A 72,089-nucleotide genomic window follows, 5' to 3' on the forward strand; every position below is an offset into this window, starting at 1 on the left:
TGAAATATATTCTGAATTTAAATGAGCTACAAGAATGAATTATCTTTAATAATAAATTAATTAAAAAAATTGAAATATATTTGGTATTTTAATAGGAAACTAATTATTAAATAAAAATAAAAGTTGGGATGTTTCTGAATTTCATTGCGGAAAGTTAATTAAATCGAAATGAATTGATGATCTTTTGCGAAGGCAATTATTGTAATGATAAATCAAATGCTCTGAAGTGTTTTTAATATTGAAAAAAAGTTGATTATAAACGGAAAATGAACATGTTTTACTAATGATACCTCACAAATGACAAAACAGTTATTCTTTTTGTCAGTGTAAAATAAGATAATCTGGCAATAAGCTTCCTAGGAACTGTTTTCCTAATCAGATAATTGTTAAACCTTTAATCTGAAACCAAGAATAAAATTAGTTTACTGGTTTCTTAAAGCTAAACATTTTTCACACGTGATGACTTCATTAACGTTTTTTATACAAAGGAAAATAACCGTAACATTCTTATTATCGACTTATATGAATACTTAAAAAAAACCCAAATTTTAAATAGAAAAGCATAAATGAATAACGCAGTTATATGCTGAGAAAATGATTATATTTTGAATTTGAAAAATAAATAAAAATAAAAAAGCAAAATTGCACAAAATATTTGTAGCATTCAATCAGTTTGACGTTGCTAAATTGTGAAAGGGGTGTAGTCTGTTTCATTGATGATAGGAGATGGTTCTTTTATGTAACTCCGAATGGTCTATTATTACTTTCTTTGAATACTTCATAAACTAATGTGATTTTCCAGGAACATAATGATTTAAACGGGTTCTAAAAGTTTATTCATCACAAACTATGTAACATTTATTGTAGTGTTTAATTTGGCCGGAACAAATCTCTGGAAGAGACATTCTAATGGCAATCACCGTTTTCAACACGTACACGTTTAGAAGAGCGCGTAAAGAGACAATACCGTAATCTTGTCTTTGGTTATTTTACAAATACAAAAATATTGACGAAATGTGTATGAAAACTGGTCTTTGCCGTCATTTTGTCATGTTCCTAATGTTTAATTGTACAATATTGTTAATTGTACAATATTGTTAATTGTACAATATTGTTAATTGCACAATATTGTTAATTGTACAATATTGTTAATTGCACAATATTGTTAATTGTACAATATTGTTAATTGCACAATATTGTTAATTGTACAATATTGTTAATTGCACAATATTGTTAATTGTACAATATTGTTAATTGCCCAATATTGTTAATTATACAATATTGTTAATTGTACAATATTGTTAATTGTACAATATTGTTAAGTGCACAATATTGTTAATTGTACAATATTGTTAATTGTACAATATTTTTAATGGTACAATATTTTTAAGTGTACAATATTTTTAAGTGTACAATATTTTTAATGGTACAATATTTTTAATGGTACAATATTTTTAATGGTACAATATTTTTAATTGTACAATATTTTTAATGGTACAATATAGATAGTTCTCACAACACTTTCATCACAACGTATCGGGCGGTGAATGCATTGTGTGCAAGAATATGCCTTTTGTAAATTGGCTGATTTCACAGGAAAAACATTAATAATGACAAAGTGTATGCTTTTAGTTTCTTTTTATTAGACGATTCGTTTCTACAACACCAAGAATTATGTTTTTTTTTATCTTTTTCAGAGACATTGTCGTTTTTAACCATTCTTTATTTCATTATATTCTGATAGATTCCACCATCGATTCAGTCTAATATAACAATAGTATTTTGGAATAGATTCCTCAATATGGATTTTCAATATAAGTCTGTCGTATAATTAAAATTCTTAGCTTTTATTTTACTTCAGTATGTTTAAAGAGATCATGGGGCTCCTTCCTGGGGCTAACAGTTGATTCTATTACAGTTTAAATTTATGTCCAAGGGCTCTTTTAAGAATAGACACTTGTTTTTAGATCATTTTTTAGGTCCTGCTATTTTGTTATCTTTTCCCATTCTGCTCTATTAAGGTCAAAGTCGTTTGGAACTGTGATGTAGATAATGAGTGCAGTTCTTTCGGTCTTGTTCCATATTACTATATCTGGCTTGATGGCCTTGTAATTTATGTATATGCCCGCCTGTATGTCTTTGTCATAGAACACTGTCACTTTTTTCCGTTTGATGTTATCAGTGGTGGTTCATGTTCCCAGATGTTCGATGACCTGTCTAGCTCCTATATGAGATCCAATATTAACTTTGATTTTTGACAAGAATATCCACACACTTTACAAGAATCTTGCTACTGATATTACGTCGCATTGTATAGTATCCGTCCCCGAGCAGTCCGTCTATTTCTGTGTGGCAGAACCTGCATTTATTTTCATTGCTGACACCATTACTCTTTTTTTACAAGGTGATACCACTTATCAAGTCACTCGGTGATAATGGTTATTGCGTGTACAGTACGTTAATGTTGAAATTTGATAAAGTGTCTACTTAAGGGGGCGGTTCATCAGGAATTTGTTTTATGTTGGACTTAAAGACATAGTTGTTTGATTTTTCAGGAAAAGCATTAATATTGACAAAGTGTATACTTTTAGTTTCTTTTTATTAGACTATTTGTGTCTTCAACACCAAGGATAATGTTTTTTTAATCTTTTCAGACACATTGAATAGATTCCTCAATATAGATTTTCAATATAATTAACATTCTTAGCTTTTATTACTTGTGGCTTTTAATATGTATTAGCAAATGCCATTTACAAAAACAAAAATATTCACATTTGCTGTGAGATTTCTTAAATGTGGAAATACAAGAATATCCACACTTCACACGAATGTGGCATTCTCCTAATATGTTTCAGTAAAGTTAATTTATGTAAACAAAACTAATAACATTTGTAGTGAGAAGACTCTACTCTCCTTTGTTTGTTTCTGTACCATTTGTTTAGTCAGTTTTGTGATGGACGTTTTGTTCACATACAATCTTAAGGTTTTGATACTTTTGCATTGTTTTTATTTTGTGTCATTTGTACAAAATGTTTAGTCAGTTTTGTGATGGAAGTTTTGTTCTACTGTTTTTGCCTCCTGGTATTCATATACAATCTTAAGGTTTGGATACTTTGCTCATCCATTATGGCTTGGTTTCGGTGGTAAATCTCCGAGAAACCAATATCATTTGCTACTTGAAACAAATGCAACCTTGGTGACAATGGATTCTGTACATTATTTTGTATAGTGTCAGCATTTTGTTTTAGTATTATGATCATCAAAGAATGATAAAGGCTTCATAAAATGAGAAACGCCTTTAAAAAGATGTGGTCTCAGTGTGAGTCAATGTGATATTCACACAAAAAAGCCACACACATAAAAAAAATATGGCCTGTGTGTCTTCATGTCTTCACATACTAAGTTTGATTTTCGAGAAAAAGAATATCCACACACTTTAAAAGAATGTGGCTTTTCCTTTTTTTATTTTACTTTTGTTAGGTTGAAGAAATCAAGCAGCTCCTTCTTGATTCTGTTACAGTTTAAATTTATATCCGAAGGCTATTATAGGAATAGACACTGCCCCTTTATGGCTGCTATTTGTAATTTCGTTATAGCTTGATCTTCCAGGGATTGCTTCCAAGTATTTCTGAAGATTCTTTTTTTATTAAGTTCGCATATGCTTCATAAAATTTGATTTTCAAAACAAGATTGTCTACAAATTTGACAAGAATATAAATTTTCCCTTTTTTATTTAACTTTAGTAAGTTTTAAGAGAACAATGGACCCCCTCCATGAGCTAACATTTGATTCTGTTATGATTTAAATTTATATTCGAGGGCTCTTTTAAGAATAGATGTTTCCCCCTTTATGGCTGCTATTTGTATTTCATTACAGTTTGGCGTTCCAAGCCAAGGCCAAGCTTTGTAGTTGTTGTCTGCCTCAGCAGACATTTGGTGTGATGTTCATTCACCATTTTTATTTTCGGGTAAGAAGAACATTTGATATATTGGTCTATGCTTACCACTAACCCTAACCCTTGAAGATCAGTATGCGTGGTTTATTTAAGTGAGCCCTAAATCACCTTTTCTCTTTGGTAAGTACAGCCCGTCCATGCACTGATGTTTCTAAATGACTTTATGAAGGGCCAGAATTTATCGAGTTTTTACGTCATGGTTATTGATGAAGTTTTGTGGCCAACTGATTATGCCAAATCCATAAGAGACAACGGGTTTTGACAATTGATTGATGGCAGTAATTTTGTTTTTTGGTGATAATTCTGATGAGAGGATTATTTAAGTCGCTTGAAGTATTTTCCCCGCACTTTTTTCCAGTGTGAGTTCTCATATGTTTAACATTGTCAGGGAGTGTGTTGATGTTGTCTTTCTTCCTTTATTTATAGTGCACTTAGCGCATTTGTCCATGCAGATGTCTCTCTGTTTTAGAGGAGATCCTGAATGCCTACTAGACACTATTCTCGAGTGTCTAAGGTCTCTCTGTAAAAGCGTTTGCCAGAACCTGGTATGAGAATATTTTTCTCTAAAAGTAAACCCTGAACAAATATTCCAAATCATATAGTATTCGCAGCCGAAATAACATCTCTTCACTATGGCTAACTCACATTAGCTTTTACAAGCAATCGTGCACCTTCCTCAAGTGATGTTACCCAAAGTAACCGCACGAAGCTCGATACTCCACTAAATTCTAGTCCTCGAATCCAGTAAGACCAATAGACAAAAATTTAATATATAATATAAGATATGAAAATGGTTAATTGGGGAGAGGAAAACTGTTTCCAATTTTCTGATTTTAGAGAAGGTTATACACAAACGTTACAAGAATATGGTTTTGCCAAGGTGTGAGTTTTCATATATCTCACTAAAGTTGACTTGAGAAACATAACATCCACAAACTTCACAAATATGTGGCTTTTCACTTTTTGTTTTATTTTACTTCAGTCGAAGTTCTCAGAAATCAAGGGGCCCACAACCTGGGGCTAATACTTGAACTCTATATGAGATACATAGATATTCGAATGTTCCATTTCAGTTCTTTATCTCTCAAAAACTGAGTTAGTAAAGAAGTTGAGTGTGAGTTCTCATGTGTTTCACTAAATGTGATTTTTGAGAACAAGAATATGCACACACTTCACAAGAATATGGCTTTTCCCCAGTGTGAGTTCTCATATGTCTTACTAACTTTGATTTTGTAGAACAAGAAAATCCACAAACTTCACAAGAATATGGCTTTTCCCCAGTATGACTTCTCATATGTATCATCAAATTTGATTTTCTAGAAGAAGAGTATTCACAAACTTCACAAGAATATGGCTTTTCCCCGGTGTGTGTTCTCACATGTGTCATTAAATCTGATTTTTGAGAAGAAGAATATCCACAAACTTCACAAGAATATGGCTTTTCCCCAGTGTGAGTTCTCATGTGTCTCGCTAATGTTGATGTTTCAGAAAAAGAAGATCCACAAACTTCACAAATGTGTGGCTTTTCACCAGTGTGAGTTCTCATATGTTTAACTAAATGTGATTTTTCAGAAGAAGAATATACACAAACTTCACAAGAATATGGCTTTTCCCCGGTGTGAGTTCTTAGATGACTCACTAAATGGGATTTTTCAGAACAAGAATACCCACACTCTTCACAATAATGTGGCTTTTCCCCAGTATGTGTTCTCATATGTGTCACTAAAGAGGATTTTCGAGAACAAGAAAATCCACACACTTCACATGAATGTGGCTTTTCACCAGTATGCTTTCTCCTATGTGTCACCAAAGAAGATTTCCGAGAATAAGAAAATCCACACATTTCACAAGAATATGGCTTTTTCCCAGTATGCTTTCTCATATGCCTCATTAAATCTGAGTTTTGAGAAGAAGAATATTCACAAACTTCACAAGAATATGGCTTTTCACCAGTGTGAGTTTTCATATGTCTCACTAATGCTGAGGTTTCAGAAAAAGAAGATCCACAAACTTCACAAATATATGGCTTTTCACCAGTGTGAGTTCTCATATGTTTCACTAAATGTGATTTTTGAGAACAAGCATATCCACAAACTTCACAAGAATGTGGCTTTTCACCAGTGTGAGTTCTCATGTGTTCCACTAAATTGGATTTTTCAGAACAAGAATATCCACACACTTTACAAGAATGTGGCTTTTCCCCGGTGTGAGTTCTAATATGTTTCACTAAACTTGATTTTTCCGCACAAGAATATCCACAAACGCCACAAGAATATGGCTTTTCCCTGGTGTGAGTTCTCATATGTGTCAGTAAATGTTGTTTTTGAGAGAAAGAATATCCAGAAACTTCACAAGAATATGGCTTTTCCTCGGTGTGAGTTCTCATATGTGTCACTAAATGGTATTTTTCAGGAAAAGAATATCCACACACTTCACAAGAATGTGGTTTTACTCCAGTATGCATACTCGTGTTTCATAAAACGTGATTTTTGAGACCAAGGAAATTCAATAGTTTTCAATCAAGATAATCTGTAAATAAAAATAAAACAAATTATATTTTTACTATTTTCATGGCATATTCGTAATCTGTTTATTGTTGTCAATTTTATTTAATTGAATTCACAATCTCTTGATAAATTTTATATAAAGATATTTAATTGAATTCACAATCTCTAGATAATTTTTATATAAAGATATAAGCAAAACATTAATAACATGATCTGATATTTTCTACCTTGGCAAAGAAGTAGCCTGTAAAGATGTTATGATATATTCTAGAGAAAAAAAGAAACACACACACCCACACACCCACACACACACACACATATATGTTATTTTCATAATTTTGTGTTTTTGTTATACATTTTTTATTTGTGACCCATACTATTCCATCTAAGATTTTTAATTTATTTATTATCAAACACATAGACTCTGTAAACAATGCATGATAAGCCAAACGCTATCACATATGATGGTACATGAAATCCAGTTTGTAATGATTTGCACCCCCGTGGAGATAAAAAAAAAACGTCGGATTTTTTTGTGTGTGTGGCATTCTTTCATTTGCTTCGGTCAGTGAAAGTGATTTCATGTTGCTCGTTTCAGAAAGAGGGTGGTGGAGATGTTGGCTATGAATAGAGATCTATTGGGGTTCGATCTCTTGCTAAGAATTGATGTCATCCACCTGTTGCATGGCGCTCATATAGTGAGGTCAATTTCCAGAAGGAAGTTTGCGGTGTCAGTAACTTATCTTGGCTTTGATAACATTTATTTAAAAAACAATTTGCGCTTGAGCCATTTTTTTTTCAGAAATTTTCAGCACATCAGGGATTTTCGGGTGTGCTGAAAACGAATATCACATTTTCACGATATTGCAAGCATACTTTTCTGCATGTTTCATCCAGTAATATACGCTTTTCGGAAACTTAAATTTTCAATCATACACTTTTCAGAAACTTAAATTTATATCATACACTTTTCAGAAACTTTTTCTAAATTTATATCCATCGATTCCTGAAACTGTATTTTTCTGAAACCTAACGACTTCCAATTTATGAGAAAAAAAAATGGCTCAAGCGCAAATTGTTTTTTAAATAAATGTTATCAAAACCAAGATAAGTTACTTTTCTACCGAACTGGATATGTTTTTAGTGTTTTTATTTAATGTAACATGTTTATTCAGCTCGAAAAACATACAATGTTTATCGATGTATTGGAAAATTAAGAATGGCGACCTACTCTCGCTTTAACACGGTAAGTTTGGGAAAAGGAGTTGAAAATAAAAAAATATGCAAAATACTGTTAAACCCCCACTGAATACATGTCAACCTATGTCACGGAAACATATATGGAGCGAGTTTTTAACCGTATTTTGTCTTGTTTTTTATTTATAATTCCTTTTCCCAAACTTACCGTGTCGAATCGTATTTCCAAGTTTAATTAAAGTTTTATGGTGTGATTTTTTAATTCAATTGTAAGGTTAAAGCATAGAATAGGTACAAAACACCCTCCCCATGTTAAGAATGGCTTTTTAAATAATAACGTTATTATTTACGTCCAGGTCACTCTCTGCACTAGTACCAAAACTTCTTAAAAATGTAAACTTAAAAAAATATTTACCGTTTTGACCACTTTATGTTATTCCCCCCCGCTCCCAAGAAAAAAACTAAAAAGTATTTGTGCGCAATAAATATCTAAATTAAATGTAATGTTTACAAATACTTTCATTATGAGGACGAAACTTCTAAAAAATGGAAACAAAAAAAATGGAAACGCAAAATGTCCGCAGAGACATATGTCCGTAGAGACACGTGCTGAAAACGAGGCAAGCTCCTCCCCCAAAAATATGGGCGAACTATAATTTGAAAACGAGGCTTCTCTCTTCGAAGACGAAGGGGGGTAGTAATTTTGGCCATCTTGAATTCTTACGACTCGTAAAAAGTTAATATTTGGTATGAAATAAACAGCGTTTAAAACTACTTAAAAACACTAATAAATGATTCAGGTAGGTGGCAAAGTAACTTTTATAGCTACTGTTAATATTTCTTTGTTGTATATTTTAATTTTTGACCACTTTTTCGAATCTATGTGTACAGTAATACAAACCCAATTATTGTTTTTAATTCTATTTTTCGGGATATTTTTAATGGCTTTTCAGACGTAATGGCAAACAAAAAAAAAGATTTTGATTTTTTTTTTTTAGCATTAAAACTATGTTGGCTTCGATTGTAAATATTTACCAATTATATCAACATTCAAACGGAATTCTCTAGCGACATAATAGTTAAGGTGTTTTCTGTTCATTTATCTAATAAGTAAACCAACTTCAAATAAAAGGTACTCATGCAGAGAGTGATCCATATTGAAATAATAACGTTATTATTTAAAAAAAGAAAAGCCATTCTTAACATGGTGAGAGGAGGGTGTTTTGTACCTATTCTGTACTCTAACCTTACAATTGAATAAAACACATATCATAAAACTTTAATTAAACGTGGAAATACGATTTAACAAATAGTGCGGATCACTCGCTGCATTAGCACCAAATTAAATTATTGTGTTTATCGTAAATATTATTTTCTAAAACATTACGTCAGTTTTGCTTAAATAAACACTATGTAATTGAAAATACTTTTTTTAAAAATAGCGCGTATCAGTAGCACCATTTTCGTATTTGGGGTGTGTGAATATTTTTTAAGATTGCAATAAAAATAAAACCTTTTTTATGTTTACGATTATTTTAAGAATCAATATTTTGGAGGGGATTGCAAAAAATTAAACTTATTTCAGATCATTTAAAAGTTATTGAATTGGATTGTTTGATACTAGTGCAGAGAGTGATTCGGACGTGAATAATAACGTTATTATTTAAAAAGCCATTCTTAACATGAGGAGGGGAGGGTGTTTTGTACCAATTCTATACTTCAACCTTACAACTGAATAAAAAAAATAATAAAACTTTAATTAAACCTGAAAATACGATTAAAAAAATAGCGCGGATCACTCTCTGCACTAGCACCTATTTTTTTAAAGCGTAAAAAATAACTTATTTTTCATATGTGATTGAAATCAAAATAAACTTATTTTATTATTTAAAATTATTTTAACGTTATTAAATTATACTTTTGTAAAACAAAATACAAAAAAAAAAAAAAAAAAAAAGGATTTACCTTCCATTCCAGGAATATAATACGAAAAAAAAATCTTTTCTTTTGTGTTCAACGCCGAAAATTGCTGTTAGAATTTCTTTAGTAAATTGATACAAATTTTGTTTTGTGTGTCCAATTCATTAAGAAATAAAATATATGAAAATATAAAAGAATCAAAATTATAAGATGAAAAACACGATTTAAACGTGAAATTATTAAAAGAAGAAACAAATCAACTGCTTCAGAACAAAGAACGTATGTTCATCGTAAAACGGTGTAATCATTATTTTGTTCCTCGTGTAAAAGATTGACCATTTCATTATTATTTGGATTAATCGAACTACTGTTTACATCCAAGATGAGAACAGTAATCCAAATAATCCAAATATAAAAAAATGCAAAACTGAATATTCCACATAAACAATTCAAAAAGGAAGGAATTGAAACAAATAGCGAAGTCAATCAAATAACAAAAACTAGATTTGAACCAACAAAAAACAAAATAATCACATGATTACATTATGAAAATTGCGACTTATTTTTATCAGATTCGATTCTGTTAACTTTACGATGACCTTAACTTATAATTCCAGACTTAAATCTGATGTTTTACATGCAATCAACGACAAACGATGGAAGTGTAGTAGCTGTTTCTAGTTTGTTTGCGTATTTCAGCAATGTGTCGCGTTGTCACCATTCTGGCTTTCCTTGTCATGTTTTGCGCCCTCCCATGTATTACCCCCTCCTTTAATAGAGAAGTAACGCAATGTTGTAAAATGTCCCGACTCGCAGATGTAAATATGAGAAAAAATATAACAGAACACAAATTGATACTGAACAACATTCAGATCGCCTTGTAATTTGCTTGGACCCTACTATATATATATATATATATATATATATATATATATATATATATATATATATATATATATATATATATATATATATATATGTACATAAAACTGTGTGTGGCGTACTGAGAAAAATATTTTTTCTCAAAAATAAAAGTGAACAAAATTTATTTGTACAAAAATCTGTATACATGTTTCTAGTGTATAAAATAATTACACATAAAAAAATTTGGTGATTTTTAATTTTATTTTTGAAAGATCGCTAGTAAATTAGCAGAATAAATAACTGGTGTTTTTTTTTTCGTAATTACATTAAAATTGATAAACTAAACCTGTTTTTCTTCTGTCGTCACAAATATAACTTTTAAAAGTATATTTTATATCATTTACATTAATTATCAGCGTTGTTTGCCTAAAATAACTGTTATAGTAAAGCCAGGAACTATGCTATATTATCGATTATCTCGATGACGACGGCGACGATCACGATGACGACAACGACGCTATGAGATTAATATATGAACAAAAAAATATAGCGTCTATTGGCATTTTTTAAATTACTGCTCATAGGCACCGCCAAAAATGGCCGCAAAATCAAGTTGTTGTTGTTTTTAAAACGAAATTACATTTATTAAAATCCATTATTTCTGAGTAACTTTTTTTTCCAGAAAGATGAATTTTATCATATAGAAAACAGAATAATGTAAAACTTTTTCTACTATTTTTAATTAAATTTTAAATGTTACATTTTCCCCAAAAGTTAACAATTGACATTTTTTGTCTTGCACAAAAAACGTACATAAATATTAAAAAAAAAAAGGTTTTTGAAATAATTAATTTATTTATTTATTTATTGTCTAACTAAGATTTAGGATGATTTTCTAAGAGAATATGCAAAAATATTATAATATAAGTACCTGGATTTCAAATAATTCCACTCATTCATATATGTAACCTGTCATTTCGCGTCGATCTAGAGTCTAGATCGACACTGTTTACGTTTGCGTTTGATAAGAAGCAAACTATGGAAGACCAAACAGGCCAAAAAACTTATTTTTCAGTAACGAAAATTTCAATGTATTATTAAGCTGAGGCTGGCCAGTCCAGATGGGTGACCATTTGTATGAGTTTGGTTTTTAATGTGTATGTGTGTGGGGGCCAGGCTCCCCAAAATGGGGGGGGGAGGCAATTTAAAGCAGAATAGAAAAAAATTATTTCAGCGCGTTTGGTCCACCGTAGTCGAAAGACGGCAAACGTTTTCAAACGGGATCGAAAAAAAATGATGCTTTTTTTAACACAAAGGGCACAATATTTATCGATTTTTTTTTGTATCGATTCTTCAAAGCATGCCCTGTTTAATAATGGGCATGCATTATTCGGCTCGCTAAAAAAAATTGGTAATTTATTTATCAAAGATTTTAAAATGGCTTTTTTCGTATAAATATTAAAAAAATTTTTTTTGTTTTTCTTAGCTTAAATTAATTATTTTACTTAACATATTCACCGAATTTCATACTTCAAAACTAAGGTATGCAAACAATTTTTTTTTTAATCTATAATTCTGTCCCTTACAACAACACAATATGTTTTGTTCAGTTTCAGATGATTATTTCAAGCATATTTGTTCCCACTTCAAAACAAGGGGGGGGGGGGTTGTAAGCAAAATATATATATATATATATATATATATATATATATATATATATATATATATATATATATATATATATAAATATCGTTTATGAAAAATAAGTACACCGTTATAAAGTTCATTCTTCTCTTAATAATCGCTGAAAATTTCGTATTGATCGGATAATTACCTGATTTTCGGTAAATTTTTAAAAAGACGTTGATATGATTAATGGGTGCTTGCACATTTTTATCAAGACATCAAAAAATAAAAATATTGAAAAAAATATATTGTATGTATTCGTTATAGAATAAAGTTTTCATGCAAAAAGAAATCACTTAATTTGATCAAATTTTAATGAGCTCGATCGGGTAACGGCCATCTTTTTTCGCTTAGGAGAAGGGAGCGCCAGGGGGAGATAACTCCAATCACTGCTTACAGTTTGTCAAATTTTGATGATATTATTTAGAAACATGAGAAAAAAAAATACTTAAAAAATATTTTAGCTTTTCTTCACTTATTTTACAAAGTTTCTGTTTTCTTTTTAAATTTTGTGTTTCATTTTGTCCTTTGTAAATCAATTTTTCGTTTAAAACCACCCCTACTCCTCGTGTACGTAAACAGCCAAATAGCGATAATAGTTCGATTTCATTAAAATTTGATTTTCCTCAGTAAAAAAGTACTTGATCAGATTAAGTTACTTTTTATTCGGACGGGTACGTACAATATAACTCTTTTTGTTTTTCAATATTTGTTTTTAGTAAGATTTCCTCTGTAAGAAAAAGTACTTGATTCAATTAAGTTACTTTTTTTTCGAAGGACTTTATTCCATAACGGGTACGTACAATATAACTCTTTTTGTTTTTCAATATTTTCTTTTTTTAATGTCTTGATTAAACTGTACAAGTGCCAATTAACGAAATACAAAACTGATTTAATTACATAAATGTGTTTTTGGTTTAGTGTTTTGGTTTGAATTCTAAAAGTTTTCATTCGTTTGTATTTGTTCTCATTGAAAAGATTATGAATTTATGTTGTTCACATGTAAACGACCTTGACATTGAATATTACAGTAAAATGTAAGTTTTGTTAAGAATTGGAATATTTTGTGAAAATGTTAGTAATTTTAAATGATAGTAACTTATTAGTTATGGATTATTGTTATTAGTTTATGAAAAAGTTGTGATATGATCATATTAGTGTTTCTCGGTGGTGAGTATAGAAGTGTAATATATAAACAGTGGTGGGCACCGTAAAAAAAAAACAAAACATTATACTTCCCTGACGTAAGTCAGGCCTAGGCCCTTCGGGGCCTGGGTAGCATTGTGTCAAGCAAAGACCAGCAAGACCTTGGTCAATGTAGGGGCAACCCTTCATACCAATTGTCACTATCCAGCTCCTCTACTCCCCGGGGAGTTGGTCCCCATTTCTCCTTCACTCCTCACTTTAAAAATCGGTCTTGTGCCTAATTTGCTCGGTGGGGGTGCAAATAAATATCCTTACCTTACGTAGGGGTAACGGTGATCACTAAGGCCGTTCCCCATCCATTGCACTGCGGTTGGGTTGACCTTTGCGATCGTCCCAAATGTGGACGACTCGGACTAGCTATTTCTAAGTGTTGGGTCTGCGTACGCGCTTACCCCGATAATACAATCAAAACCAGAAATCCTCTCATATTTCTTCCAAGTATCTCTCACTCGGAGGTCTGTACTCCCTCCGCTTAATCACCCTTAATCTCTGTAATACCAAGAAACCGGCCATTTCTCTATAGAAAAAAAAACTTGGAAAATTAAGACATTTATAAGTTTTTGGGGATGTTGAAAACGAAAAAAACGTTTAAGATTCCAGCAAACGGCATTCACCCTTGAATTGTCGACTGTTAACAATTTTTGGGTACGCTGAGAACGAATATCGCATTTATTTATTGCGCAAACGAGTACTTATTCATATTTGAAGACATTCTTTATCCAACGTAATCAGTACAGTTTGGCAAGCAAGATGGCCGCCCGTCGTGCATTTAGGTAAAAACACCAAAAAGAGCCAAACGAGCCAAAAAATGACCACACCCCTCCTTTCACTTTCCTAATTTCATCAATTCGGATATATCACACACTTCTCATGATTGAACAAATAATTATTTTTATGATAAACAAATATATTTATATATTTATATTATTTTCGTTTTTTGACACAAACCGATTTTTTTTTTCTTACATCGAATCTGATAATCAAACCCGTCGCCAAATTTACCGTTTGCATAGTATGAACTCCAGAAGCGTGGGACTTTTTGAATAAATCTTAGTTGAAACTAAGATTTATTCAAAACATCCTAGCGTCCTGGAGTTCATAAAAGTGGGGGATCATTTTTCTATAATAATTTAACCTAAAATGAGCACCCACACGTTCACCTCCACCAAAAAGAAAAAAAAAACACATTTTGTTTACATTGGGGAGGGGGCGGGAAAACGGGTGTGTGCAGCAGAAAAGTCCCGTCGTGCGAAAAGCGCGGGTATCTTTCCTAATAAATGGATACGTTTTCAGTGTTTTTAGTTAATGTATAATGTTTAATCGATTCGAAAAGCATGTAATGTTGAACGCTGTTGGAGAACAAGAAAAGCTTACCGTAATGTCTTTGAAGACTCAATAATCACTTCAAAATAAGAAATAAAACAAAATGTTGGTAGAAAACAACTCAATAAATGTTACTGTGACATTTGTTGGGCGGCAATCTTAAGTTTAACCGAATCAGTTTCAAGTTTCATAATGTAATTATTATAGTTTACTTTCTTGGTCCAAATATATTCTAGTAATTTTACTAACTTCGCATTTTCCTTTTGTTTTATATTATATTATATTATATTATATTATATTATATTATATTATATATTGAATTATTTAGACTACTATTCTCATTTTGGATGTTAACGGTAGTTTGACTAATTAGAATAATAATGAAATGTTCAGTTTTTTCTGATTTTTATGTTTTCATGTATTTTAATTTTTATGTTTTCATATATTTTAATTTTTATGTTTTCATATATTTGAATTTTTATGTTTTCATATATTTTAATTTTTATGTTTTATATATTTTAATTTTTATGTTTTTATATATTTTAATTTTTATGTTTTCATATATTTGAATTTTTATGTTTTCATATATTTGAATTTTTATGTTTTCATATATTTGAATTTTTATGCTTTCATATATTTTAATTTTTATGTTTTCATATATTTTAATTTTTATGTTTTCATATATTTTAATTTTTATGTTTTCATATATTTTAATTTTTAATGAAATAGACATAAAAAATAGAAATTTACAAAAGATATCGAAAACAAGCTTTAATCATTGACAAATATAATCCGAACTTGATAGGAAAACAATTCGATTCGACATACTTAACTAATAAACAGACATTTTTACACAAGGAACGAAATAATAATTTCACCGTGTTATTACGATGAACTTAAGTTCTTTGTTCTTTAGCAGTTGATTTTCTATTTAAATAATTTCATGTTTTTCATCTTGTAATTTTGATTCTTTTATATTTTCATATATTTTATTTATTAATGAATTGAACACACAAAACAAAAGTTGTATCAATTTACTAAAGAAATTCTAACAAATTTTCTGTTTTGAACAACAACAAAAGAAAAGAATTCAACCCGATTTTTTCCGTATTGAAACTGGAATGAACGGTAAGTTTTTAAATATTTTTTCTTTACATTTCTCATCCGATTTTTTTAAATAACCTTAAATATTAAATTATGTTTATTCATCTTTTTATTTATTTATTTTTGCAATAAAAATATTAATTCTATATGATTCATAACAAGCGTGAATATAAAATGTGAATTTCCAATTTATTTGGTTTATTTTTAATTTAAGATAAGTGTTTTTTGGATTTGCATAGATTCGGAAAAGTTGTCAAAAAACAAATATATAAAAAATAAATGTTATCAAAGGCAAGATAAGTTACTTTTCTACCTAAATGGATAATTTTATAGTGTTTTTATTTAATTTAACATGTTTATTATTTTACCGTGTGAAAGAGAGAATCGGACGCCATTTTAAATTTTCCAATACATCGGTAAACACAGTATGTTTTTCGAGCTGAATAAACATGTTACATTAAATTAAAACATTAAAAAATTATCCAGTTAGGTAGGAAAGTAACTTATCTTGCTTTTGATAACATTTATCGGGTTTGTATTACTGTACACATAGATTCGAAAAAGTTGTCAAAAAACAAATATATAACAAATAAATGTTATCAAAGGCAATATAAGTTACTTTTAATGTAACATGTTTATTCAGCTCGAAAAGCATACAGTGTTTACCGATGTATTGGAAAATTCAAGATGGCGTCTCACACCCTCTTTGACACCGTAAATTTGGGAAAAGGTGTTATAAATAAAAAACCGGTTAAAATGCTGTTAAAAACTCGCTCAATATATGTTACCGTGACATAGGTTGAAGGTTGACATATATTCGGCGGGTTTTTAATAGTATTTTGTATAGTTTTTTTTATTTATAACACTTTTTCCCAAATTTACGGTGTTAAAGAGGGCGTGAGACGCCATCTTTAATTTTCCAATACATCGGTAAACACTGTATGTTTTTCGAGCTGAATAAATATGTTACATTGAATAAAAACACAAAAAATACATCCAGTTTGGTAGAAAAGTAACTTATCTTGCCTTTGATAACATTTATTTGTTATATATTTGTTTTTGACAACTTTTTCGAATCTATGTGTACAGTAATACAAATCCCATTTATTTGTTATATATTTGTTTTTTGACGTTTTCGAATCTATGTGTACAGTAATACAAACCTGTTTATCTTTATTTTTTTACTCTAAAAGTCTATTCTTAAAAAGAAAATACTTGTGTGATTTCTGAGAACCGTAAACACAATAATTCAATTCGAAGAAAACTGATAATAGAAAAAATAAAAAAAATAAATAATAATAATAAAATAATAATAATAATAATAATAATAAAACAACAATAATAATAATAATATAATAATAATAATAATAATATTAATAATATTAATAATAATAATAATATTAATAATAATAATAATAATAAAATAATAATAATAATAATAATAATAAAATATTAATAATAATAATAATAATAATAAAATATTAATAATAATAATAATAATACTAAAATAATAATAAAATATTAATAATAATAATAATAATAATAATAATAATAATAAAATATTAATAATTATAATAATAATAAAATAATAATAATAATAATAAAACAATAATAATAATAATAATAATAATAAAATATTAATAATTATAATAATAATAAAATAATAATAATAATAATAAAACAATAATAATAATAAAATAATAATAATAATAATAAAATAATAATAATAATAATAATAATAATAATTTAATTGTTAAATGATTATCCACATGTTTCTGTTCTGTTTTTAAAAATCGTATTTTTAAGTTAAATTCGAATTTTACGAAATGTTATTTTATCAATTTATTAGGTGGAAGTACAGAAAAGTTACAAAACGCTCTCTCCATGTTAAGAATGACTTTCTGAATAATAAGGTTGTTATTTCAGCATGGTACCATGAGTGCACAAGTACCTAATAAAATTTTTTTCTGTCTACACTTACCTATGAAGTCGCTAGAGAATTTCGTTTGATTCTGTATGTTTTATCCCATATTTAAAATTTTAGACTGGGGATCACTTACTTTTATAAAGTTTACATAAATGATCAAATATTTATTGACCATCATTAATTATCAGTAACTTTATGTAGAAAAATATATTTGTAAATCTTTACAATGTAACCCAGCGTTATTTACTCTCTTAATAAATAAATAAATAAAATAAAAATGAAGTATGTTGGCTATTACGTTTCAACAATTTTTTTAAAAAGAATCGTTCAAAGACATGACAAATAATAATAAATATTTAAGATTTTAGGACGTTGAATCACTTTTCTATATAAATTTAACATAAAATAAGCATCGAGTTAGCAGGCAATAATATCTGTAATCATTTGCAGTTTTCAATTTTGGTTGAATGGGAAAGAGATGGTTACTCATATCAGTTTTTTTTATTTTATTTTTTTATTTATTTGCTTTCCTACGTTTTTTTGTGTTGTTATTTTTTTCAAATAGTTTTTGTTTTTATTTTTTTCAAATAGTTATTTGGAATTCCCCTTAACAAATTATTTAACCAAAGATATCGTAAAATATGGTTGGGCATAACAAAACTTTTCAAAAATGTTAATTTTGTGGTTTTCTACCAGTACTTTATTTAAGTATCGATTTTTAAGCGATTATCGTGACATCTTATATGACTGTTTTATATCAGCCATTTTCATTTCTTCTAACATAACATAAGACACGGTACAGATTTTTAAAAAGAAAATAAACGCTTAAAAATTACTTAAAACACAAAAACCTCGTCCAAGTATTCAGAAGAGTTTATTATGTTGCCTTTAATGACAATCATTTGCTATATATTTGTTGTTGTTTTTTTTTTGCCTAGTTTTTGTGTTGACTACAAAATGCACCTTTTAATGTATTAAATCTTTAGATGAATGTGTTACATAAGGGAGGGAGAAGAAACGGATTTGAGTTTGGACACTTTACTTGAGGGATACTGGTACCCTGGTGATGACGTGTCCATTTTACTAATGAAGAGAAGAAGTTTACGACGATGAGAGAGAGATATATTACAAGTGTTATGAGACGAGAGAACGGGCCCCAAGATCCCTTAAACCGTTTTTCTGGTTGTTAGGACACTTGTGGATGTATGTGTTTATATATAGAAGTTCATACCTGGTTTTGCTGCTCTGGGAGAGTCTTCATCTGGGTGGAGCTCTCTTGCTGTTTTCGCCGGAATACACAAGATGAAGACAGATGTTGGGTTTTCAACCTTTTATTCTCCCAGGCATGATCTGCAGATGTCGCCATCGATGGTCTCCACTGTGGGTACCTACCACGTCCCACGTCTGGGGCGCGCATCTCCCCCCTTACTTAGGAGAGAACCATTTTAGACCTCTGCTCGGCTTGGCATTTTCTGAGAGACTCAACGTTTCACCAACCTTGCCACGTAGCATCACATGACATCCGGTTAGATGAAACGTCACTTCCTGCAACGTGGATTAACTACAAAAATATCTCTCTGACCTCCTCCCACCCTCTCCCTCTCTCTCTCGATCTACTATCTAATAGAGACACAGAGAGAGAAAATAGAGAGAGTATGAAAGAGCCAGAGAGAGAGAGAGAGAGGAGAGATGCTCTTTAACATTCCTCCACCCCTTTTTTATCAAAATGTATGGCAAGCCATACATTTTTAATAACTAACTAACTAAAAAAAATAATTATGTCCGAAGTACATCTTTATTCTTTCACTTTCCGGACTCACCCCTTTTCCAAGAAAGATCAGGCACCAGTACTCTTCTACAACACTATCAATCCTTCTGCTGCTTCTCAAAAGTCCCTCCTCGACATTAACTTGCTTCCAAGTTAGACAAAGATACAGCTTTGCAGATATACATCTTGTCTAGGCGGTCGCATTGTTGGATATTTTCCACTGACTCTGCTCTTTATTTGGACCACTTGGCCAAACAAATGGAGACTCCATTTTCGATCACTTTTTCGAAATGGGGCCAGCATATCGCAATTACGACCAGAACGTCGGATGCTCCATGTTGGTGGTAGCTTTATCGCATGGGGACTCGAACCCCAGACCCTCAGATTAAAAGTCTGATGCTCTACCGACCCAACCATCCCACTCGCGTTCTCGACTTTCAGCATAGGCCTAAGTCCCAGTTTTTTTTTCCTTTACTGTAATGCCCTGACGTCTTTCTCTGAGTGGTCCTATTACTGGAGCTTTGTTCTATTCTATCTACTACTTCGGGACTTCACAAAGCTCTTCTACTAACTCCCTTGGTTGGTCTAAGCCAAGATACGCCTTCACACTGATTCACTCGGAGCCTGTTTGAGTTCCTGGAACCCGACTAGATACGGAATCATCACTCCCTAACTAATGCGCCATCGATTTCTAACTAAGTAGCTTTCCCTTTGTGATTTTTCCGCATTCCCAGCAAGTCCCAAGATTCCAACCCAGATATCCCTCACACATTTCTCTAAAAAAAATAAAAAAATAATAAGGCTCTATCTTGTCCCTTACGTAATCTGCATCTTTCCTTTTCTTCTATCTCCCCGTGATTAGGCTTGGTACCGACTGTCCAGTCGCTCCGTACCCTGAGGAATTATCGCGACCTCGCACGCCAGACTTTTGTTGGACAAGACTTATTGCCATTGCTTGGGCCTACGTGGCATCTTCCAACTCACTGGAACCACTAGTATTGTTTTAACAGGGTTCTCATTACTCTAAAATAGTATTTCCCCTGCCAAATTTTCTAATTTGTGACAATACCGTGGCTTATAAAAAAAATAAAACAACAGAAAAAACTGCTTTCTACAGCCTAATCGCCTTGTAATTCTCATGAAAAAAATGCAACTACGCGCTAAACGTCCCTAAAATATAACTAAACCAACCAAATCTATTCCAAAATAATTTAATTTAATAATACCAATTAAATTCACCCAGCATGTTTTTGTTTTTTTAAAATTTGGTACCTTTAATTCACAATAGGGTAACATTTTACTTCTAAAATTCTTCCTCCACCCCTTTTTTATCAAAATGTATGGCAAAGCCATACATTTTTAATAACTAACTAACTAAACTAAGGAGGGAATACATACGCTACCCACTGGCAAGAAGACTGTCCTACGATAAATCGATAAACTCAAAATTAAATAAATACAACAATAAAATTGCCATGTAGCGCTACCCTGCGCTCTTCAAGGTCAAACTCCTTTATGACCCCATGGCTTCTTCGTACCCATCTCGGGACTTCCAGAGCATCCTTTGCTCTCGGTCGACACTACTCGTGGTCGATAATTTCACGGCTCCTAGCCGAACAACAATAAAACACAAAATCGATGTCCATCTGCCTCTTACTTACATCTAAGGATTTACGGACAATCTTCTTTACTCCTAGGTAGCACAAAAATAAAAAAAATCCCATTTTAAAAATTCTCATTTATGTTTTCCTTGCATAATCCCGTTATCTCAAAAATTATTATTGATAATTGATATACCTCTATCCTGTCATCATCTTATTTTTAAAAAATTAAATTACATTGACACCACGTGGCAAGACCATCGATGCCCCCATCTGCTATACAAATACAAGATAACAAAAGTACAGAAAAAGAAATACAGAAAAATACACATGGCAACTCAACAATACTTAACAATATTCAATAATACTTAATTAATATATACTTAATTAATTCACTTATAACTAACAACTTTCAGCAAAGTTCAACAAAATTATCACAGATCAAATTGTCCACGTAAGCAAAGTTCAAGGGTTTTCTGAAACTAAAAAAAAATCATTATTCTTTTACAATTAACCACAGAATTAAATAAAAAAGTTCCGCTTCTATTCTATTCATATAATTATAATTTACTTAAAATTAATCCGGAGGGATGCCACATCACCAACCTGATTTTAATTTATCACCTAATACTTTCGACAATAGTGTAATTTCTTCTTTCTTTTTTTTTTTCTTTTTTTCAAATCTAAAATGACATCTTGCTATTCCGAATGCATTTAAAAGTTCACTGTCCCTTATTTTTGTAACGCTTTGCTAAATTCAACAATGTCAAATGACTGACAGGTTTATAAACTGTGGACAAGCTCGATGTCATTTGCTTCAACATTGTTCGTTTGTGTTGTCTTGTCTATTTAAATATATATATATATACGTTTTTTTTTCTTTCTCCGTGTTTTCAATTCTTTCTCTGTGTTTTTCAATTTTATTTTTATTTTTAATATGGTAAATTAATTTTCTTTTCTCTTTTGTTTTTCAGTCGTTTTCAAAGCTTACAGCGTATTTTTAATTTTGGAGTTTAATTTTCTTCTAAATGCGTATGGTATTCTTCATGCCTTTGTTATCTTTTTCAACACATAACTGAATCATTTTTTCTTCTTCTTCCTTCCTCTCTCTCTCTCTATCTTTCTCTCTCTCTACCGGTTTTTCACTGTTCTTCATTTATTCTCTTTTTCTCTTCATTTTCACTATTCTTTCTTTTTATTCCACTGTCTCTTCTCCGTTTTGTCTCCCTCCTTTTTCCTCAATTTCTCTTCTTGTCTTTATTTTTCCTCGTTATCTCTTTTTCTCGTTATGTCCGTGGCAATCCAGGTTTCGATATATGCCCCATGCGGGGGCAAGAAGGTCAACGGCACCAAATAACATATATGTTACATAAGGGAGGGAGAAGAAACGGATTTGGACTTGGACACTTTACTTGAGGGATACTGGTACCCTGGTGATGACGTGTCCATTTTACTAATGAAGAGAAGAAGTTTACGACGATGAAAGAGATATTACAAGTGTTAAAAGACGAGAGAACGGGACCCAAGCTCCCTTAAACCGTTTGTCTGGTGGTTAGGACACTTGTGGATGTATGTGTTTATATATAGAAGTTCATACCTGGTTTTGCTGCTCTGGGAGAGTCTTCATCTGGGTGGAGCTCTCTTGCTGTTTTCGCCGGAATACACAAGATGAAGACAGATGTTGGGTTTTCAACCTTTTATTCTCCCAGGCATGATCTGCAGATGTCGCCATCGATGGTCTCCACTGTGGGTACCTACCACGTCCCACGTCTGGGGCGCGCATCTCCCCCCTTACTTAGGAGAGAACCATTTTAGACTTCTGCTCGGCTCGGCTTTTTCTGAGAGACTCAACGTTTCACCAACCTTGCCACGTAGCATCACATGACATCCGGTTAGATGAAACGTCACTTCCTGCAACGTGGATTAACTACAAAAATATCTCTCTGACCTCCTCCCAACCCTCTCCCTCTCTCTCTCTCTCGATCTACTATCTAATAGAGACACAGAGAGAGAAAATAGAGAGAGTATGAAAGAGCCACAGAGAGAGAGAGGAGAGATGCTCTTTAACATATATAAACACACACATATATATATATATATATATATATATATATATATATATATATATATAGTTATATATATATGTATATATATAAACATATATATAAACATATATATATATATATGTTTATATATATATAAATATATATATATATAAACATATATATATATGTTTATATATATAAATATATATATATATATAAACATATATATATATATATAAATATATATATATATATATAAACATATATATATATATATGTTTATATATATAAATATATATATATATATAAACATATATATATATATATATATAGTTATATCTATATATAAACATATATATATATATAAACATATATATATATAGTTATATATATATATATAAACATATATATATATATATATATATATATATATATGTATATATATATATATATATATATATATATATATATATATATATATATATATATATATATATATATATATATATATATACAAGAAGGGCGCAAGCTAATTACACAGTGTTTATCGTTTAAAGGGCAGGTGTACTGTTTGGGAATTATGTCCCTTGGATGGCAAAATACGATATAATGCAACTCATGAGACTCAGATGTTGTTAAATATCGATTTGTGTTCTGTTATATTTTTTTTCTCATATTCACATTTGCAAGTCGGGACATTTTCCAATATTACGTTACTTCTCTATCAAAGGAGGGGGTAATACATGGGATGGCGCAAAACATGACAAGTAAAGCCAAAATGGGGATAACGCGACACATGGCTGAAATGCACAAACAAACTAGAAACAGGTACTACTACACCCCTATCGTTAGTCGTTTGATGCTGATTGCAGGTAAAACATCTGGTTTAAGTCTGGAATTATAAGTTAAGGTCATCGTAAAGTTAACGGAATCGAATCTGATAAAAATAAGTCGCAATTTTCATAATGTAATCATGTGATTATTGTTTTGTTTTTTGTTGGTTCAAATCTTGTTTTTGTTATTTGATTGACTTCGCTATTTGTTCAATTCCTTCCTTTTTGAATTGTTTATGTGAAATATTCAGTTTTGCATTTTTTTTTATATTTGGATTATTTGGATTACTGTTCTCATCTTGGATGTAAACAGTAGTTCAACTAATTCAAATAATAATGAAATGTTCAATCTTTTACACGAGGAACAAAATAATGATTACACCGTTTTACGATGAACATAAGTTCGTTGTTCTGAAGCAGTTGATTTTTTCTTCTTTTAATAATTTCACGTTTAAATCGTGTTTTTTTTATCTTTTAATTTTGATTCTTTTATATTTTCATATATTTAATTGCTTAATGAATTGGACACACAAAACAAAATTTGTATCAATTTACTAAAGATTATATTAAGAAATCCTAACAAACAAATTTTCTGAGTTGGACACAAAAGAAAAACGATTTTTTTTTCGTATTAAATCGCTGGAATGGAAGGTAAGTTTATTTTTTTCACTTTACAACAATATTATTCAACAACATTAAAATAATCTTAAATATTAAAATAAGTTTATTTTTTATTGCAATCCAATATGAAAGGTAAGTTATTTTTTACGCTTTAAAAAATCCCATTCAATAACTTTTAAAATAATCTAGGCACCGCCAAAAATGGCCGCAAAATCAAGTTGTTGTTGTTTTTTAAAACGAAATTACGTTTATTAAAATCCATTATTTCTGAGTAACTTTTTTTTTCCAGAAAGATAAAACCCTGAATTTTATCATATAGAAAACAGAATAATGTAAAACTTTTTCTACTATTTTTAATTCAATTTTAAATGTTAAATTTTCCCAAAAAGTTAACAATTGACATTTTTTGTCTTGCACAAAAAACGTACTTAAATATTTAAAAAAAAGGGTTTTTGAAATAATTAATTAATTTATTTATTGTCTAACTAAGATTTAGGATGATTTTCTAAGAGAATATGCAAAAATATTATAATATAAGTACCTGAATTTCAAATAATTCCTCTTATTCATATAGGTAACCAGATATTCGCGTTGACGTAGAGTTCAGATCGACTCTGTTTACGTTTTCGTCTGATAAAAAGCAAACTATGGAAGACCAAACAGGCCAAAAAAAACTTATTTTTCAGTGACGAAAATTTCAATGTATTATTAAGCTGAGGCTGGCCAGTACCAGATGGGTGACCATTTGTATGCGTTTGGTTTTTAATGTGTATGTGTGTGGGGGCCAGACTCCCCAAAATGGGGGGGGGGGCAATTTAAAGCAGAATAAAAAAAAATTATTTCAGCGCGTTTGGTCCACCATAGTCAAAGGCGGCAAACGTTTTCAAACGGGATCGAAAAAAAAGATGATATTTTTAACACAAAGGGCACAATATTTATCGAATTTTTTTTTTTGGTATCGATTATTCAAAGCATGCCCTGTTTAATAATGGTCATGCATTATTCGGCTCGCTAAAAAAAAATTGTTAATTTATTTATCAAAAATTTTAAAATAGCTTTTTTCGTATAAATATTAAACATTTTTTTTTTTGTTTTGCTTAACTTAAATTAATTATTTTACTTAACATATTCACCGAATTTCACACTTCAAAACTCAAAAGCGGGATAATTAAACACAATCGAAGATCTGATATTCAGACGTCTAAATAAGGTATGCAAACAATTTTTTTTTTTTTTTTTTGAATCTATAATTCTGTCCCTTACAACACAATATGTTGATTTCAGTCTCAGATGATTATTTTAAGCATATTTGTTCCCACTTCAAAACAAGGGGGGGGGGGTTGTAAGCAAAAAAAAATATATATATATAAATATCGTTTATGAAAAATAAGTAGACTGTTATAAAGTTCATTCTTCTCCTAATAATCGCTGAAAATTTCGTATTGATCGGATAATTACCTGATTTTTGGTAGATTTTTAAAAAGACGGTCCGTCAAAAAGTACTGACCTGCCCCCCCCCCCCCAGTTTTGGCGGTGCCTAAAATAATCTAAAACATTTTTTTTTGTTGCAATCTCCCTAAAAAATATTGGTTCTTAAAATAATATTAAACATAGAAAAGGTTTAACTTAATTGCAATCCAATAAAAATGTTGATTTCGTGAATAAAAATGTTTTTATTTAAGGAAAAGTTAGGTAAAATTTACGTGATTTATGCGAAAATCCTAATGTTTACCATAAACACAATAATTTGAATCGAACTTGGTTTAATTGTTTGACAACTAAACAAAAAAACTGTTTTTTCGGCATTTAATATATGTGTGTGTGTGGGGGGGGGGTTTAGAAATAGTTTCTGTCGTTATTTTCTTATTACGCCGCTAGAGAATTCCGTTTGAATTTGGATATTTTATTCAATGTTTTAGGTTTTTAATAATGGAATAAGGATTCTTTGGGTTCGTTTTACTGTACACATAGATTCGAAAAAGTTGTCACAAAACTAATATAGAACAATTAAATGTTATCAAAGGCAAGATAGGTTACTTTTCTACCTAACTGGATATGCTTTTAGTGTTTATATTTAATGTAACATGTTTATTCAGCTCGAAAAACATACAGTGTTTACCGATGTATTTGATACGGTGAGTTTGGGAAAATGAGTTATAAATAAAAAGACAAAATACTGTTAAAAACCTGCCGAATATATGTCAGCCTATGTCATGGTAACATATATTGAGCGAGTTTCTAAGCAGTATTTTATCTCTTTTTTATTTATAACTCATTTTCACAAATTTACCGCCTCAAAGTGAGAGAGTCGGCTCCCATTTTAAATTTTCCAATACATCGGTAAACACTGTATGTTTTTCGAGCTGAATAAACATGTTACATTAAATATAAACACTAAAAACGTATCCAGTTGGGTAGAAAAGTAATTTAACTTGCCTTTGATAATATTTAATTGTCCTATATTTGTTTTGTGACAACTTTTTCGAATCTATGTGTACAGTAAAATAGACCCAAAAATGTTTTAGGTTTTTGAATAATGGAATAAGAATTCTTTTATTACGTTTACATAAAATTATTCTTTTATTACGTTTATATAAAATGATTTTTTATTACGTTTACATAAAATCATTTTTTATTACGTTTACATAAAATCATTTTTTATTACGTTTACATAAAATCATTTTTTATTACGTTTACATAACATGATTTTTCTATTACGTTTACATAAAATGTTCCTTTTATTTCGTTTACATAAAATGATTCTTTTATTATGTTTACATAAAATGATTCTTTTATTATGTTTACATAAAATGATTCTTTTATTATGTTTACATAAAATGATTATTTTATTATGTTTACATAAAATGATTCTTTTATTACGTTTACATAAAATGAGCATTTAACAGAAACTTAATAAAGAAAAACTAATTGGTAAATGTCTACAATCGAATCCAACGTAGTTTTACTGCTAAAAAAAAATAAATAAAAATGTATTTTTTGTTTTTAAAAATATTCCGAAAAATAGAATGAAAAACACAAAATTTAAATATTTAGACTTTGTTTTATAAATAAAACTGAAAATGAGCACCCACCCCTTCCTAATCTTCCTAATAATAGATTTTTCAATCTGATATTTAGATTTTTATAAAAAAATGTTTCTTTACTTTCGTTATTTCTGAGAAAATAATGTTCTCTCAGAAAATAATAATGTTTACCATAAACAAAATAAGTTGACCAAGAGTTCGTTCAATTGTTAGACAATTGAGCACAAAATGTTTTTTAATATTTTTACAAATACTTTTCTTTCCATATTTACCTAATATTTCGCAAGAGAATTGTTTGGGTTTTGATATTTTATTCAATATTTTAGGTTTTAGAATAAGGATAATTTTCTTTAATAAAGTTTACATAAAATGAGGACTGATTTATTGGCCATCATCAATTAACAAAAATTTAATATAGAACAAAATAATTGGTAAATATTTACAATCGAAACCAGCATAGTTTTTTTTGTTTTTTTACTTTAGATGTAGTTTTACGTCCACAATTATCTATTATGTCGCTAAATCATAATGTTTATCATAAACACAATAATTTGATTCGATTCGGTGGAGAATTCCGTTTGAATTTTGATATTTTATTTAATGTGTAAGGTTTTATAATAAGAATAAATTTCTTTTATTACGTTTACATAAAAGGAGCACTTAACAGAAACTTAAAAAAGAAAAAATAATTTGTAAATATGTATAATCGAAACCAGCATAGTTTTTCGGTATTTCATTGTTTTTTTTGTTTTATTTTTTTTTAATATTTTTTTTTACTTTGAGTAGTTTTCTATCCACATTTATCCAGGGTTGCGGAGTAGGAAGGAGTTGGATTTTTAGCTGGAGTCGGAGTTGGATTTCTAAGAGTACTACCCAACTCCGACTTTATTCCAATAAATTTACCTTTTTACATAGTTTTCCTGTTTGGTTTTACCAGTTTTCTTTTTTATTACACCAAACAAGGCACATTGCCACTTTAATGTAGGGGGCTACTATCAGGGACCTAAGTTGCAAGGGTACTATGTAGGGAGTTTAGCAGCAAAATGTTAGTGTACCTTACACTTGAACTTCTGCATGTCAGTACAGTTGGGGAAGCATGAAGCCAGAAGATAATTTTTAAGTTTATCAGTTCTGGGAAAGAAACAATTAGAGTAGAAGGCTTTCATACATCTAAGGATCTCTACTGTGTAGGGGTGGGACTTTGCTGCTTGTTGGGTTTGTCGGGGGGATTTTCATTAAGGGGGTACAATAGCTTGTAGTTCATCAGATCATCCACCATTAAAATACTTGTAAAACAAGCGGATGGATGCAATATTTTGTCGATGAGACAGTGGCTGAAGCTTAGATGTCAGTTCAAGATCTATCAAGTTGGCAACTCTCTTTTGAACCCTGCCCAGGAGCGAGAGACTAGTAGCAGATGCACCAGCCAAAATGTCACATCAGTTCTCCATACATGGGCGAATGGTAGCTTTGTAGAGGTATAGGAAATTTACAAATGTAAGTAACTTCTTTGCAGCAGTCTTAGCAATGATCTCGATGTATCTATTCCAACTCAGGTGCCATGCCTTTACAGAGTTAAAAGTAGATTTCGTAGTCTAGTGGGGGGTGCCATTTTCTTTTCCCTGCAACCTCTCTTTCACAGCCTGTCTCCACTTTATCATTATTTTCATGACAAGTTCAAAGTTTCACGAGAAACACTCGTCTAGCTGAAAACACTATCAATAATTTCCCCACTCTTTATCCGTGCCTAAACAAAAACATAGATTCCATGAACAAAGTTTCTTTCTTAGAATGCACACCTGGAGAACTCTTCCATTTGCCTGCTTTCCAGCTGACTATAATATCGTAATTTTCAAGTTCAATGTAAGCATGTTCTTAATGAGCCATTTCCCTTAAATAATTCAATTTACCAAATTTCCACTAAAAATTACTACAACAGTGTTCCATTGACCACTGTATGCTTATAAACCCTTATCCTCGAGTGGCATATTGGCCTTAATAATACACAATATAAATTTGCAACAATACACAATTCATATTTGCAACAATACACAATATATATTTGCAACAATACACAATTCATATTTGCAACATTACACAATATATATTTGCAACAATACACAATTCATAGTTGCAACAATACACAATATATATTTACAACAATATACAATTCATATTTGCAACAATACACAATATATATTTGCAACAATACACAATACATATTTGCAACAATACACAATACATATTTGCAACAATGCACAATAATATTTGCAACAATACACAATTCATATTCGGAAAAATACACAATACATATGGTAATCCTAGCTTTGTATATGTATATGATACGAATCTTTTAGCACGGTTGAGAAACTGCACTTTCCTTTAAGCAGGCTTTGTAATGACCTTTCTATGTGGAGTGTTTATTAAAAATTATTTAATAACAATTTTATTATGTTAATTGTGTATTAAGAATTATTTTAAATCAATAGGTAGAGATTAAATATAAAATCGCTGATAAGTTAAACACATGTAGTAACAATAATTTCTATGTTCAAATGAGTTAGCAATAAACGGATATCATTAAACAATCTATAAATTTGAATAATATGCTTTAATTTGAAAAATATATACGGAAAACAAGAAATAACTAATAAAACATAAATGTATAGATTTTACTGTAGTTTTCCAACCGAATTAGTTACGATTTCAGCATTAAATAAGTTCCTTTCAAGAAAGCGTTGATAGTTTTGATAAATTTACGGATAATGAATGTGATTTAGGAAGGCAGAAACAAACGTTTTCTGATGAACGTAGATATATTTCTTTTATTATAACAATTACAAATATGTCATTAACATTGTCACACACACGCCTTAAAAAAGAATATTATTATAATGTATATATTCAATAAACATATCTTAAAATTGCAACGGTTTATTAAACTCAATGAAAATGATTACACTTACACGTGTTTCATTGGATAAACCAAACAAATCATCAGACTTTTTATGAGTTCATCAATGAAGAAAATCTTCACTGTTTTCTTGGTTCAAAATGGAAACCTAATTTTAAGGTGGATTAAACATAAAAATCCAATATCCAGTAAAAAAAAGTAAAGGAAACCTAATTTTAAAGCAGAATTCAAAAGGTTTAAAAGACATAAAAATCCAAAATTCAGTCAAATAAAGGAAAGGTAATTTAAAGGCGAAATTCAACATTAATATGCAGAAGAAAGAAAGGAGTTTAGTTCGTAGACCATGAGTTGAATAGACTCATTTTACAGGCCATATTTAAATCTATATTAAGCTTTCAACATTAATACATTTTAATAATTTATACTATTAGGTGAAAATAATTAGGATAAAAAATCACAAAGAAACTAAAAATATATGAATAATGAAAATACGCTAAAAATGTGGATGAAATAATTTTTTGAATGCTAATAAAAATTTGTTGAGTTTCAAAAAAATATATTTTAATAAAAAAAATATCTATTCTGTAATGTTAGGTAAGGTAACGAATTCACAACTTTCGGTGGCTTTTTTCGTATACAAATATACGAATCTGTAAATATGTATTGTGTATTGTTGCAAATATGTATTGTGTATTGTTGCAAATATTATTGTGTATTGTTGCGAATATGTATTGTGTATTGTTGCAAATATGTATTGTGTATTGTTGCAAATATAAATTGTGTATTGTTGCAAATATGTATTGTGTATTGTTGCAAATAGGTACTGTGTATTGTTGCAAGTATGTATTATGTATTGTTGCAAATATTTATTATCAGACGTTAATTAAAAAATAAAATTCTGATTATCGATTATTAAAACTGTGTATATCATTTGTATAATAAAATATGGGAATGATAATAATGCATTCAAAAACGTTGGATGAAATAATTTGTTGAATGAAAAAGATCTGTGGAATTCTAAAAAAAAAAGTACAAAAAATAGGAACCTTATTCTTTTGAATTAAATTATTATGAATACTAACAACAAATATGTGATGTTATGAAAATATTCAGTTTAATATCAAACACATTATAAATAAGTGGCTATATTTCCACACATGACTTAAAACGAAAGTTATTTTAAAAGAGCATATTAGTATCCATTGCTAAGTAACTAGATTATATATTGATTTGTATTATTAACTTTAATTTACTGAGTATTTAAATTAACTTTTTCTGTATTATGAATTTATTATATTTCTATTGTTAGCAATATATGTTTATTATTATCAGTAGCAACTATAGTAGTTGTGTGCATATTGTTCCTGCAAATTATTACTACATTATTGTTTATTTTACTTCATTAATTGCAGAATTTCTTTATCTATTACAAAATACTATGAAGAGTATTTTACATTTAAACGATATGAATGTGAATTAAGTGTTTATTTCTGTGATTTTTAAATGTTTTATAAAGTTATGTTTCTTGTTTTGTTGGTACGATTGAAATAAACAATGATACAAAAATAGTTCATTTATTTTTTACTTGCAGATGTTCCTGCTTCAATGATATTAAAATATTAATTTTTTTTTATTTTCAGATGTTCCTGCTTGAACGTTTTAATGGATATTAAGGGACCATCCTTCTCCTTAAACAGTATTCTATACACAATTATTTCCTTATATGGCAGACAACAAATACGTCTGCACACAACTTTATTAGATATATATGTGAAGAGTAATTTATTTAATATTTAAACTTTTACACTACAAAATATCTCTTATCAAAAAAATTAAGTGATACAAATGGAAATTTGTTAGCATAAAATCTAACTCGCATAAACAATTCCAGATTAAAATTGAAAAAGTCAGGATAAAATGACATATTGTTAATAACTTTGTAGTGAAAATCTTGCTCCAGGAGCAATTTCATTTAAATATGAATAGACACATTAGGGAAAAGCCACATTCTTGTGAAGTGTGTGGATATTCTTTTTCTCGAAAATCGAAGTTAGTGATACATATGAGAACTCACACTGGGGAAAAGCCACATTCTTGTGAAGTGTGTGAATGTTCTTTTTCTCAAAAATCACATTTAGTGATACATATGAGAACTCACACTAACGAAAAACCACATTCTTGTGAAGTGTGTGGATATTCTTTTACTGAAAAATCAAAATTAGTGAGACATATGAGAACTCACACTGCGGAAAAGCCATATTCTTGTGAAGTTTGTGGATATTCTTTTTCTCAAAAATCAAACTTAGTGATACATATGAGAACTCATACTGGGGAAAAGCCATATTCTTGTGAAGTTTGTGGATATTCTTGTTCTCAAAAAGTAAACTTAGTTTCACATGTGAGAATTCATACTGGGGAAAAGCCACATTTTTGTGAAGTCTGTGAATATTCTTTTACTGAAAATTCAGCATTAGTGAGACATATGAGAACTCACACTGGGGAAAAGCCACACTCTTGTGAAGTGTGTGGATATTCTTGTTCTGAAAAATCATCGTTAGTGATACATATGCGAAATCACTCTGGGGAAAAGCCACATTCTTGTGAAGTGTGTGGATATTCTTGTTCTCAAAATTCGGCATTAGTGAGACATATGAGGACTCACACTGGGAAGAATTGAATGCCTACTAGACACCATCCTCGGTTGCAGTTTCTGTGTACAGGGGTTTCCCGTGAATTCTGGTATGATTACACTTTTAATTTGAAGTAAACCCTGACTAAATATTCGAATTTAAATGAAAATGAAAAAAAAAACTAAATCAACAAACTGGCAGGATGTAGCCCAGGATAAAAAGATCCCCTCAGCTTTGTTAGGCACTCGGTCAGATGAGGAAAATAACGATGCACCTTCTCCTAGGTATGTTGCCACAAGTAACAACATTAAGTTGGACAGTCCAACATATCAGTCAAATTCTAGTCCTGGAATCATTTACTTTTTATAGATGATTTGAAACTCTATGCAGAATCCGAGAACCAACTTGTCTCTCTGATAGACATTGTTAAAAATTATACAGAGGACATCTGCATAGACGTTGGATTCAACAAATGCGCTAAGTGCACCATAAAGAAAGGAAGAAATATCTTAATCTTGACATTGGCTTGAAGAAAATGCTGTCTATAAATACCTGAGAGTAGAGGAGAATGAAACACTTGAACATGGAAGATGAGAGAAAAAGTTCCACGACTTAAAAAAATCCTCTCATCAGGATTATCAACATAAAACAAAATTACTGCATCAATCAATTGATTTGTCTCGTATGGATTTGGCATAATCAATTGACCATAGAACTGCATCAATAACCTTTACGTAAAAACTCGGAAATACTGGCCATTCATAAAGTCATTTACAAACATCAATTGGCAAAACCCGTTGTTTCTTATGAATTTGGTATAATCAATTGACCACATAACCATATCAATAGCTTTGACGTAAAAACTCGGAAAATGCTGGCCCTGCAGAGAATCATTTACAAACATCAGTGCATGGACAAGCTGTACTTACCACGGAGAGAAGGTGGCGTAGGGCTCACTGAAATTAACCATGCATACCGAGCTGCAATGGTAAGCATAGGCCAATATATAAAATGTTCTTCTGTTCTCAAAATAAAAAATGGTGAATGAACATCACACCAAATGTTTGCCTCAGCAGACGTCAAATACCAAGCGGAATGTTAGAGTTGCACCGATTCTTGTATTGTTTCACTATATTGGTTATTGATAAAGTTGTCACAGAAGCATGGATAGTAAAATTTAATATAAATTTCATAGCCACAACGAGTTAGAGATAATTAAACAATACAGGTTAATATACTGTCTCACTACCAAATATTGTTGCATTTTGTGACTCCTTGGTAGCGGTTGATAAAGCGGGAGGACACTGCTATTGTTATATGTTATTCAATATGAAATATTTGCATAAAGGAAAATGTTACAAAATACATATGGATTTGGCATAATCAATTAGCCATAGAACTGCATCAATAACCTTTACGTAAAAAACTCGGAAAATACTGGCCCTTCATAAAGTCATTTACAAACATCAGTGCATGGACAGGCTGTACTTACCACGGAGAGAAGGTGGTTTAGGCCTCACTGCAATTACCCACGCATACCAAGCTTCAATGGTAAGCATAGGCCAATATATCAAATATTCTTCTGACCCCAAAATAAAAATGGTGAATGAACGTCACACCAAATATCTGCAGACGTCAACTACAAAGCTTGGCGAAAATTTCAGTGGTAACACACTGGATAACACAATCGAAGAATATGACAACACAGCAACCCTTGTCACAGAAAATTCAAATCTTGGTTTCGATTGATTACCAGTGAGAATTAACACATGATACAAAAATTATCAAAAGTCTTGATGTCAGATAAAACTCACAGACATGAAATGATAAAGCATAAAATAACGCCAGGTATATAAAAATAGTTTACATAATATTTGTCTTCAGAAACAAATCTCACTACATAACAAAATTAAAAATATACTGAAAAACGACAACTTTTTTTCAATGTACCGTTTAGTCGGCTTGAAAAACAGTGTTTCTCGGTATATTTGAAAAATACAACGGTGGCCGACATTGTTGATTACGTTAAGTTCGGGAAAGTGAGTTCAAACTAAAAATCTATACAAAATACTGTCAGAAACCAACCGAATATGTCAGCCTATGTCACGGTAACATATATTCAATGGGTTTCTGACACTGTTTTATATAGTTTTCAACTTATTTTCCCAAACTTAGCATATTCAACAGAGTCCACAACATTTGTCTTTTTCAAATACATCGATAAACGTTGTGTTTTTCGAGATGATTAAACATTTTACATTAAATACAAACAATAAAAAATCACACCGTTAGGTAGATACGTAACTTACCTTCTGTTTGCTTACATTTATTTATTTTTTGGACAACTTTTTAGAATCTGTGTATTGTAACGCCCCCTTCACCCAAATACTTATTAAAAACTCACATTTTTTAATACAAATAACAAAATACAAAACTCGATTTTGCGGTTCCACATTTTAGCAACATTCGGCTTAATCCACTGATTGTTGGTCGAGTCCAAGCCATGCTGGACAGAAACTCCCGAGGATCCGGATCCAATTATGCAAGAGTACAACTTATTTTTTTACATTTTTACATTTTTCACTTTTTGGAGTAGATTGTTGTACTAAAAATATAAGAAACATTTTTTTTTTTACATTTTCCCCTTTTTCACTTTATGGAGTGGATTGTTGTACTAAAAATATAAGAAACATTTTTTTTTACATTTTCCCCTTTTTCACTTTTTGGAGTGGATTGTTGTACTAAAAATATAAGAAACATTTTTTTTTACATTTTCCCCCTTTTCACTTTTTGGGGTGGATTGTTGTACTAAAAATATAAGAAACATTTTTTTTTACATTTTCCCCTTTTTCACTTTTTGGAGTGGATTGTTGTACTAAAAATATAAGAAACATTTTTTTTTTACATTTCCCCCTTTTTCACTTTTTGGAGTGGATTGTTGTACTAAAAATATAAGAAACATTTTTTTTTACATTTTCCCCTTTTTCACTTTTTGGAGTAGATTGTTGTACTAAAAATATAAGAAACATTTTTTTTTTACATTTCCCCCTTTTTCACTTTTTGGAGTGGATTGTTGTACTAAAAATATAAGAAACATTTTTTTTTACATTTTCCCCTTTTTCACTTTTTGGAGTGGATTGTTGTACTAAAAATATAAGAAACATTTTTTTTTTACATTTTCCCCTTTTTCACTTTTTGGAGTGGATTGTTGTACTAAAAATATAAGAAACATTTTTTTTTACATTTTCCCCTTTTTCACTTTTTGGAGTAGATTGTTGTACTAAAAATATAAGAAACATTTTTTTTTTACATTTCCCCCTTTTTCACTTTTTGGAGTGGATTGTTGTACTAAAAATATAAGAAACATTTTTTTTTACATTTTCCCCTTTTTCACTTTTTGGAGTGGATTGTTGTACTAAAAATATAAGAAACATTTTTTTTTTACATTTTCCCCTTTTTCACTTTTTGGAGTGGATTGTTGTACTAAAAATATAAGAAACATTTTTTTTTTTACATTTTCCCCTTTTTCACTTTTTGGAGTAGATTGTTGTACTAAAAATATAAGAAACATTTTTTTTTACATTTTCCCCTTTTTCACTTTTTGGAGTGGATTGTTGTAGTAAAAATATAAGAAACATTTTTTTTTACATTTTCCCCTTTTTCACTTTTTGGAGTGGATTGTTGTACTAAAAATATAAGAAACATTTTTTTTTACATTTTCCCCTTTTTCACTTTTTGGAGTGGATTGTTGTACTAAAAATATAAGAAACATTTTTTTTTTACATTTCCCCCTTTTTCACTTTTTGGAGTGGATTGTTGTAGTAAAAATATAAGAAACATTTTTTTTTACATTTTCCCCTTTTTCACTTTTTGGAGTAGATTGTTGTACTAAAAATATAAGAAACATTTTTTTTTTACATTTCCCCCTTTTTCACTTTTTGGAGTGGATTGTTGTAGTAAAAATATAAGAAACATTTTTTTTTACATTTTCCCCTTTTTCACTTTTTGGAGTGGATTGTTGTAGTAAAAATATAAGAAACATTTTTTTTTACATTTTCCCCTTTTTCACTTTTTGGAGTAGATTGTTGTACTAAAAATATAAGAAACATTTTTTTTTTACATTTCCCCCTTTTTCACTTTTTGGAGTGGATTGTTGTAGTAAAAATATAAGAAACATTTTTTTTTACATTTTCCCCTTTTTCACTTTTTGGAGTGGATTGTTGTAGTAAAAATATAAGAAACATTTTTTTTTACATTTTCCCCTTTTTCACTTTTTGGAGTAGATTGTTGTACTAAAAATATAAGAAACATTTTTTTTTTTCATTTCCCCCTTTTTCACTTTTTGGAGTGGATTGTTGTACTAAAAATATAAGAAACATTTTTTTTTTACATTTCCCCCTTTTCACTTTTTGGAGTAGATTGTTGTAGTAAAAATATAAGAAACATTTTTTTTTACATTTTCCCCCTTTTCACTTTTTGGAGTGGATTGTTGTACTAAAAATATAAGAAACATTTTTTTTTACATTTTCCCCTTTTTCACTTTTTGGAGTGGATTGTTGTAGTAAAAATATAAGAAACATTTTTTTTTACATTTTCCCCTTTTTCACTTTTTGGAGTGGATTGTTGTAGTAAAAATATAAGAAACATTTTTTTTTACATTTTCCCCTTTTTCACTTTTTGGAGTGGATTGTTGTAGTAAAAATATAAGAAACATTTTTTTTTACATTTTCCCCTTTTTCACTTTTTGGAGTGGATTGTTGTACTAAAAATATAAGAAACATTTTTTTTTACATTTTCCCCCTTTTCAATTTTTGGAGTGGATTGTTGTACTAAAAATATAAGAAACATTTTTTTTTTTTACATTTTCCCCTTTTTCACTTTTTGGAGTGGATTGTTGTAGTAAAAATATAAGAAACATTTTTTTTTACATTTTCCCCCTTTTCACTTTTTGGAGTGGATTGTTGTAGTAAAAATATAAGAAACATTTTTTTTTACATTTTCCCCTTTTTCACTTTTTGGAGTGGATTGTTGTACTAAAAATATAAGAAACATTTTTTTTTACATTTTCCCCTTTTTCACTTTTTGGAGTGGATTGTTGTAGTAAAAATATAAGAAACATTTTTTTTTACATTTTCCCCTTTTTCACTTTTTGGAGTGGATTGTTGTACTAAAACTATAAGAAACATTTTTTTTTACATTTTCCCCTTTTTCACTTTTTGGAGTAGATTGTTGTACTAAAAATATAAGAAACATTTTTTTTTTACATTTCCCCCTTTTTCACTTTTTGGAGTGGATTGTTGTAGTAAAAATATAAGAAACATTTTTTTTTACATTTTCCCCTTTTTCACTTTTTGGAGTGGATTGTTGTAGTAAAAATATGAGAAACATTTTTTTTTACATTTTCCCCTTTTTCACTTTTTGGAGTAGATTGTTGTACTAAAAATATAAGAAACATTTTTTTTTTACATTTCCCCCTTTTTCACTTTTTGGAGTGGATTGTTGTACTAAAAATATAAGAAACATTTTTTTTTTACATTTCCCCCTTTTCACTTTTTGGAGTAGATTGTTGTAGTAAAAATATAAGAAACATTTTTTTTTACATTTTCCCCCTTTTCACTTTTTGGAGTGGATTGTTGTACTAAAAATATAAGAAACATTTTTTTTTACATTTTCCCCTTTTTCACTTTTTGGAGTGGATTGTTGTAGTAAAAATATAAGAAACATTTTTTTTTACATTTTCCCCTTTTTCACTTTTTGGAGTGGATTGTTGTAGTAAAAATATAAGAAACATTTTTTTTTACATTTTCCCCTTTTTCACTTTTTGGAGTGGATTGTTGTAGTAAAAATATAAGAAACATTTTTTTTTACATTTTCCCCTTTTTCACTTTTTGGAGTGGATTGTTGTACTAAAAATATAAGAAACATTTTTTTTTACATTTTCCCCCTTTTCAATTTTTGGAGTGGATTGTTGTACTAAAAATATAAGAAACATTTTTTTTTTTTACATTTTCCCCTTTTTCACTTTTTGGAGTGGATTGTTGTAGTAAAAATATAAGAAACATTTTTTTTTACATTTTCCCCCTTTTCACTTTTTGGAGTGGATTGTTGTAGTAAAAATATAAGAAACATTTTTTTTTACATTTTCCCCTTTTTCACTTTTTGGAGTGGATTGTTGTACTAAAAATATAAGAAACATTTTTTTTTACATTTTCCCCTTTTTCACTTTTTGGAGTGGATTGTTGTAGTAAAAATATAAGAAACATTTTTTTTTACATTTTCCCCTTTTTCACTTTTTGGAGTGGATTGTTGTACTAAAACTATAAGAAACATTTTTTTTTACATTTTCCCCTTTTTCACTTTTTGGAGTAGATTGTTGTACTAAAAATATAAGAAACATTTTTTTTTTACATTTCCCCCTTTTTCACTTTTTGGAGTGGATTGTTGTAGTAAAAATATAAGAAACATTTTTTTTTACATTTTCCCCTTTTTCACTTTTTGGAGTGGATTGTTGTAGTAAAAATATGAGAAACATTTTTTTTTACATTTTCCCCTTTTTCACTTTTTGGAGTAGATTGTTGTACTAAAAATATAAGAAACATTTTTTTTTTACATTTCCCCCTTTTTCACTTTTTGGAGTGGATTGTTGTACTAAAAATATAAGAAACATTTTTTTTTTACATTTCCCCCTTTTCACTTTTTGGAGTAGATTGTTGTAGTAAAAATATAAGAAACATTTTTTTTTACATTTTCCCCCTTTTCACTTTTTGGAGTGGATTGTTGTACTAAAAATATAAGAAACATTTTTTTTTACATTTTCCCCTTTTTCACTTTTTGGAGTGGATTGTTGTAGTAAAAATATAAGAAACATTTTTTTTTACATTTTCCCCTTTTTCACTTTTTGGAGTGGATTGTTGTAGTAAAAATATAAGAAACATTTTTTTTTACATTTTCCCCTTTTTCACTTTTTGGAGTGGATTGTTGTAGTAAAAATATAAGAAACATTTTTTTTTACATTTTCCCCTTTTTCACTTTTTGGAGTGGATTGTTGTACTAAAAATATAAGAAACATTTTTTTTTACATTTTCCCCCTTTTCACTTTTTGGAGTGGATTGTTGTACTAAAAATATAAGAAACATTTTTTTTTTACATTTTCCCCTTTTTCACTTTTTGGAGTAGATTGTTGTACTAAAAATATAAGAAACATTTTTTTTTACATTTTCCCCATTTTTTCACTTTTTGGAGTGGATTGTTGTACTAAAAATATAAGAAACATTTTTTTTTACATTTTCCCCCTTTTCACTTTTTGGAGTGGATTGTTGTACTAAAAATATAAGAAACATTTTTTTTACATTTTCCCCCTTTTCACTTTTTGGAGTAGATTGTTGTACTAAAAATATAAGAAACATTTTCTCTTTTTATTAGACTTTTCCATTACACCAAATTGAGATACAGCAACGCGTGGCAGGGTACAACTAGTATAGAATATTATGACAATTTGTATTTAACAACATGTGTTTTACATGACGAGAAAGTTATGGCGGCTAAAAGATCGTTCAGATATAAATTCATAGAAGATGAAGTGCTACAGAGAAATTATAACCTGAAATGACTTAAAAACAGTAAACAAGAAAGTAATATTAAAAATTAGAAAATCTTTTCAAAACCAACTGTATGAAAACTTTGACAATAAACTCTACTATATGTTGTGTGTCTTTGCCTATACTTAATAAAAATTATTTAACATTTTGTATAGAAACTATATTTTAGTTATTGTTGGATCACCTGAAGATAAACTTGATAATATTTTGTACAAGTTGGTTGGGTCAGCTCTTTTTATGTAGTAGATTTTGTTTGGTTGGTTATGTTTTTTGTAGTATTGCTTTTATTATGTAGTGGATGGTGTTGTTGATACAATACTTTGATCCAATGCTAAACTGGAAAGCATTCTTTCGGCAAAATTTATCTAAACAACCCAGCATGAAAAATCCAGCTGCTTTTAGTAGGGGTTAGAAGTTAAAAAAATTGAGTCCGAACTGTGGGTGAACCTCATGCGACTGTCAATAAATTAACTTAATGGCGATTTTATAAGATTCACACTTAAACAAGATTATTATGTAGTTTATGGGTGGATTTATCAGGTTTGTGTTAACTATCTGACCTCATAGAAATAAATAAAACAGACATTATATTTTAAGGGTAAAAAAAAAATTTTTATTAGTGGGAGGTATGTAGAGAAACTTTGTATTAGTGGCAGAAGAGAATGTTCGTGAATGTTTGTGAGAAAAGTCAACATGGGGGGAAAATCAACAAAAAGAATGTTCATTAAGTTATACTTAGCGGTTTAGGTGGGAACAAAGTTGGTTTGAATTTACTTCGGTGTCTTCTTTTTTTGGTTTGTGTGAATTAGGCAGTGTTTAGTCATTTAAGGCGTTCAGACCATAACGTGAGGCCAGTGCGTCTTTTTGGCTTTTGTAACCTACAGTGTCCTTATTGCTTGTTTGCTGAACAGGTTGTTCATACTCGGTTATCTGAGGTTCGTCCAAATTTTGACTGTCATCCCTTTTTCGGGGCTCCTCCGGCCGCGTAGAAATCAGCCGTCCTTCTCTTCTCTCCAAACTCCAGAAGCGCGCCAAAAGCAAAACTTCTTTTTTCTCACCGGAAGTTCCGTATTTTCCGATTAGCAGCCAATTTTCATTAATCCCCACAAGTTTTATGTTTTTATTATTAATAGAATATAAAGTTGTGAGACATATATACACTCAAACTAACCGTAGCATACAGCATGTGAAGAAGATTTCAACCATTGTCATGTATATAATAGTCACTCATAAAGGACGTTCCTGCTGGAATCTACTATACCGCTTCTTACGCAAAAATGAAAAATAACGGAAATAATTTTTCTTTAAACATGTGAGTTTATAGAGTAAATCGAGTTGTGTGAGTACCAATTATGTCTGTATCGGTCAGGAAGTCTCACTTCTCTAACAAATCTAACATGGAAATGCTGTATGCTGTCCTCGCAGGTGGTTGACTGGCATGATTCACGTTTTTAGCAAATTTAGTCTTCACTTTCAAAATATGCAAATTTTTCACGCATCCGATGTCGATTACACAAGCTCCTGCCCGTTTTATAATGTAGTTTCATCTGGGTTCATGCATAAACAATCTGGCTCCTTTATTATTCTCTTAAACATTAGTTCAGTAAGTATAGTGGAGTTGATTCTAGCAGTCATGTTGAGATGTGATTCGTGTCTTTAATTCAACCGACTGTGTTTAATTGTCTCAAACGTTGCATAAAAATGGGTGTTTTTTACTATTCTCTTAAACATTAGTTCAGCAAGACTAGTCAGTTTCTGGTCAATATATTTGCTTCCTCTTGAGCTTTTTTGGAATGTGTTTCTTATTTAGATTTGGCTCTCAACAAATTCGCTTGATCTAATTCGCTTGATCTATGGTAATGCTTTGATGATGTTGATGATGATGATGTCTGCAATTTAAATTTGATTCAAATTACCTGTATCTAACACTGTTGTAGTGAGCAATTGTCAAACTCTACGGTGGACGCTTTGCTATATTCAGCAAATATTTGTTTTGCTGAGAAGAGAAATTTTGAGCTCACACACTGTTCTGATGACTTCAATATTATTATGTATTTACTGTAGTAATTTGCAATGATCAGATATCTTTCAGCATCCGATGAGACTAGGTCTATCCCTAGATAGTATCATGATTGTGTTGGTACCTTATGCTATAGTACAATGTCATGGTGTTTAATTTTTCGACTCCTGAAAAAACTATGTCTATCCCTGGATAGTCCCATGATTTTTTGGTCTCTAGTGATGTAGTAGACTTATATGCTGTTGAGGTTTTTGGAACTCTATTATTCGCACATGTCAATTATGTCTCTGTTAATCTTGAACCAGTATATTGTGTGATTCGCAGCATTGTTTTTGATGCCAAAGATGCCCAGTGTGTTCTTGTTCAAGAATATTTTTCTGGAAGGCTCCTGGGTTTATCACACGTTCTCTATTTTGTAAGTTCACTGTTTTCTACTGAGACTCCGTCTCTGTAACCTCAGTACTAACATAGATCTGCTTGTACCTTATCGGATTGTCTTACCAGGAGTTGGTTCTCTCTCATTAGATTTCTATTAGTGGGTTAATCGAATCGGACACAATATGTTTTTAAGGGGAATTGGAACAGAGTAAGGAAAAAGTCAATAGTTAGGAACAAGATGAGAGGGACAACAGTTCCGGTGTGGGAATGAGACCAGAGATTTCGATTGTAAATCTTGGGAAGAAGAATTTTATTACGAGAAAATGGCAATTTCTTACATAAACCTTACCAGCAATTAAACATGTTAACACATCGGCTGTAATAACTCCGTCACGTATTAACATAATTTCGCCAAGAAAATACTTAGACATTCTATTTACTTTTGTTGAAAATGCTCAGGTTCCGTTGCCAGCAAGCTCTCTTATGTTCTGTAGACAAATATAGATTTAGTTTGATGAACATTTTTGAGAGGTATCATGTGGCTTCGGTGCTGTTAAGGTGCATTTCAATAAGAATAGATAGACTCAGAATGAAGAGATGTATCATAAAAGTCGATGACCTTGAGTGTTGACAGCGAAAAATTTGTCGTTTTTTTTTTTTTTTTTTTGGAATTACGGTTTCATCAGCGGTTGAGCAAGTGAGGGACGTTTTTCGGACTGATTTCTCCAGCTAAGAAGCAGAATGACGCTCTCACATAATTGTTTAACTCAGATATTGTCCTATGACAATGAATGAAATCACAGTGACAAAGAGGTTTCCTCTCGTTTGACTGAAGCATACGTCTAACTCCCTCGCTGATTGGACCCCAAAGAGGAAGAAGACTCCAAAAGATCAATTTCCTTTTCATTCACTGTGTATGGCAGAGGCGATCTTATCCCGGGTGTGTTTACTGCGGTGTCAGCAAAGGGGAATTGTCGGCCTAGTTCATTAATAGTTGGAGCTGACCGTCCCTTTCTGTTCATATCAACCCATTCTCTCGGTTACTGGTACCATTTGCGAAGAGTGAAGACGGACAATAGAAGATATGATGGGATATAGGGAAACGAAAAAAAAATCATTCACTAAAATAATTTTAAAACCTTCTTGTTGTAGGTTTTGAAAATAGCGACGCTTGCGATTTATAACTGGCGATCTGAAAAGTTACAAATCCAATAACACGTATTTCTATTAAAAAAGGACAAAAATATTATATTTGTCACGAAGATTCTTTACGTGCCTTCCGATGAGAATGTAAATAGAAACATGAATTATTTTTGATTTTCTTTTAATTCTTTTGTATTTCTTTTTGTCCTTACGGTGATTTGGTTCCTATTTACAATGCCTCCCCACGGGACAGAGTTAGACACCAGGATCGTTTTTTAATGTGGAGAAAAGGAACAAAAATATAAATTGTCTCAGTCGTGAATATTTCTCCTCCACTGACAGAGGACAAGAAATTGAAGTGTGGATCTGAAGAACAGATACTACACTTTGATCTTGACCCGAAGGCCACTTTTGTCTTCTATTTATTAACGTTGTTTATGTGAAATATTCAGTCCCACAAAATAAAACTGATTTTTGCCTAACAAACATGCCTTTGTTTAATTCGTCTCATTTTTATTCAGATGTATTAAATATTAATAGATATACGACAACAAATTCGCACACTACACAAATGAATCTATTGACAAAAGCTTCGTTTCTAGAGTAATATCCCTTGACATATCAAAGACTTTTGATTGAGTATTGCATAAAGGTTTACTTCACAACATCACCAGCTATAAGATAGCTGGAAATATCCTCTGAATTATGAAATATTTTCTCTCTGATAGGCTTATAAGCATAGGTGTTGATGGACAGAAATCATATATATATATATATATATATATATATATATATATATATATATATATATTCATTGCAACCACTAGCATTACTTTCATATTTGTTGCCAGGTAAATCCTCATGTTTGTCTCATTTTCACGGTTTCATTATATATATATATATATATATATATATATATATATATATATATATATATATATATATATCCATTACTCTATTTGCTTGCGTTTTATCTCCCGTCTTGGATTGTTTGGTTGTATATCATTCATGGTTTTTCTTCTTGGTTGGAACTCTGTTCGATGATTTGCTTTACCTCAATATCCATAATTTTATTGGTTTTTCTTGTACTTAGCCTGAATTGCATGCTACTGTATCTAGGATGCGTATAGCTTCAACTTACAAGTCCGTCCCCTATTTTTAATATACGTAGCGTTTTGCTATCGTTAGATCATTATTTCCTTTCGAAGATTTGATATTTTTTGTTGGAGCCTACTTTTTCAGACTGATTCATTTGTTTGGTCTAAAAGTTTCCCCCTTTTCTATCCTCTTTTCTCTGCATCCCCTGTTTTTACTATACGTAGCATTTTGCTATAGTTAGATCATTATTTCTTTTCGGAGATTTGATATTTTCTGTTTTCCAGACTGATACATTTGTTTTGGTCTAAAAGTTTCCCTCTTTTCTATCCTCATTTTGAAATAAAGTTTTCTCCGTATGAAGCATGCTATCACATCAGTTGCATGTTATTTTTTAAAATTCAATGGCGATGTAGTTGGGACATCATTATCTTTTGTTGCGAGAGTCTTGAATGCTTTGTTACAATTCATTTTCATCAGTCTGGGATCTTGAATAGCCAGACATCTATTATGCAGCGGGTCGGGGGGGCATGTATAATGGGGTACATATAAGACATGAATGACGCTGATAATGATGAGGTAGACACTTACATCAGATTGGGATGCTTCTTGGGATGCTTCATATTATCAATACAAACTGCGAGATATGATGCAAGTTCTTAACACAGAGGAGGGGACACATTACTCTTGATTATAAGGAGAACCCATCACTTGAAAGGGATAACAATGTTCCTTATAAGATGAGGATAAGCATATTTACCTTTTCCGTTGTAAGGAAGGAGGACACGAGACAACAAAATTACAAACATAGTTGGTTTCTTTATTCTTCAACCGGCCGAGTGATGATGTGAGGAATGCAAACTTGAATCTACATCGTCTAATCTTCTACCATTTGCTTTTAAAGAGCTCCCCTCTCCCACTGACTCTCTCTCTCATCTACTCTGTCTTTCAACTGACTGACACATCTTGACTCCTCCACTGACTTCTAACTTCAAACCCTTTGTCTCCTATCTTGAGAAATCTCCTTTGTTATGACGTCAAAAGTGTCGTTTTTAAACACGACTAATTTTCACATAGCTTTACATATGTTTGTCCAAACACACATTCGGCAAACAAAAGAATCCTCAATTCTAATTCTAACCTATTTTTAAACAATATATTTTAACTCACATTGGACATTAATTTAACTGACATATTTAATATCCAGATTTCTAAAAGAATGGACACTCAACTGCTTTTCCGACATAAACAATATTTAACTATTTCTAATAGAATCAACAATGGAATTTCTTACATTCCATTTTCCATTATATTTAACACTTGACTACAGGGTTCGATTCTCGCCTTATCCTGATATCATTTTCACTTTTCTAGTATGTCTTCTTACTTACATAAGAAGGGGCAGCCCTTTCATGTAACACATCGTGCCATTTCTATCCGGTGAGACAGTTTTTCGCCAGCTTCACTTGAGCTGTATCCAGTGTAATATTCCCAGGTGGGGCATTGTGGCGTTGCTTTTGCCCAGGTTTGATTAGTGGGGATTTTCTTTTGTAGATGAACTCAGGAAGAGCTAATGTTATTTATAGAGCGTTACCCTTGAAAATAGATTTCTGTCGATATTGAGTTACGTGATACCATGTCAAGTAGTTGAAGCGAAGTGAGGTCTGGTGTGATGTCTGAGGAGAGGGATAATAAGGTTGATCATGTTGGAAATCTGTTCCATAGAGAAATATGTTAAGTTAATCAATGAAGATTGGTTTGCTATTCTTGACATCTTTCCTTAGGTTTTGAATGTTTCATTTTCGCTTTTGTCCATCGCAATTTGTCCTCCCTGCTCAATTGAATTGGTGTAAATTCGCTTGTGTCCCTTTTAACTCTATGACATTTTTTACTCTTCTTTTTCTGAGACGCTCTTCACAATTTCTTACACCTTGAGTAAGTGAAGCAGACAAAATAGTATTTTTATCCCTAACTTTATTAGATTATAGTGTCCCTATTTACAATGCCTCCCCACGGGACAGAGTTAGACACACAGGGTCGTTTTTTACTGTGGAGAAAAGGGGCAAAAATAAAAATTGTCTCAGTCGTTAAGTATCCAGTATCTTTGTGTTGTTACTGTCACTAGAAGATGCAACGCTGCTTTCCTTGGGTAAGCGAAAGCATAGCCATGCTAAGGCTGCGTTTTTATTTCAGTTTGTGAATTCTGAATTTCTTTTCATTTTAGTTTGAATGTTTTCTTAGTGTTTTCAAACTTGAAGTATCTGTGGAGGAGGAGGAGGAGGAGGAGGAGGAGGAGGAGAGGATGGTCTGTTTGCATGATAAACGATCCCGTCCCCATGGTGTATGGTGGATGTATTGAATAGTAGATTGATTGAAAAAGCAAAAGCTCGCATAATGATGACGAAAACATACAGTTATATATCAGCGAAGGAATGTAATTTATTTACATAAATACACATGAGAAATATTAAGAAAGAGATAGAAAGTATAAGAGTTTGTTGAAAATAAGAGTTTGTTGAAAATAAGAGTTTGTTGAAAATAAGAGTTTGTTGAAAATAAGAGTTCATTACTTGCGATTGATAATAGACTGACGAGTTAGTTAGGAGCGCTGTGGTGGCTAATGCCACCGGAGCGGTTTCTGTCACATCTTGACTGGTTGAGCGTTCAGCGGAAAAGAGGGTGAAATATGAGAAGCAGGAAGTGACGTAGCTAGGTCGCTCTTCTGAGTTAAAGGGCGACAATCGAGTTAGTCTGGGAATTTCAACTCCCACATATCGTCATATCACATGTGCTGACAAACCCTGTATAGGTTAGGATCTAGTAGGCATTCAAGTTCTCTTTCTCGTCCCAAGTGTGAGTTGCTTTTTTTTTAGATTATTGACAAATACCTGGCTAACACTTGATTCTATTATAGTTTAAATTTATATCCGAGGGCTCTTTTAAGAATAGACACTGTTCCCTTTATAGCTGCTATCTGTATTTCCTTACAGCTTGGTTTTCCAGGGATTGCTTCTAAGTATTTCTGAAGTTCTTTTTTATTAGGCCAGTTGCTCCTGTCACAACTGATATAATGTTTATTACTTTCAGAGATCATGTTATTTTTTGATCATTTTTAAGGTCCTGATATTTTGTTATCTTTTCTCCTTCTGCTCTATTAAGGCAAAAGTCGTTTGGAACTTTAACGTCGATATTGAGTGCAGTTCTTTCGAGCTTGTTCCATATTACTATATCTCGCTTGATGGTCTTGTCTTTTATGTATCTGCCTGCCTGTATGTCTTTGTTGTAGAACACTGTCACTTTTCCATTTGATGTTATCGGTGGTGGTTCATGTTCCCAGATGTTCGACGAGCTATCTAGTTGCATCTCTCCACAGATCTTCCAATGTAAGTATCTACATACTTAGTTTGGTGAGCAGTGTAATGACCATCGGCTAGAAAGTTCTTGCATCCAGACATTAAGCGGCTTTCAAAAGAATTTGCATTTGCCGGTTTTTTGTAGACCAGCCATTTTCTTAAATCCATTTGCAAGTAAACCTTGGTCTTGTACAACTATAATTAATCGTTTTTCTTCAAATGGAAATGTGTCACTTTTAAGCCATTGTCAATGTAGTTCTGGTTCAGTTCTTCCATGAACCTGCCTGCTCTCTTATGTTGTTGCCATCCTTCTAGTCTTGTCTTCAGTTCCCTTTTTGTATACTCCTCTCTTTTTTCGGGCGATTAGTAGCTGGATTGTCATATTCTTCTAGTGTATTATCCAGTGTGTTACCACTGAAATTTTCACCCAGCTTTGCAGTTGCCGTCTGCTGAGGCAGCCATTTCGTGTGATGTTCATTCACTATTGTTATTCTTGTGTAAGAAGAACATTTGATATATTGGCCTATGCTTACAACTGAAACTAGGTATGTGTGGTTAATTTCATTGAGACCTAAACTACCTTCTCTCTGTGGTAAGTACAGCCTGTCCATGCACTGATGTTCGTAAATGACTTTATGAAGGGCTAGCATTTTCCGAGTTTTTACGTCAAGGTTATTGATGAAGTTCTGTGGCCAAGGTATTATGCCAAATCCATAAGAGACAACGGGCATTGCCAATTGATTGATTTTAATTCAATGGCGATGTAGTTGGGACATCATTACCTTTTGTTACGAGAGTCGTAAAGGCTTTGTTACAATTCATTTTTATCAGTCTGTGATCTTCAACTGCCAGACATCTGTTATGCAGTTGGTCGGGGGGCATGTATAATGGGGTACATATAAGACATGAATGACGCTGATAATGATGTGGTAGACACTGGCATCAGATTGGGATTTCTTATTATCAATACAGACTGGGAGATATGGTGCAAGTTCTTAACACAGAGGAGGGGCCACATTACTGTCTGTTGATGATGGGCAGGACCCATGATTGAAAGGGGTTACAATGTTCATTATAAGATGAGAACGAGCACATTTACCTTTTCCGTTGTAAGGAATAAGGACACGAGACAACAGTTACAAAGATAGTTAATTTCTTTATTCTTCAGCCGGCCGATTGGTGACGTCAGGAATTCAAACTTGGATATACAGGGTCGAATCTTCTAACCTTCGCTTCTAAGGGGCTCTCCTCTCCAACTGACTCTTTCTCAAGTCTGTCTTTCAACTGACTGACAACTAATAACTCATCAACTGACTCCTAACTTCAAACCTTTAGATTCCTATATTGAGAGATCCTCTTTGTTTATGACGTCAAAAGTGTCGTTTTCAAACATCACTAATGTTCATGTGGCTTCACATGTTTGTACAAACACTTTTGGCAAAAAAAAAATGCTCACTTCTAATTCTAACCTATTTTTTTAAACAATATATTTTAACTCGCATTGTGCATTCATTTAGCTGACATATTTAATATCCAGATTTCTAAAAGAATGGACAATCGACTGCTTTTCCGACATAAACAATATTTAATTATTTCTAATAGAATCAACAATAGAATTTCTTACATTCCATTTTCCATTATCTTTAATACTTGCCTACAGGGTTCGATTCTCGTCTTATCCTAATATCATTTTCACTTTTCTAGTATGTCTTCTTACTTATATGAGAAGGGGCAGCTCTTTCATGTAACGCAGTGCCATTTCTATCCGGTGAGACAGTTTTTTCGCCAGCTTAACTTGATCTGTATCCAGTGTAATATGCCCAGGTGGGGCATTGTGGCGCTGCTTTTGCCCATGTTTGTTTAGTGGGGATTTTTTGTAGATGAACACAGGAAGAGCTAGTGTTATTCATAGAGCGTTACCCTTGAAAATACATCTCTGTTGATGTTGAGTTACGTGATACCATATCAAGTAGTTGAAGCGAAGTGAGGTCTGGTGTAATGTGTTTGAGGAGAGGGATAATAAGGTTGATCATGTTGGAAATCTGTTTCATAGAGAAATATGTTAAGTTAATCAATGAAGATTGGTTTGCTATTCTTGACATCTTTCCTTAGGTTTTGAATGTTTTATTTTCACTTTTGTCCATCGTCATTTGTCCTCCCTGCTCAATTGAATTGGTGTAAATTCGCTTGTGTCGATTTTAACTCTATGACATTTTTTACTCTTCTTTTTCTGAGACGCTCTTCACAATTTCTCATAGCTTGAGTAAGCGAAGCTAACAAAATCGTATTTTTATCCCTAACTTTATTAGATTATAGTGTCCCTATTCACAATGCCTCCCCACGGGACAGAGTTAGACACACAGGGTCGTTTTTTACTGTGGAGAAAAGGGACAAAAATAAAAATTGTCTCAATCGTGAAGGATTTCTCCTCCACTGACAGAGAAAAAGAAATTGGAGTGCAGCATCTGAAGAACAGAGACTACACTTTGATCTTGTCCCGGATCTTTTTTGATGATCTTTGTTTAGTTTTGCCGAATTCCAGGACAAGAGTTAGTCTCATCTCGTGTAGTATCCATTATCTTTGTGTAGTTACTGTCACTAGAAGATGCAACGCTGCTTTCCCTGGGTAAGAGAAAGCATAGCCATGCAAAGGTTACGTTTTTATTTCAGTTTGTGAATTCTGAATTTCTTTTCATTTTCATTTTTGTTTGAATGTTTTGTTAGTGCTTTAAAACTTGAAGTATCTGTGGAGGAGGAGAGGATGGTCTGTTTGCATGATAAACGATCCCGTCCCCATGGTGGATGGTGGATGTATTGAATAGTAGAGGGATTGAAAAAGCAAAAGCTCGCATAATGATGACGAAAACATACAGTTATATATCAGCGAAGGAATTTAATTTATTTACATAAATACACATGAGAAATATTAAGAAAGAGATAGAAAGTATAAGAGTTTGTTGAAAATAAGAGTTTGTTGAAAATAAGAGTTCATTACTTGCGATTGATAATAGACTGACGAGTTATCACATGTGCTGACAAACTTTTTGTTAGTTTGGAGAGATCAAGGGTCTCCTTCCTGCGATTAACACTTGATTCTATTACAATTTGAAGTTATATCCGAGGGCTCTTTTAAGAATAGACACCGTTCCCTTTATTGCTGCTATCTGTATTTCCTTACAACTTGGTATTCCAGAGATTGCTTCTAAGTATTTCTGAAGTTATTTTTTATTAAACCAGTTGCTCCTGTCACAACTGATATAATGTTTATTACTTTCAGAGATCATGTTATTTTTTTATCATTTTTAAGGTCCTGATATTTTGTTATCTTTCCCATTCTGCTCTATTAAGGCCAAAGTTGTTTGAAACTGTGACATCGATAATGAGTGCAGTCCTTTCAGGCTTTATGTATTTGTCGTAGAACACTGTCACTTTTCCATTTGATGTTATCGGTTATGGTTCATGTTCCCAGATGTTTACGGACCTATCTAGTTGCATCTCTCCACAGATCTTCCAATGTGAGTATCTACATACTTTGTTATTGTGAGCAGTGTAATGACCATCGTCTAGAAGGATCTTGCGTCCAGATATTAGGTGGCTCTGGCTTTCAACAGCTGAGTGACAGAATCTGCATTGGTCAGTTTTTTGCAGACCAGCCATTTTCTTAAATTCATTTGTGAGAAAGCCTTGGTCTTGTGCAGCTATAATAATCGTTCTTCATCAAATTGAAATTTTTCACTTTTAAGTCATTGTAGTGAGGCCTCCTTGTCAATATCTGGTTTGATGGCGTTGTCCTTTATGTATCTGCCCGTCTGTATGGCTTTGTCATAGAACACGGTCACATTTCTGTTTGATGTTATCGATGGTGGTTCGTGTTCCCAGATGTTCGGCGATCTTTCAAGCTGCATCTCTCCACAGATCTTCCAATGTAGGTACTTACATACTTTGTTGTGATAGGCAGTGTAAAGGCTAACTTCCAATAAGATTGGGCATGCAGGCATTAGATGTTTTGGGCTTTTAATAGCGGAGTGGCAAAACCTACACTGGCCATTTGTTTTTAGGCAAGCCATTTTTTAAATGCCTTTGTGAGTAAGCCCTGATGTTGCCCGGCTACAATAAGTCTTTCCTCATCAAATGGAAGTCTCCCACTCTTGAGCCATTGCAGTGAAGCATCTTTATCTATGTACTTCTGGTTGAGCTCCTCTAGGAACTTTCCTGCTCTCTTATTTTGTTTCCTCCTTTTTTTCTTGCCTCTATCTCCATTTCGGTGTATTTTCTCTTTTTTTCCTTGTACGTCGACAGTGTTCTGCAGTATGACTCCTCCAAAGTTTTCAGCACATCGAAAATACATCCAAATCGATCGGGGAAAAGAATAACTATGTCGTGTTCAACCAGAAGTGTATATATATATATATATATATATATATATATATATATATATATATATATATATAGAGAGAGAGAGAGAGAGAGAGAGAGAGAGAGAGGGGGGGTGGGGACAGTCAGGCAGACAGAGAGACAGAGACGGAGAGAGATACATATTGATATATTTATAGATGTTTGTTATTGTATAAAAAAAGTGACAGTAATGTCAAATCATGCATGAAAAGGAAATATATGTTGGTTTTTACGTATAAAGGTAACAAGAGAAAACGTTTTCGGATATTCACATATTTGATAATGCTTTGTGGAGAACCTACCATAGGTTTTGGAGCAGCTGCTAATCTTGGCAGGCATTTGATATAGAATGGCACCCAAAATGTGTTGTTCGACCATATTTTTCGCAAGCGATTTCTATCGATGCATCCGATTATCATCAGGAACAATTCTTTTTGTTTTCTTTTCTTTTCTTTTCGTTTGAGGAAAGCTTTGTGATTAAGGTTTGTTGAGAAAGCTTATCATGATGGTCTTACACCATTTCCATTGTCATGTCCGTTGAACTTTTATATTGGCCCATGCTCACTATAGTGGCTTGATATTTATGATTGAATTGAGGCCTAAGCCCCCTTTTTTCGTGATAGATATTCTGTATTGGTTTCGGTATGTTAACATATGTAGGGATAGTCGTTTCCTGTGTCTTTGAATCGAGTCTGTTTATGTTATATTGAGGTCAGTCTATAATACCGAAACATTATGCGATCACAGGTATTGCAAGCTGGTTTATAGCTATAATTTTGTTTTTAGGGGTTAGTTCAGATTTGAGGATATTTTTCAGACGTACACTATATTTCTGTTCTGCCCTACGTCTAATTTTATCGTGTTCCATATTTATGTTTTTCTCAATGGCGAGGCATTTGTGTGTGGAATCCACTTCAAAATCGTCAATGAGGCTGTCATTGGTCTGTAGATATTCAGATGTTGTCTTTTCCCCTTTTTTATTGTGCATTTAACACATTTTTCAATTTTTTTTGTATTTTAAGAGATCAAGAGGCTCCCTCCTGGAGCTAATACTTGATTCCGTTATGATTTAAATTTATATCCGAGGGCTCTTGTAAGAATAGATACTGTTCACTTTATGGCTGCTCTCTGTATTTCATTACAGCTTGGTCTTCCAGGGATTGCTTCTAAGTATTTATGAAGATTCTTTTTATTAAGCCAGTTGCCCCTATCACAACCGGTATAATGTTTATTTCTTTCAGAGACCATCTCGTTTTTAGATCATTTTTAAGGTCCTGATATTTTGTTATTTTTCCCGTTCAGCTCTGTTAAGGCCGAAATCATTTGGGACTGTGACATCGACAATGAACGCAGTTCTTTCAGGCTTGTTCCATATAACAATATCTGGTTTGATGGTCTTGTCTTTTATGTATCTGCCTGCCTGTATGTCTTTGTCATAGAACACGGTCACATTTCCATTTGATGTTATTGGTGGTGGTTCATGTTTTCAGATGTTCAGTGATCTGTCCATTTGCATCCCTCCACATACCTTCCAATGGAGGTACTGGCATACTTTGTTGTGACGAGCAGTATAATGGTCATCAGCCAATAAGATTGGGCATGCAGACAGTAGATGGTTTGAGCTTTCAATCGCTGAGTGATATTTTGTTATTTAGGTCTTGATTTATTTTTGTTAGTTTGAAGAGATCAAGGGGCTCCTTCCTGGGGCTAACACTTGATTCTATTATAGTTTAAATTTATATCCGAGGGCTCTTTTAAGAATAGACACTGTTCCCTTTATGGCTGCTATCTGTATTTCCTTACAGCTTGGTTTTCAAGGAATTGCTTCTAAGTATTTATGAAGATTCTTTTTATTAGGCCAGTCGCTCCTGTCACAACTGGTATGATGTTTATTTCTTTCAGAGACCATGTTGCTTTAGATCATTTTTAAGGTCCTGATATTTTGTTTTCTTTTCCCGTTCTGCTCTATTAAGACCAAAGTCGTTTGGAAATGTGACATCGATAATGAGTTCAGTCCTTTCAGGCTTGTTCCATATTACTATATCTGGCTTGATGGCCTTGTCTTTTATGTATCTGCCTGTCTGTATGTCTTTGTCATAGAACACTGTCACTTTTCCATTTCAGGTTATCGGTGGTGGTTCATGTTCCCAGATGTTCGACGAGCTATCTAGTTGCATCTCTCCACAGATCTTCCAATGTAAGTATCTACATACTTTGTTATGGCGAGCAGTGTAATGACCTTGTCAATGTAGTTTTTGGTTCAGTTCTTCCATGAACCTCCCTGCTCTCTTATGTTGTTGCCATCCTTCTAGTCTTGTCTTCAGTTCCCTTTTAGTATACTCATTCGCTTTTTTGTTTTATTTTACTTCACTTGAAGTTCTCACAAGTCAAGGAGCCCACAACCTGGGGCTAACACTCGAACTCTATATGAGATACATAGATATTCGAATGTTCACTTTAAGTTCTTTATTTCTCAAACACTGAGTTAATAAAGAAGATGAGAACATAATTTTCCTCTCCCCAATTAAACATTATTATACGTTGTAGTACATCTTTCATGTTGGTCTCTTGGTCTTACTGAATTCCAGGACAAGAATTTATCTAGTCTGGTGGAGTATCCAGTTTCGTGCTATTACTTGAGATAACATTACTTGAAGAAGGTGCACCATTCCTCGTAAAAGCTAATGTGGGTTAGCCATAGTGAGGAGATCTTATTTGGGCAGCGAATACAAAATGTGATTTTTAATATTTGGTCAGGGTTTACTTATATGGAAAAAGTATCCTCATGCCAGATTGTTCTGACAAACCCCTGTACAGAGAGACCTTAGACATTTACCCCTATTTTAGTGAGTCCAACCAAGAGATCTTTTCAGGATTCTAGCCGTCCCTTTCAGTGCAATCGTTTGTATTTCACTTGCACTTGGTTCACCGGGTATGCTTGCTATGTACGTTTTAAAGTTCTTTTTCATATGCCCAGTTGCTCCTATGATGACTGGTATAATTGAAACGTCTTTTAATTTCAAATTTCGTTTCATATCATACATAAGTCCTTGATACTTTGTTATCTTTTCCCTCTCAGCTCTGTTAAGCCCTGTATCATTGGGTACACTGACCTCTATTATGGCCGCTTCTCTCAGTGTGTGTTCTCATATGTCTAACTAAATTTGACTTATGAGAAAACGAATGTTTACATTGTTCACAAGAATATGGCTTTTCGCCAGAGTGTGTTCTCATATGTGTAACTAAATTTGATTTATGAGAAAACGAATGTTTACATTGTTCACAAGAATATGGCTTTTCGCCAGAGTGTGTTCTCATATGTGTAACTAAATTTAATTTTTGAGAAAAAGAAAGTTTACATTGTTCACAAGAATATGGCCTTTCGCCAGAGTGTGTTCTCATATGTTTAACTAAACTTGATTTTTGAGAAAAAGAATATTTACATTGTTCACAAGAATATGGCCTTTCGCCAGAGTGTGTTCTCATATGTGTAACTAAACTTGATTTTTGAGAAAAAGAATGTTTACATTGTTCACAAGAATATGGCTTTTCGCCAGAGTGTGTTCTCATATGTGTAACTAAATTTGATTTATGAGAAAACGAATGTTTACATTGTTCACAAGAATATGGCTTTTCGCCAGAGTGTGTTCTCATATGTGTAACTAAATGAGGTTTTTGAGAAAAAGAAAGTTTACATTGTTCACAAGAATATGGCCTTTCGCCAGAGTGTGTTCTCATATGGGTAACTAAACTTGATTTTTGAGAAAAAGAATATTTACATTGCTCACAAGAATATGGCCTTTCGCCAGAGTGTGTTCTCATATGTGTAACTAAACTTGATTTTTGAGAAAAAGAATGTTTACATTGTTCACAAGAATATGGCCTTTCGCCAGAGTGTGTTCTCATATGTGTAACTAAACTTGATTTTCGAGAAAAAGAATGTTTACATTGTTCACAAGAATATGGCCTTTCGCCAGAGTGTGTTCTCATATGTCTAACTAAATGAGGTTTTTGAGAAAAAGAAAGTTTACATTGTTCACAAGAATATGGCCTTTCGCCAGAGTGTGTTCTCATATGTCTAACTAAATGAGGTTTTTGAGAAAAAGAATGTTTACATTGTTCACAAGAATATGGCCTTTCGCCAGAGTGTGTTCTCATATGTCTAACTAAATGAGGTTTTTGAGAAAAAGAAAGTTTACATTGTTCACAAGAATATGGCCTTTCGCCAGAGTGTGTTCTCATATGTCTAACTAAATGAGGTTTTTGAGAAAAAGAAAGTTTACATTGTTCACAAGAATATGGCCTTTCGCCAGAGTGTGTTCTCATATGTCTAACTAAATGAGGTTTTTGAGAAAAAGAATGTTTACATTGTTCACAAGAATATGGCCTTTCGCCAGAGTGTGTTCTCATATGTCTAACTAAATGAGGTTTTTGAGAAAAAGAAAGTTTACATTGTTCACAAGAATATGGCCTTTCGCCAGAGTGTGTTCTCATATGTCTAACTAAATGAGGTTTTTGAGAAAAAGAATGTTTACATTGTTCACAAGAATATGGCCTTTCGCCAGAGTGTGTTCTCATATGTCTAACTAAATGAGGTTTTTGAGAAAAAGAATGTTTACATTGTTCACAAGAATATGGCCTTTCGCCAGAGTGTGTTCTCATATGTCTAACTAAATGAGGTTTTTGAGAAAAAGAAAGTTTACATTGTTCACAAGAATATGGCCTTTCGCCAGAGTGTGTTCTCATATGTCTAACTAAATGAGGTTTTTGAGAAAAAGAAAGTTTACATTGTTCACAAGAATATGGCCTTTCGCCAGAGTGTGTTCTCATATGTCTAACTAAATGAGGTTTTTGAGAAAAAGAATGTTTACATTGTTCACAAGAATATGGCCTTTCGCCAGAGTGTGTTCTCATATGTGTAACTAAACTTGATTTTCGAGAAAAAGAATGTTTACATTGTTCACAAGAATATGGCCTTTCGCCAGAGTGTGTTCTCATATGTGTAACTAAACTTGATTTTTTAGAAAAAGAATGTTTACATTGTTCACAAGAATATGGCCTTTCGCCAGAGTGTGTTCTCATATGTGTAACTAAATTTGATTTTTGAGAAAAAGAATGTTTACATTGTTCACAAGAATATGGCCTTTCGCCAGTGTGTGTTCTCATATGTGTAACTAAATTTGATTTTTGAGAAAAAGAATGTTTACATTGTTCACAAGAATATGGCCTTTCGTCAGTGTGTGTTCTCATATGTGTAACTAAATGAGATTTTTGAGAAAAAGAATGTTTACATTGTTCACAAGAATATGGCCTTTCGCCAGAGTGTGTTCTCATATGGGTAACTAAACTTGATTTTTGAGAAAAAGAATGTTTACATTGTTCACAAGAATATGGCCTTTCGCCAGAGTGTGTTCTCATATGTCTAACTAAATGAGGTTTTTGAGAAAAAGAATGTTTACATTGTTCACAAGAATATGGCCTTTCGCCAGAGTGTGTTCTCATATGTCTAACTAAATGAGGTTTTTGAGAAAAAGAAAGTTTACATTGTTCACAAGAATATGGCCTTTCGCCAGAGTGTGTTCTCATATGTCTAACTAAATGAGGTTTTTGAGAAAAAGAAAGTTTACATTGTTCACAAGAATATGGCCTTTCGCCAGAGTGTGTTCTCATATGTCTAACTAAATGAGGTTTTTGAGAAAAAGAATGTTTACATTGTTCACAAGAATATGGCCTTTCGCCAGAGTGTGTTCTCATATGTCTAACTAAACTTGATTTTCGAGAAAAAGAATGTTTACATTGTTCACAAGAATATGGCCTTTCGCCAGAGTGTGTTCTCATATGTCTAACTAAACTTGATTTTTTAGAAAAAGAATGTTTACATTGTTCACAAGAATATGGCCTTTCGCCAGAGTGTGTTCTCATATGTGTAACTAAATTTGATTTTTGAGAAAAAGAATGTTTACATTGTTCACAAGAATATGGCCTTTCGCCAGTGTGTGTTCTCATATGTGTAACTAAATTTGATTTTTGAGAAAAAGAATGTTTACATTGTTCACAAGAATATGGCCTTTCGTCAGTGTGTGTTCTCATATGTGTAACTAAATGAGATTTTTGAGAAAAAGAATGTTTACATTGTTCACAAGAATATGGCCTTTCGCCAGAGTGTGTTCTCATATGTTTAACTAAACTTGATTTTTGAGAAAAAGAATGTTTACATTGTTCACAAGAATATGGCCTTTCGCCACTGTGTGTTCTCATATGTGTAACTAAATGAGATTTTTGAGAAAAAGAATGTTTACATTGTTCACAAGAATATGGCCTTTCGCCAGAGTGTGTTCTCATATGTGTAACTAAATGAGATTTTTGAGAAAAAGAATGTTTACATTGTTCACAAGAATATGGCCTTTCGCCAGAGTGTGTTCTCATATGTGTAACTAAACATGATTTTCGAGAAAAAGAATGTTTACATTGTTCACAAGAATATGACATTTCGCCAGAGTGTGTCTTCATATGTCTTGCTAACTTTTGTTTCTCATGACAAACAAAGTCACACAATTCACAAGAATATGAGGTTTCCTCAGCGTGGCATATCATATGTCGCATTAGAATTGTTTTCTTAGTAAAAACTAATCCACATATTCTACAAGAAGGGTTTTCTCTTGTACGACTCATAATATGTCGCACTAAATGTCTGTTTGAGTAGAAGTATATTCACACACTGAACAAAAATATGGTTTATATTTAACGTATACTTGTACGTTTAAGTAATTATGATTTTGTGAAGCAAGAATAGCAAGATGATTATGAGAGAGTATACAGATTTTTTCTGAAATATTAGAATTTGAGATATTTTTGAATTTTTTGTAGATGTTTTACAGGATGTTTATTACAAATTGTTCAGATTTCTTTATGAAGAGTTGATAAATATAAGAATTTGCGATACTTTTGCAACAGATGTCAGTTTAAATGTTTTCCCCAAAACTATAGGATCTTCTCTGTATCAAGTATTAAATGGAAATATTGGATCGCTCACATTTAATGCGAGCGTTCAAGCAGGAACATCTGCAAAGGAAAAAAAATTATTTACTGATGAATATCTTTTATATTCATACAATCATAACTATGATGATTATCTTTTATATTGATACAATCATATCTATGATGAATATCTTTTATATTGATACAATCATAACTATGATGAATATCTTTTATATTGATACAATCATAACTATGATGAATATCTTTTATATTGATACAATCATAACTATGATGAATATCTTTTATATTGATACAATCATAACTATGATGAATGTCTTTTATATTGATACAATCATAACTATGATGAATGTCTTTTATATTGACACAATCATAACTATGATGAATATCTTTTATATTGATACAATCATAACTATGATGAATATCTTTTATATTGATACAATCATAACTATGATGAGTATCTATTATATTGATACAATCAGAACTATAATAATTAGCCTTTATATCTCGGACATCCATAACTATGATTAATATCTCCATTATTTTTGTACAAATTGGAAATATTTAACATTTTAATGTTAATTATTATATATAAACAGATACTTCCACTGATATATGGATTCTTTAGTAAAGGCAAAGAGAGTAAATGCTGACAAAACAAGATTGAAATATAATTTTATATTATATTAGCTGTAACCTGCCACGCGTTGATGTGGATCAAATTGGCGCAATTGAAAAATTCCAAAATGAGGAAATACATGTTTCTAATAGGTTTGATTTCCCATTTCGTATGGGTACACAGTTTTTGTTTTTCATTTTTTTAGTTGATATTGAGATTTTCTGGTTTAGTGACTCTTGAACATGTAACATGTGAAAAAACAGTCAGTGCATTGCTGTAAGCCACGCAATTGTAAATATTTTTCACTGAGCTTTGTTGATGGATATTGCAAATGACACTAAAATTGGAAATGGAATCATAGGAATGCGTGGAATGAAGATATATTCACATATGAAAGGTCATGTTAAGATTGTTTTTTTTTATGATATTGTTTGTTAATTTTTTACTGCAAGCCATGTGTTATTACAAAGCTTGTAATGGTTTTTATTTCATAACATGATAATTAGTACGCCAGTTTTCAGTTGCAGTACATGCGGTGGCATCCCTGGCAAATCTAGCTGTTAGATAATTAACCACTTTATCCGCTTCCACAACAGCGTCGGTGGATTTGTATTTGACTACCTCACTTGGAATTTTACGTTGAATAATAGCATGGGCGTCTTTGTATTGAGCTGCAGGAATAGCTCGTTTACTCAGTCAAGTAGAATTCATATAATTAATTTGAATATCTGGAAAAACCTTTTTAACCAACTCTTCTTTTTATGTAATAAAATTACAGAAGAGTCAAAGAATTTCGCCCTTAACTCAGCAGGTAACATTTGTCTGAAATCTCCTGCAAGCAATATGACTGCATTCCCAAATGGTCTGACATTACCACGCAAATCTTGCAAGGATCGATCAGAAGCCTCAAGTGATTTTGTGCGTGTCATTTTGCATTCATCCCAAACAATAAATTTGCATTTTATGCAATATTTTTCCCATAGTAGATGTTTAGAGGATGTTTAATATGGGATTATTGTAAAATTGAATGTTTAATAGTAGTTTCAAAGTAGAATAAGTAGTTCGTCTACTTGGTAGCAAGGTCGCAGGTATACCGCATGCATCAAGGGCTAAGGCTATGTCATTTTGTCACCGAATAGCTGCCAAAATCAATGTAATTAGAAAGGTTTTACCAGTTACTCCTGGTGCTGTTCAAGATAGCAGTAATTTCTAAATAACTTATAATCTCAGAATAACTAAATTAGGTGACTAAAATAGGATTTATCCATGTTTTGACAATGCCTTAGAAGACTAAAATAGGATGAGGGATTAAATATGGACAGATAGAGAGAAATATATAGATAGATAGAAAAGAGAAAGTGATAGGGAAATAGAGAAAGAGAGGGAGATAGAGAGAGATAGAGGGAAGAGTTAGCCACACAGAGAGAGCAAAACAGAGAAAAGAAGAGAAGGGGGAGAGAGAGGAAGTTAGAGAGAGAAAGGTGCTCGAATAGAGATGGAGAGAGTGATATAGAGATAAAGAGATTGAGAGAGAGAGGAAGAGATGGATGGAGAGAGATATTAAGAGAGGAAGAGATAGAGAGAGAAAGGGAGGGAAACTACACTTCACGGTTTTTTACTCGATCAGTAGACGAGAAATCCTTCGAGACTGAGGCAACTTTTATTTTTGTTATTATCCAGAGTACCCTTTTCTCGGGAGCTAGGTTTGCCACACATTAGAAACCGACCGGGTTATCTGTACTTTCACCTAACAATTTAATAAACAAAAAACATATTGTAAAACTTGAACATAACACGAAAATACTATTTTAAAAAATAGTACGGCACCATACGTGCATAAGCGCTAGTTTATTTTAAATATTTATTTTCCAAAACAATTGTGTGAATACATCCACAATGAATTAACTTTTAAATATTGTGTAATTATTTTCTCGATGTTCTGCTTTTACCGGCGCACGACGTAAACAATCGGATATAGCCGAGCGTTGCCGATGTAAAAATAACAAAGCTATGTGAAATGACTATAAAGTAAAATGTTAAATATAGAAACAAAACATCAACAGAAAAAAACACAAAAAATAATAAAGAAAACTACCGTTTATCTGTATTTCTTATTAAATGTTTTTAGAAACTGTCATTTGTTTGTCAAATAAATAAATTCTACGCAATTTTTGCAATAAATAATAGCCAGTTCGTTAATTTTTACAACTTGCCCTGCGTATTGTAACCACCCTAACATCCCCATGTTAAAAACAGCTTTCGGGATACCTCCCATGTTAAGAACGACTTTTGATGTTTGGGTAGTATTTAATCTTAAATCAGTTTTAATCTGGAGACGCTAAGGTGTTTATAATACGCTGGGGCAAGTCCTAAAAATTAACCAGCAACTTTTTGTTAAAGTATTTTTTATAGTTTAGAAAAAGTGAAACAAACTTTTTTTGTGTGTATTAATTTTTTTTGCAAGTATTTAAACAATAAACAAAACTGGTGTATATAGTTTTTTTTTGTTATTATTTTGTTATTTTTATTTTGTTATGCCAGGAAGGAACACGTAAAGAAAAAACAGAAAAAAAACAAATGAATGCAACAAGTATACTTATATACTTATCGTATATATGGTATGGTATACTTATCGATATGGAACGTCACTGAATAGGAATAACAAAAGCATAGTCAATATAAACCGGAAGTATTTCCAGTAAGTAGTCTCGGATGACATCGGAACGGAAAGTAACGATGTCGAAAAAAGTTTTTTTTTTTAATATGGTAATATTTTTAACTTTTTAATATTAAAAAACACAGTTAGAGTAGATACAATCATTCTTGCAAAATATGAGAGCAAACGGATTTCTAGTTTAGTAAAGACGAACACACCAGACATTTCATTTTTATATATAGAGAGAGATTTATCATTGTAAAATAAAGATTAAACATAGTTATAAAGAACATTTTCATATACAGGGTGGCCGAAAAGTCCCAGGACACTATTTTTAATATTTTAATGCTGTTAAATATGATTGATTTTAATATTGTGTGTTTTATTACAAATACATGTATAGTTTCCTGGGACTTTTCGGCCACCCTGTATATAACGCACCAACGAATATGGCTGCCCTGTATACCTTTCGGAAAATCAATAAGGAGCACCCACGCTTTTTTTTATATGGGACTACTGTCTTCTCCCCATAACCAATATTCTGGCTACCTGGATTTATAACCCCGGAGGACATTGTACTCCTTCCGATAATGGACTACCCAGGTTGTATCAAATTCCCTTTTCCTATAATTATTTCCATATAATTATCATTCACCACTTAAAAAAACTATTTCCAATATTTGTGCTGAAAAGTAAAGTAAGTGCCTATTCACAGCTAACTGCATGTCATTTCCTTTGATATGAGACTTTATCGAAAATCCATGGATTAAGGAAATCAACATAACCCCGTCTATATATTTCTTTTATCAAACAATAAATTTTTAATTCGAATATATGTGTCTATATGTTGTTTTTTCAGAATTTAAATATAACCACTAAACTTTATATATATATATATATGTGTGTGTGTGTGTGTGTTTTGTAGTACAGGTTCATATTTAAGGATAACAGGGACATATATAACGATGATGAGGGAGACATACCAATTCTTATATACTTCTTGTAATGCTCATATATAACACCGATATTAGAACGATATTGGCATATGCTCCTTGGGGTGTTCATATGTAACCGTTCTTATAACACGGATATTAGAATGATATTGACATTGATATATATATTGCATCGTAACGACGACTGTGACAATTGCTGAGGGGAAGACATTTATATATCAGACAGGTGATTGTTCTTCTTAACATATATTGATGAGAGGGTGATATGATGCACAGGGGAGGCACATATTAGAGGAGAGGAGGCATTTATAGACATTACTCTGGAGGAGATGGGACACATAATCTTCGAAGGGTTTACAATGTTCATTATAAGATGATAAACACCTTTCGTTCATGATGATGCATGACACAAGACAACAGTTACAACATGATGATGACTTCTTTATTTCTCTGATCGGCTGGTCGATGATGTCAGACATTCAACTGGTATGGCTACATTGGTCCTCTCCTCTCACTTCGCTTCTAAGGGGCTCTAACTCATCAACTCACTACTGACTGCCAACTGTCTGACTCAACTCTGATCCCTCCTAGCTAACTAACTCTTAGATCCTATATTGAGAAATCTCCGTTTGTCTATGACGTCAAAAGTGTGTTTTCAAACGTCACTAATTATCACGTGGCTATGCATATGTTTGGCCAAACACACTTTTGGCAAAAAACAGAATCCTCAATTATACTCTAACCTATTTTTAACAATATATTTTTATTTGCATTGTTCATTCTTTTAGCTGACATTTTCAATATTACAAATTCTAAACGAATGACCAATCAACTCTTTTTCCGATATAAACAATATTTAACTATTCTAATAATTCTAATAGAATTTAACAATAGATTAAATTTCTAACATTCCATTTCTTAACATTGCTTACAAGGTTCGATTCTAATTATCCTAATCTCATTTTCACTTGTCTAATATTCCTCTGTAACATACATTATATATATATAACAATAGACAATGTGAGCATGAAAAGTAAGATGGTTAAAATTAAAGTGGAAAAATTAAAGACTAATTATTAAAAGAAGAAAATAAAAGGACAAGATATTCTAGTAAAAATTATAATAAATTTATGACTAAAAATATTGCAGCATTAAAAATTGATTATATAATGTTATAAATTGATTTTCTTTAAAATTACGTATTTTAGGGAATTATGCTGTATGCACACGGCGACCATCTTTTTGTGCGTTTCATTAAACTCGCGCTTCTTGATCTGACAAGTACCACAATTTTACATCAAGTCCAAAAATGCTTCCCCCAAAAAATATCCAATGTTGCTCTAAATCAGAAAACATTTTCATTTAAATTAGTAATTTGTTGTAAACCCTTCAACGTTGGTTTAATTAAAAAAATGTTTCATTTAAATTATTAATTTTTTGTAAACCCTTCAATTTTTTTTTTATTTTTTGTTTTAATTAAAAAAATTTTCAATTTAAATTATTAATTTGTTGGTGACCTTTCAATGTTGCTTTAATTTGAAAAATGTTTCATTTAAATTATTCATCTGTTCCGAAAAAAGAAACAAAAATAAAAACAAAAACAAAACGAGTTTACTTTATAAAAATCCAATGTTGCTTTCATTACTTTGAATTTCTGACATGTGTTTACTGTCAACAATCAAATTAATCAACTATGGGTCACGGTATTTGAGAAATGATCACATTTCACTCATCAAAAAAAAAACTGCCGACATATTTTTCATTTTTTATTCTCTTAAAGAATTACAGGAATTTTTTATTTAAAATATTTTATATTAAAATTTAAAAAAAAACAAAAACAAAACAAAACAACATTGAATGAAATAGAACAACATTTAATCTAGCTGTCCAATTTTTACAAAATGTGGTGTTTAACTTAAAAAATAAACCAACGTGCCTTTTTTAAGGTTTTAAACTTTTGAATTTACAGGTAAATTTGCATATAACTATTGATTTGTTTTTGTTGTAAATTAAATTATTTTATTTATTGATCTTTTATCTTCAATTTATAATATATAGACCTTAGGTGAGAAAATTAATTATTTTCCTTTTAATAGACATTTAAAAAATGGAGGGTGTGAATTAAAAAAAAACGTTTGTCGAGAATATGATATTCAGTTTATTGGAAAGAGCATATAATTTCACATTAAACCCGCAAATACCTTAAAATTCGAACCAATAGAAAAATTTCGATAGATTTTAGAATTGAAAAAGAATTTACTCGTAAAATTCAATTCACTTCATTACGTAGAAAAATATGGCTGCATGAGCGTGCGCATGCCCTTTGTAAACACTTTTTTTTAATAAAAAAATAATATTTCTATTATTTTTCAAAAACTTTAATAGTTTATTTTGGAAGTATATTCCATGAATAAATCAACACAAGCCACTTTTTAAAAGAAATCACGAGTTTTGTGTATTTTATTGGCAGTTTTGTGTTAAGCCTGTCAAAAATTCCCAAAACATTCTGGCACAATTATATAATCATCGTAAAAAGTACGAAGAATACATAGATACTCTTGTACTTATGTGAAATACAGTATTACGATTTCCGAAATTTCATCCAATAGTGTAGAAGCACCTAAAAGTCGAACGTGGCATTGTTTTAATGATAACAAAAAAGAAAAAGAAAAATATGCTGTTTCGGTGAGAAGAAGGAGACATTTTTTAAAGAAATCTAAAATTCTTTACTGGAAGTCCTAAAAATTTCTTGTTAAAATATTTTTTGCATAGTTTAGAAAAAGTGAAACAAACTTTTTGGTGTATTGAAAAAATAAATTTTTGCAAGTATTTAAACAACAAACAAAACTATATAGTTTTTTGTTTGTTTGTTATTCTTATTTTGTTATGCCAGGAAGGAGCACGTAAAGAAAAAGCAGGAAAGAAAAAAATTAATGCAACAAGTATACTTATATACTTATCGTATATATGGTATGGAACGTCACTGAATAGGAATAACGAAAGCATAGTCAATATAAACCGGAAGTATTTCCGGTAAGTAGTCTCGGATGACATCGGAACGGAAAGTAACGATGTCGTAAAAAGTTTTTTTTTTTAATATGGTAATATGTTTAACTTTTTAATATTAAAAAACACAGTTAGGTTAGATACAATCATTCTTGCAAAATATGAGAGCAAACAGATTCTAGTTTAGTAAAGACGAACACACAAGACGTTTCATTTGTATATATATATATATATATATATATACATATTGCATCATGACGACGACTGTGACAATTGCTGAGGGGAAGCCATTTATATATCAGACAGGTGATTGTTCTTCTCAACATAGATTGATGAGCGGGTGATATGATGCACAGCGGAGGCATTTATAGACATTACTCGTGATGGAAAAGATGGGACACATAATCTCCGAAGATATGTGTTTTATATCTCCTTTGAATTTCTGATATGTGTTTCCTGTCAACAATCAAATTAGTCAACTATGCATCACGGTATTTGAAAAATGATCACATTTCACTCATCAGAGTTTATTTTTACAAAATTTGCCGACGTATTTTCCATTTTTATATTCTCTTAAAGAATTACAGGAGTTTTTGATTGAAAATATTTAATTTGTTCTTTATGCAATTAATTTTTTATCAAAAATATAAAAAAAACAACATTGAATGAAATAGAAAAATTAATGTAGCTGTCCAACTTTTACAGGGCAATATTTTCAAAATGTGAGGTCTAACTTAAAAAATAAATCAACGTGTTTTTAAGGTTTTAAACTTTCGAATCTACAAGTAAATTTGCACATAACTATTGTTTTGTTTTTGTTTTAAATTAGATTATTTTATTTATTGATCTTTTATCTTCAGTTTGTGATATATACACCTTAGGTGAGAAAATTCATTATTTTCTTTTTAATACACATTTCAAAATGAATCATTAAAAAAAAACATTTGTCTAGAATATAATATTCAGTTTATTGGAAAGAGCATAGAATACTACATTAACCCTGCAAATATCTTAAAAATTGACCCAATAGAAAAATTTCGATACATTTTTAAATTTAAAAAAAAATTGTAAAATTCAATTAATTTCATTACGTAGAAAAATATGGCTGCATGAGCGCGCGCATGCACTTTGTAAACATGTTTTTTAATAAAAAATAATATTTTTATTATTTATTCCAAAGCTTTATTTTGGAAGAATATTCCATAAAGAAATCAAACAAGGCATTTTAAATAACGAAATTACGAGTTTTGTATATTTTATTCGCAGTTTTGTGTTAAGGGTGTAAAAAATTCCCAAAACATTCTGGTACAATTATATAATCATCTTAAAAAGTACGAAGAATACTAAGATGCTCTTGTTTTTATGTGAAATACAGTATTACGATTTCCGAAAGTTCGTCCCAATAGTGTAGAAGCAACGAAAAGTCGAACGTGGCATTGCGCAAGCTACGTTTTAATGCTAACAAAAAAAAAAAAAAGAGAAAAAGATGCTGTTTCGGTGAGAAGAAGATGACATTTTGTAAGAAATGTAAAATTCTTTACTGGAAAAGTATATTTCGTTTGTTAATCATTTCTTAAGTAAAATGCAAGACCAGAGCAATTTCAAATGATTAAAAAGAGTGAAACGAAACGAAATTTTAATATCTATTCCATTTTTAAAACAACCCACAAACAGGTTTTTGTTTTCGACAATTTTTAACTTCTATTCTAATTGAAATTATTTTTTACTTGATCATTTTTTTCGTAATTCTTGAAATGTGTACTTATTTTGACATGACAAGTAAGTTTTTTTTTACACGGTGGTCACCACTTATCAAGGCCCGGAAGCCACTCAGGGATTAGGGTTATTGCAAGTACAGTACGTTAGTGTGGAGATTTAATTAAGTGTTTACTTAAGAGGGCGGTTCATTAGGAATTTGTTAACGTTGGACATAAAGACATCCCAGTTTTAGTCAAGTGGGAAGCAGGCAGACGGAACAGAGTTCCACAGGCGTGCAGTTCTAAGAAAGAAGCTTTGTTCATGGAATACACGTTTTGATTTAGGCACAGATATAGGGTGGGGGAAAATTTTCACAGTAGATTCAGCTAGACGGGTGTTTTTCGTGAAAGATTGGCGAGGAGGGACCAGAGATTGGAGTTCAGACGAGCACCTGCCATCGAAATAACGATAAAACAAGGATAGGCTCGCAACGTCTCTTCTGTGGGAGAGAGGTTGCAGGGTAGAGAAAAGGGCATCCCCCACTAAGCCACGAAGTCTATTTTGTACACTGTCAAGGCAGGATAAGCTATTTTTGGCAGCTCTTGCCCAGATATGGCAGCAGTTTTCCATTCCAAGTAATTCTGTTTTCATCTGAAATGCGTTATCATAAAAGATCACTAATTTACAAACGCACCAAGATATAAATGGCATATTGAAAATTCTCATTCGCAATGGTTGGCAACTATAAAGCAATTTATTATTACAGATATTTTAATTTTGTAAGTTTTATTTCACGATAAAATAATAAATATTTTTATTGTTTTTTTTAAATTGGACTAAAAAACTGAAGTTAAATTTGAAATGTGTTTTTTTTTGCATGAAAACACACATTTCAAATTTAACATCAATTTTTTTTTTTCAAAATTGTTAAATTATAAAATCTGTGTTTTTATAAAAAAATATTGGGAAATATTAAAATATAAGGTGTTTTTATTACATCTAAAGTCGAATTACAGACTTTAAAATAAAACTAATTGCATCTAAAGCTGAAATACAAACTTTCAAGTAAAACCAATGGTATCTACTTTATTGTCATGCCACAGTCATGAACATATCCAAAAATTAAGAAAAACGATGAGGTAGTAAAATTAATTATCTGTTGTTCTTAACCTTCGGGCTGGGATCAAAGTGTAGCATCTGTTCCGGCAGATGCTGCACTTAAGATAATTTGTACCAGTCAATGGAGGGGAAACCCTCTATACTGGGACAATTATTATTTTTGGTAACCAGAGTGCCCCCTTTTTGCCTACTTTTAGGGGAGCTGGTTTTTACCTCACATTAAAAACGGCCTTGTGCCTAATTTGCTCAGTGGGGGAGCAAATAAATACCATCTGTTGTTCTTAACCTTCAGGCCGGGATCAAAGTGTAGTATCTGTTCCGGAAGATACTGTAAGCAAAGACTATATATGTGGGGGTAACCCCGCATATAAGACATTAGTCAATGTAGGGGCAACCCTTCATACCAATTTTCACTATCCAGCTCCCATTTCCCACCCATCGGGAGCTGGTCCCCTTTTCCCTCCCCCTCTCTCCACATTAAAAAACGGCCTTGTGCCTAATTTTCTCAGTGGGGAAGCAAATAAATACTTCTTGGCCTTCGGGCTGGGATCAAAGTGTAGTGTCTGTTCTGCAGATGCTGATTGCTGCACTTAAGATAATTTGTACGAATCAACGGAGGGGAAACTCTCTATACTGGGACAATTATTATTTTTGGTAACCAGAGTGACCACTTTTTGCCTACTTTTAGGGGAGCTGATTTTTACCCACATTAAAAACGGCCTTGTGCCAAATTTGCTTTGGTGGGGAAGCAAATAAATACAATAAATGAAAATACGTTTTGAATACAATTGACGAAAATTGAGATTTGCTAAATAAAATAAACCGAAGAGTTCGAATCGTTACAAGAAAAGGTTTTTCTTTTAATGCTGGGCATTTTAGCAGATGTTCATTGACTTCGAAATTTTTTTTTTTTATAATTAATTGTCTACATCATCGTTTATTTCATTTTTTTTTAGATTACTGCGACATGATGATATAAGTAAAACCAATGGTATATACTTTAATTCAATATCGTCATTTCCAAAGTATATATATATATATATATATATATATATATATATATATATATATATATATATTTAATCAGATGAAAAACAGAAAATTTAAATTTTTCTTTGAAACTCCTGTAGTTTACGAACCCTGTTAATATATATATATATATATATATATATATATATATATATATATATATATATATATATATATATATAAGAATTCGTACCCCATATAGCATATTCCTTAATGTTTTAATATAAATATAAGTAAAAGAACCGGTACCCAATATAGTATATTCATGGAAAATGTTTTTTTTCCTTTAATTTAAACGTTAAAAATGTTTTTATATATTGCATTTGTAAAATTATATTTGGGAATTTAATAGAGAAACCCACATACGAAAAATGCGTCAAACATTCAAATATATAAAAAATAAATATTACAAAAAGAAAGATAAATTATTCTGTTACCTACCTGAACAAGTTTTCTGAGATTGAACATATTTTAAAGCGTCTATTAAATCTGAAACTCAAATAGTGCCCATTTGGGAAGCAAGAACGAGAAGATGGCCGACATGCAATCATTTATCCAATAAATATCACGGTGATATTTATTGAATCAATTTCTTTCATTATTTAGTTTGTTTGTGGAGTTTAAAGCCAGTAATGACACTTCAAAGACGACATGTTCTTGTTGGTCATATTTGCTTTGTAACTCTGCAACTTGAGGCTACATTTTTTTTCGAACGGAATAAAACTTTAAAATACATTAAAAGTACAAAACTTATCCCGATACGTACAAGAGTTACTTATCTTGCCTTTGGTAATATTTTTTGTTATTTGTTTTCTTTTATTAAAAAATCGTTTGTTGGATTCTCTGCTAATACCTTTTTATGAACATTTTTTCAGCTTAAACATTT

At 31.4% G+C, this 72,089-nt stretch overlaps 2 protein-coding genes and 1 pseudogene across 2 annotated transcripts; 1 reads left to right on the forward strand and 2 right to left on the reverse strand.

Moving 5' to 3' along the window:
• Window positions 1-1,407: 1,407 nt before the first annotated feature.
• On the reverse strand, window positions 1,408-6,477 carry LOC145271024 (uncharacterized). The gene has a single exon (XM_080126582.1). The coding sequence runs from the start codon at window positions 6,417-6,419 to the stop codon at window positions 5,052-5,054; it is 1,368 nt and encodes a 455-aa protein (XP_079982708.1). The 5' UTR covers window positions 6,420-6,477; the 3' UTR covers window positions 1,408-5,051.
• On the reverse strand, window positions 6,471-58,823 carry LOC145270354 (uncharacterized). Its single transcript, XM_080126004.1, has 3 exons — window positions 58,390-58,823; window positions 57,579-57,966; window positions 6,471-6,484 (listed from the first exon to the last, which is right to left on the reverse strand). Exons 1-3 carry the CDS (start codon window positions 58,795-58,797, stop codon window positions 6,471-6,473), a joined length of 810 nt encoding a protein of 269 aa, XP_079982130.1. The 5' UTR covers window positions 58,798-58,823.
• LOC145271727 (U1 spliceosomal RNA) lies at window positions 13,583-13,732 on the forward strand (annotated as a pseudogene).
• Window positions 58,824-72,089: the final 13,266 nt, after the last annotated feature.

The sequence above is a fragment of the Euprymna scolopes genome, chromosome 46 (assembly GCF_053919585.1).
Source record: "Euprymna scolopes isolate OS-2025 chromosome 46, ASM5391958v1, whole genome shotgun sequence".
Classification (NCBI taxonomy): Eukaryota; Metazoa; Mollusca; class Cephalopoda; order Sepiida; family Sepiolidae; genus Euprymna; species Euprymna scolopes.

Coding starts and splice junctions, on each gene's coding strand:
- LOC145271024 (XM_080126582.1), bottom strand. CDS start 6,419: ATGCATACTGGAGTAAAACCACATTCTTGTGAAGTGTGTGGATATTCT.
- LOC145270354 (XM_080126004.1), bottom strand. CDS start 58,797: ATGAGAACACACTCTGGCGAAAGGCCATATTCTTGTGAACAATGTAAA. Junction 57,967..58,389: donor CTTTTTCTCAAAAATCTCAT/TTAGTTACACAT, acceptor AAACCTCATTTA/GTTAGACATATGAGAACACA.